This window comes from Schistocerca piceifrons, chromosome 3, assembly GCF_021461385.2.
Source record: "Schistocerca piceifrons isolate TAMUIC-IGC-003096 chromosome 3, iqSchPice1.1, whole genome shotgun sequence".
Classification (NCBI taxonomy): Eukaryota; Metazoa; Arthropoda; class Insecta; order Orthoptera; family Acrididae; genus Schistocerca; species Schistocerca piceifrons.
The window spans coordinates 21,213,571-21,285,659 of record NC_060140.1 but is presented as its reverse complement, the minus strand read 5'-3'; positions in this window follow the sequence as shown (position 1 = coordinate 21,285,659).

The window sequence follows — 72,089 nt, the reverse complement described above, 5'->3', positions numbered from 1 at the left end:
AGGGCGGGGACTTACGCGTTACCCCGTCACCGGCTACGCGTGCGAACGCGTGGGTCGGCCTTCAGACACGCACAGGGAGGAAGGAAGAAGAGGAAAAAGAAGAGAGAGGGAGAAAGAGGACAGACTGTCTCAAACGCCGAGGCGGAGACCAGAGAAGGCAAGGAGAAGAAGGCAATGAGAATGCAAGGAGAAGGAGGCAATGAGAAGGCAAGGAGAAGAAGGCAATGAGAAGGTGTGTGGCGGCGGATGTATAAGTTTGTAAAAATATAATTTTCTGTATAAATGCTTGCGTGTTGAATCAGTATCTAGCTTTTAGAATGTTGTTATTGCTGTCTTTTGCCGTTCTCAACACTGGCTCTCTATTTACTCCGTGACCCCCAGAAAGTGATTTAATAAAACTTGGAGCCAGTAAATAGATATCATAGTGCCCACTTTACCTGAGAATGTTCTTATAGCTGCAGCTTATAGCTCTGAGGAATTAGGAGATTGTCCGGGATTTCTAATCAAAAACGGTTTTCCAAAATAGTTGAGTATATTCTGAAACTCACTAATAAAAACCACAAGTATCCCTACAACCTAACTAACAGAACAGTTCAGAGTCTAATGCGCTGATGGAACTATAAATGTCCGAATCAAATGTTAAAAAGAATGCTCGCCATAATTTGATGAAAATACTTCATCAAACGCCACGCTAAATTTTTGGTAGAATGTCTGTCCCGCGACGGCACGTGAAAATACGACAATACGCAAACTGAAGCTAGATAATAAAAATCATTCCAGAATTAACACTTCACATATAATGTTTTCATGGTTCCGCGTATCTCTAGTAACTTAATACGGCACCCGAGGCTGTTTGTAGCAGATACACTGACGCGACGCGACTACCGACACAGATGGCGTGTCATTCAGCGTCTGGAGAGAACTGGGGCCTTCCTTCCTCGCGTAGTGTTCTTATATATAAAGCCGTGGTGCGGACGGCTGAGGGAACGCCTGATCAAATCCGCTCTCCCGACTAGCCGCTGGGCTAGTAACGCACCACTTCAAGATACATAATAATTTATAGCTTCTTTGGCTGATGGCCGAAGAATCTCTTAATTTAAACGTGCATTCAGCACGCAGGTAAGTATTGATAATAAAATTTTGACGTGGCTAAGTTAAATACTTTAGGCGAGAGAATTAATTTAATTGCCCTGCACGCACTAGATGAGCTCTGAACTGGCCCTGTTGAGATCCGCTATCGCTATAATTTTATAGGTATTAAAAAGAAACTTTACACATCTTCATAATCATAGCGGACCTCCAACCTATTTAAATCTAAACATCCTAGCCTTATTTACTAGCCTACTTAATCTATCTTGCTTCCTTCAGTTTTGAGATGAAAACCACAAAATCATGAATTTCCACTAAAGTCTTAATTTGTGAAATCCAAAGTACTGTTTTTATTAAATCATTATGAAAGATGAATCTAAATATAAATTTTGAAGTCTCTAGCTCTTTTCTGTTGCGCCAATGATTTTTCCAGAAAAACGTCCAAATCTCGGAAATGGCTGAAGTTATCAAACTGATATTTAACACACATTAATTTAGTATTATTTCTGACATGCTAGAAAAGTTTTAGTTCATTTGCTTGATTTTTAAGGTATTGCGCAACATTTATGACGTCAGAGCTAGTTACAGCAGACTGGCTGGCACACAACGGAAACTGATGTGAATTTACTACAGCGTGAGTAGGCTGCTTCCCTACATCACCCTCTACTTAAATTTTTTGTTTATGAATGTTAATGAATGAAAAAAAATTTAATTACAAAAGGGAAGCAAGAGTACAGTTTAACTCCCTATGAAAATCAAAATTGAAATATAAACCTGTAGAAACATTAAGGAAAACTGATTACCTACATTAATTATTTAAATTGTAGGCATGTTCACTGCCTTTTAAACAATGTCATTACTCAGAATTTTAAGCAAAGTCAATGAAATATTTTGGTATACATATTGCCTTAGACAAAGAAACACATAAAAATTGAAAAATTATGAAAATCTTAACTACATTAAATACAATTTTACATACACAAATTCTGAGAAAATAACATGATACATAAACAGATGATTATCTCTTAGCAGTCTTTTCTAAACCTGAAAGAAAAGTTCATAAATAATTTTTACACACGTGGTTGTAGCCGCTTTGGCTGGCGTCCTACACTTCCATTCACAAGGGTAGAGGAGGGGAAGTTGCTATGGTGTGCGTCCTTCACGTTCTCTCTAAATTACATGGGGGAAAGGGGAGGGGTCACTGTGAGTTGTGTCCAAGTCACTCCACGCTTTCACGCAGCTACCAGGCTGCCATTATCTGGTTTGTCCTGTAGAACAAACAAAAAGAGTGCCTCAGACTCTGTTCACTTAATATCTAAGGGTGGATCACAATGAAATGGGGATATATACATTTTATCCTTCAGTATGTTACTGGAACAAAGTTAACAGAACCTTTCTCAATTTTACTCTTACGGTTACTTAACTGTCATAAAATCGGTCAACAATTGGCTCAAAACGCCGTTAGTCACTTACAAGAGAAAATTTTATGCTCAAGGCATATAATCATAAATCCTATTTAATCTGAATTTATTAGTTCTGGGCCGGAACACTGAACCAATGCTCGGTACATCCTTGATGCATTTGTATTTTAAGCACTTAACTGACTCATCTTTGATTACTTTATTCTTAGAGATAGTATGAGTATGATTAGTGGTTGTTTTCTCAGCATCCATGTACATGTGAGTAACTTTTGGTAATAGTACAGTTTTGAGTGTTCAAAACACACTACGTTTAGTTGACTACTAAATCCACTTATTGGTCCTCTGCTTTTGTCAGTTCCACATCTGCAATTACGTACTTACTTACTTTGAAGTGTATTTATGCGGAGCTAAAATAATGTTTTACGTCTGCCATTATGTACTTACTTACTTTGCTAGTGTATGAACTTAAGTAATACTCACTCCATTTAAATTTAAAGCATAGGAAAGCACATTTATCTCATATTCATAGTGTATTGCAGCTGATTAGTTTGCTCACGTGGCAATCCATTTCCACTCGATCGGACGCTGAAACCTCAGGTAGTCTCTCTCAGACCTACCACTAAAGTGTATCAAGTAAATATGGACGAGCGTAATGCTAAATTCCTTAAACCTATAGGACACCATGAGCTGCTCTGTCTTAACTAACATAAGGGTACCTATGGTCGCAGTCACGCCTCCAACTCATAACCTCAATACATGTAGGTGTATCCTGTCACACACTACACTAAAATAATGGCCAGCTCCAACCTTATAAATACTTCAGGGACGTGTCCTTCACGTCTCAACCACAAACACTGCTCAATTCTATTACACTGCTTTTCCTTGCTACACCAGGTGAGTTCAACCTTACAACTTATCTGCATATTTTTCCTAACACTAAGCAATCTCTTTTACTATTTCTTAGTTAGCTCTAATGCATACACTAGGTTTCACTACCACTTCAGATACTGCTTGTACATGAATTCATACATCTTTTTAAATTACTGTTGGTCGACCATTTCCAATAAAACAACACTTTGTACTTATTATATTACCATGGTACTATACATAATTGTTACTCAAATACATTTTATATCTTAATTACGTCATACTTCTCTATTGTTTGTCACTATTAGGTTTGTCACATTAGGTATTTTTTTCGTCACTAATCGGTAGATAGAATGGTTACATAACTCATGGCTTGATAGCCATGACAGAAAATTTTCATGTCTGGAAAGAAGAGGTCGAAATTTTTGAGGACAGGAAAGAGGAAGAATGAGTGAGACCTGAAAGGGAAAGAAGATCTCACACAGCTGGGACTGCACAGCTGCCACACTGTGTAGAGGTTACAGTACAACCTCCTCCCTACAGCATTCATTGGTTTAATGCTGTATTTGTAACCATACCGGAAAATTTAATGTATGAAAGAAGATGTCGAAATTTTTGAGGACAGGAAAGAGGAAGAATGAGTGAGACCTGAAAGGGAAAGAAGATCTCACACAGCTGGGACTGCACAGCTGCCACACTGTGTAGAGGTTACAGAACAACCTCCTCCCTACAGCATTCATTAGTTTAATGCTGTAAAGAAGAGTTAGAAAATTTTAGGTGGATAGAAAAGACGAAGAGTGAGTGAGACCTGAAATGGAAAGAAGATCTCACACAGCTGGGACTGCACAGCTGCCACACTGTGTAGAGGTTACAGAACAACCTCCTCCCTACAGCATTCATTGGTTTAATGCTGTAAAGAACAGTTAGAAATTTTTATGTGTTGTAAGAAGATGTCGAAATTTTGTAGATAGGAAAGATGAAGAGTGAGTGAGACCTGAAATGGGAAAGAAGATCTCACACAGCTGGGACTGCACAGCTGCCACACTGTGTAGAGGTTACAGAACAACCTCCTCCCTACAGCATTCATTGGCTACCTATGAATCTGCCAGGTCGATCTGAAAATACCTTATGATGCCTTTTTAGCACCTGTCTCAGTTCTTCCTTTTGATTGGCTGAAATCCTATCGATTTCCTTCAATTTAGTTTCTGTTTTGTCTAAAATAATTGCTTCTTCTTCTTCTTCTGTATTCAGCTTATTGTTATTAAGATTAACACCTTCGTCCCAATACCTCCTATTTTTCAGAACTCGTATAGGCAGCTCCCAAGTTTCATGATCAGTTACTACATGTTTATCACTAAAAGGTACTATAATTACTCCGGTTATTGGCAAGACCATTTTTAACTGGCTTCTTTCAAAGTCAACAACACTCTGATATTTTGACAAGAAATCTATGCCAATTAAAACCTCAATACTGAGATTATTTACAATTAAACATGGATGATCAATTAAATTACCCTTAATGTTAAAGGGTAGTAAAGCTTCTTGCTTTACCGTTTTTGACACCTTGCCAGTAGCACCAATTATTCTTAGTCCTGATACCCTCATTACAGTAAGTTTGTCTTTACCAGGTAATGCATCAAAGAAGGACTGAGATATTGCACTCACCTCACTTCCACTGTCTAAGAGACAACGTACATTGATACCCAACATATTCACTATTATTATAGGGTGGCTTATTCTAGGTTGTACAGGTGGTTCCTCAAATTCATCTAATAGTTCCTTTTGGATTTGTCTCCAACTAAAGTGATCAACATCTGTCTTCATTACATTTAGGTCACAGTGTGTAGGGGTTTCCTGAATTACATTTTCAGCTGCCTTTTCCAGTCGGTCTATTAATTTTAAATCGAAACACCGCACGACTTCATTACATTTAGTTTGCTGAACATAACCCAAATTACTGTAGTCTGAGCGATTCTGCGCCTCCAGACAGGGCATAATACTAGTTACAGCTAAACCACTTTTACCATTATCGTCGGTTTCCTTCTCCAGTGACAACTGGTCACAGCTACTGGGTTCATCGACCCTCAACAGCCTACCCTCTACATTCTCACTTACCTCCTGTCCTAAATCTATTAGTACATTATCAATATCCTGCACAGGCACTTTAGATAAGAGCACATCATCCTCATCGTAAATATAAGCATGAATTTCTTCTGCTTCTTCACCTGACAATTCAATATTTCGTAGCTCATCCCTACTGTTACACTGCTGCGCCTTCTCTTTCTCTTCCCACTTAGAAAGCGTCTCTAACACAGTATCTATCAAATACTGTGAGTGATCTAATATTTCTGTTGTATCCTTAGGTGCTACCGACTCTTCATCCACATGTTCAGTTTGAGTATTCTGATCTGTCTTACCAATTCCCGTAACTACTGGCTTAGGAAAAGTAACCGCCTGGTGAGCGCCAGTGTCCTCATAGACGGGAACTAGTTTTCCTGCCTAGGTCTACTACTGTTTCCTTTATTTTCATTATAGTTAGCTGGCATAGCCTTACTTTCCGTACTGTTGTTTACATGCATATTTCTGTTTGGAACAAAATTATTATCCCTTGGACGCCATTGTTGGTTCTGATAATTATTTCCCCAATTCCTATCTCTCTTAGGATGGCGAACACCTACTGTTCTGATGTTTACATTGCCATTTTGCTCGTTCCTAAAATTACTATTATTATTATTAGCATTTCTATTATTACGTGCTTGCTCCTCATTGGCAGCAACACGTTCTACACGTTCCAAGTACTCAATGAAACGATCCAGATTGTCTCTAGGGGCTGATATAATTCTAGTTTGCCAGTACCATGGCAGTTTAGCTTCCAGACCTAGTATAATCATTTCTGGTTTTAGCTTTTCCGCCAAATGTGACAAACGTGAAATCCATGACCTAGCAAACTCTTTAATAGATTCCTTGCCTGCATTGAAGCGTTTTCCACTCCAAAATTCTCTCAACACTTCATTTTGCTTATTGCTAGACCAATACTCATTAATAAAAGCTGTTTTAAATTCCGCTAATGTTTTACATTTCAACATAACATCAGCTGACCAACGCATGGCGTCACCTGCTAAATGGCTTCTAATAAATGAGATTTTCTCTCGCTCAGACCAAGTTGGTGGAATCACATCTTCAAAATCGTTCCAGAAATCTAGCGGGTGGATATTTTATCTGGATCGAACCGCAAGAACTGCCGACACCCGATAAAAGCGGCGTTTGCAGCTACAACTTGTTGTATATTACCATTACCAGAAGTTACTGAAGCTACTTTACTCTCAATGTTAGCAATGTTAGTACTTATATTTTCTACTTTCATTTCAACATTATCTACTCTTTGCACAATATGAGTAGTGTCAGTTTTGATTGCTTCTACTTCTGCTTGACATATGTTTACTTTTATATTAACATCTTTAAATCTATCTGAGCACAGTTCAGATTCCGCCTCGATCTTTTCTGTTAACTTGTGCTCCAGCTTCGCATCTTCCATTTGGAAGTCTTTGCGAACCTCAGCAACTTCGGATTTAACTGTTTTATACATTTCAGAAAACTGTTGAGCAACCTTTTTCTTAATATCCTCATGATTGCAATCAATTTTATAATTCAAACTGTCTAGATCCTCTTTCAACTTATTGCAACCAGCCTTGAAGGTATCGTCCATTACCTCCAATCGTTTATTAAAATTGGTTTGGCTGGCCACAATTCTGTTATTTACCTCAATTATATCAGATTTTAACTCAGCTGTCATACTAGCATTACTGGCTGACATTTCAGCATTATTGGATTCTAATTTATTGTTCATTGCCTCAAACCGCATATTAAAATTTGTTTGACTGGCAGCTATTGCTTGTAATATAACATTTAGATCAACAGCCCCAGCATCTTTGGGTTGCTCACTAGCTGGCTTTTTATCACACTCAGGTGACGAAAAACTAGCTCCAATACCAGAATCATCAAAACCAAATGATACTTCTGATTGATTAGTCATATCTAACTGCTCCTTCTTAAACTCTACCATCTCTGATGACTTTCATTTTTAATTCATCAGAGAAACTATCATCCAATAAATTTACAATTTCTACCTTCTGCTTTACTACAGGGGTTTCTATTATTGAATCATTGCCCCTTCGCACACTACTGTCAGGAGACAATACTTCATGTTTCACCTTAACATTACTACTTTCATGCATATTTACACTTGAACCGTTGTCAGGATTTACAGTTCCCTCAACAGACATAGGTTCTAATTTAAGTTTAAACTCAGTTTCTTTTGGCGGTTCCATCGCCGACAGTCTTTTAGTGCAGGTTAGTAAAATTTTTAACAGTTTTTCACTTAAGTTAGTTCCTTCTGCACGACGTATGGCGTTGCCGGCGCGGCGTACCAGGATTCCTGATGCGACGTGGCACGTTAAACTGCAGACGGCTCTCCGACGGCTGTTGTGTGTTAGCGTGGCCCGCAATTGCAGGCTCTGCGTCGGCTGCTCCAGCGGACGACTGCGGTGCGGCGAGACTGGCTTCTCGCGATGCCGGCAGCACCGCTAGACTCAGTGCCAGCTCCGTCAATCCAGATGCGTTGTTAATCCAATTGCGTCGTCCATATGCACACGTAACACATTCACTGTTCTATACTCAGTTGCGTGTCGCATTTCACTCGCGAATCCGAATAGTTAAAAATCACTTTCACTTAGTTGATTTCCCGGCCGATGCACCACATGTGGGGCGGCGGATGTATAAGTTTGTAAAAATATAATTTTCTGTATAAATGCTTGCGTGTTGAATCAGTTTCTAGCTTTTAGAATGTTGTTATTGCTGTCTTTTGCCGTTCTCAACACTGGCTCTCTATTTACTCCGTGACCCCCAGAAAGTGATTTAATAAAACTTGGAGCCAGTAAATAGATATCCTAGTGCCCACTTTACCTGAGAATGTTCTTATAGCTGCAGCTTATAGCTCTGAGGAATTAGGAGATTGTCCGGGATTTCTAATCAAAAACGGTTTTCCAAAATAGTTGAGTATATTCTGAAATTCACTAATAAAAACCACAAGTATCCCTACAACCTAACTAACAGAACAGTTCAGAGTCTAATGCGCTGATGGAACTATAAATGTCCGAATCAAATGTTAAAAAGAATGCTCGCCATAATTTGATGAAAATACTTCATCAAACGCCACGCAAAATATTTGGTAGAATGTCTGTCCTGCGACGGCACGTGAAAATACGACAAAACGCAAACTGAAGCTAGATAATGAAAATCATTCCAGAATTAACACTTCACATAAAATGTTTTCATGGTTCCGCATATCTCTAGTAACTTAATACGGCACCCGAGGCTGTTTGTAGCAGATACACTGATGCGACGCGACTACCGACACAGATGGCGTGTCATTCAGCGTCTGGAGAGAACTGGGGCCTTCCTTCCTCGCGTAGTGTTCTTATATATAAAGCCGCGGTGCGGACGGCTGAGGGAACGCCTGATCAAATCCGCTCTCCCGACTAGCCGCTGGGCTAGTAACGCACCACTTCAAGATACATAATAATTTATAGCTTCTTTGGCTGATGGCCGAAGAATCTCTTAATTTAAACGTGCATTCAGCACGCAGGTAAGTATTGATAATAAAATTTTGACGTGGCTAAGTTAAATACTTTAGGCGAGAGAATTAATTTAATTGCCCTGCACGCACTAGATGAGCTCTGAACTGGCCCTGTTGAGATCCGCTATCGCTATAATTTTATAGGTATTAAAAAGAAACTTTACACATCTTCATAATCATAGCGGACCTCCAACCTATTTAAATCTAAACATCCTAGCCTTATTTACTAGCCTACTTAATCTATCTTGCTTCCTTCAGTTTTGAGATGAAAACCACAAAATCATGAATTTCCACTAAAGTCTTAATTTGTGAAATCCAAAGTACTGTTTTTATTAAATCATTATGAAAGATGAATCTAAATATAAATTTTGAAGTCTCTAGCTCTTTTCTGTTGCGCCAATGATTTTTCCAGAAAAACGTCCAAATCTCGGAAATGGCTGAAGTTATCAAACTGATATTTAACACACATTAATTTAGTATTATTTCTGACATGCTAGAAAAGTTTTAGTTCATTTGCTTGAGTTTTAAGGTATTGCACAACATTTATGACGTCAGAGCTAGTTACAGCAGACTGGCTGGCACACAACGGAAACTGATGTGAATTTACTACAGCGTGAGTAGGCTGCTTCCCTACAAAGGCAAGGAGAAAAAGGCAATGAGAAGGCAAGGAGAAGTCAAGGGAAAGAGTAAGGAAGACAGTGAAGTGGAGAAGAGCAAAGAAAGGAACCAACAAAAGGAAGGAAGAAACGAGAAGTGAAAAACCAAAAAGACCACGATTATAGGTCGTGAAACCGTCCGTCTCCGGACACAGGCGCTAACTACCCCCGTGAGGGGGATGGACTCCTTTTAGTCGCCTCTTACGACAGGCAGGAATACCTCGCGCCTATTCTAATCCCCGGACCCGCAGGGGGGGTCGCTGCACTGACAATCCCCTTCTGCTAGAAGAGGTAGGGTCACTGCTGGCCACCTGAAGTATATCTCTATATCCTTGTCCTGCCACAACCCCTGCGCAATGACACAGCCAAACACCTCATCCTCAGCATATTTCTTCTTCCCCCTCCCATCATCACCTGTGCCACTATCTACACTGACCCACAGCTTCTCTTCCCTATGAATTCATGGCCCACGTTGGCCACACCAACTATGTTATTACCACATACCTCAGCATCGACAGCTTCGACCCTGCTACCGTTGGTGGTGGCATCAATTCCTCGCTATCCTCCATGGTGATTTTGTTCCACTCTCACGGCTCACCCATCCCGAAAGTAACTCCATCCTGTGTGTTGTCATCACTTGCCCCAACACCCTTGGTCATATCACCATGGATGTCCTCGACCCCTTTGGTACCGATCACCTCGCCATGGTTCTCACCATCTCCTCAGCACATTGCCCAAAACCAGTCCCCTGACAACTGCCCTGCCAAGTCCATGACTACTGCCAAACCGATTGGGAGGTATATTAAGAATCCATTGCCTCACAAGTCGAAAACCACCCACTTACCTACCACCGTCCTGCTTACATCACCCATGCCTCTTCCTTGCTTCAGTAGACCATCACTGACACTGTAGAGGTTCAAGTTTCTCACAAACGTATCCACACTCACCACCCTACTCTTCCTCCACAGGCTGTCCTTCTCCTCCATGAATCCCACAGGCTCTACCAATCCTTCCTCTGCACGTGTGGCCGAGATACGCTCCTCTGACACTGCCAAGTACAGTAAAGAAACAGCAGGACTAGTACCAGGCATGATATGACTCAACTCCGCCATTCCTGTCAACTCCTCCAGTGCCTTCCACCACCTTACTGGTAGCCATCTGGACTCACGTTATGCCCTTCTCCATGATGACCACCCTTTCCCTGAAAACCTCAGTAAGGCTGATCATTCTGCTTTAAACCTCTCCAAGTTCTTCTCCTTTCCCAACGATCTGCACTTTGATTACTCCCCTTTTCCCCACCATCCATGAGCACTCTGATACCTCCATTCTGCCACTCGCCCATGGTTTCCAGTATTTGGATCAGTTAGTCTCCTCATACATAAACATTCCCATTACAGCAAATGCCATAAAACTCATACTCCACTCCAAATGCAATACTGTCCCTGGTCACAACAGTGTCACCTATCACCACCTCAAGAAATCCCACCCCTCTTTCCTGGCTGTCCTTACTACCTTGACAATGTCATCCTCTCCACTGGAAAACTTTCCACATCCTGCTGTTCCCTAGATCCGTCAAACCACCCTCTTACACCTCTTCCTATCGTCTCTCCTCCCTCGCCTACATGTTCAGTAAGGTCTTTGAGTTCATCCTCTCCTGTCATATTCATCACCACTTTAACCGGTACCACCTCCTTCCCCTTACTCAGTGTGGCTTCTGACCCCCCTCCTCAGCCAATGACCAGCTATTTAATCTTATAAATCTTCTTTCCCTCCAACATAACTCCCGTTGTTCCACTATCTATGTCTCCTTCGTCCTCCAGAACTCCTATGACCATGTCTGGCATCCTGGGCTTCTCCTTAAACTCCAGAGCTACACTCTTCCCAACAATTTTGTGTCTTGTGGCTTCCTTCCCCTCCTGGCGCCCCTCTTATGTCACTATCCACAATACCAACACCCATGCATTCTATCCCTCCATGAGCATGCCCCAAGGCTCCATCTTTTACCGTCTCCTCTATCTCCTTTATACTGCAGATTCACCCAAACCTCCCCTAATTTGCTGATGACACCGTATTTCTGGCTCTGTATCCTCCCCTTCAACAGTGCCAACGTACCCTTCAAATCCACCTAAACCAGTTCACTGCCTGGTGCAACCAGTGGCTCTTCACACCAACCCTTCCAAGTCGCAGATCATGCCACCTGCACTTTCAAGCACCACGATATTTACAATACGTTTATGGTTGCCCTGTCCACCTCACTCCTACCATGATGCACCCAGGGCTCACCCTCGACCGTCACCTCACCTGGACTCCCCATCTTCTTATGCTCCAACACAAAGACCACAACAGACTCCACATTATGAAACTCTTGACTTGCTGGACATGGGGCCTGCATCCTTCTACTATCCTTAACACTTACGAATACTTGATCCAACCCATCCTTTGTTATACTAGCGTCACCTGGATATCCTCCCCACCCGTATTCAATAAAGCCTTCCAAATCCCTTAACGCCATGAACTCCACCCCCTTTTCATATCAATCTCCTGTTTCCCATATAAATCATCTATCACATCAACCCCATTCCATATCTTATCCTTTTCGTCAAACACATCCACACCATGTACATTGTACGCAGACTTGACCATCACCACCCCCTGTGGTCTCCTATCCTCCCTACCCACAGCCCATTGCTGTGCCTTTACTGTTGTGTGCCACCCTCTCTCCATCTCCACGTTCTCGAACTCCTTTACCGACATGCCTTCTAGTGCTTACCCCTCCCAGATGATGAGCTTCGCCCTTATGTCTACTCCTCCTAGGAACACTAACTTCACCATCCACCCCTTCCTCAGGGCTCCTATTCTCTTCCTTTTCCCTTCCCCTGAGCGGTTTTTTCCTCCCTCTCATGCCCCCTCCCTTTCCAGTGCATCTCTTCTGCATCTCTGCACTCCCTGCTCGCTTGCCTTCTCTCTCCCTTTCCCACCCCTTGGTACACCCTACGATCAACTTCCCTTTCCACCACCTTCTCTAGACCCCTTCCGCCACTGCCGTCTTCTGTCCCATCTTTTCCCGCCTCTCAGGCCTCCCCTCCCTCTGCAGAACCCGCCTGGCACTTTTTAAAATGTACTTCATCTCGTGCTGTGGTTTTAAAGTGTCGTCGTTCTGGTGTTTTGTAATACTGTGGCCAACTTTTGACTTGTTTGTGCGACTTCAGTGTATTTTTATGTGCTACACAAATCGCCAACTGTGTTTTTTTATCTTTATGTGGACTTTCTTAGATGTCCTACAATGATCGTGTCTGTGTACGTCTATATTTTAACCCCCATTGTCTCTCCTTATTATGTTCTTATGTCTTCCATTTTATCGCCTTTTATATGTTTTATCTTTTTAGTAACGCATCATTCGGCTGAAGAGCGGCGGATTGTGCCGTACTAGCTCTTTCCTACCCATATGGGACCGAGAGACTGAAATAACAATATAGAAAAAAAAAAAAAAATACGAAAGATGGAAGTTCGGGTTTCGCTAGCGATTCAAAGAGCTTATTTTGTTATGTATAGCTCTACAGTCCCATAGTGTTATACACGTTCGCAACGCATTCCGTATAAGTCCGAAATAGTATGAGCGCTATTACGATTGCCAAGGCATCCATTTTTGTCACCGAACGATCCTAACCTTACATCTTTGGTCTCAATACTCGTATTCTAGGACGTTCTGGACGTCCTCATGCGTCTGCTTAAAGAGAGTTATTATACATGTTTGATATTGTACCTTTATGTTTTAATATACTTACAAAATAAAGGAAAATTGTAATATTTCATTTCAAATTGTTGTCACGCTGTTTAGCGCCAGAAAACCTCAAACCACACCCACACCCACACCCACACACACACACACAGACACACACACAAAACACACACACACACAAAAAATTGTTGACATTCATATAGGCTTACCTAAATGGTTACATTGAACGTCATTCATAGTTTGTTCGACTAATGTAGTGATTAAAGTTGGTCATACTTATGTACCATTTCTCAGTAAGATAGTTGTAACCCATTAATAGCTGCATTATCTAACACTAAGTTAAAGAATATTAAAATAAACATGTATTGTGTAACACTTCTTTCATTTCAAGTTGTAACCACCAACTTCGCTCACCTAAATGATTGTTATGTCTTTTTGTGATAATTATCTATATTTATTTTGTGATGCTTGTGAACTTATTCCTTCACACTCACATCTTACTTATTGCCCATATTGATTTTACGTTTACATTGTACCACAAAAGTTACTGCCTAAAATTGTCTTCTCTTTTGATTACTGACTAAAGACTACCTCTGCAACGTTTTTTACAATGTTACCTAACGACACACTTTTCATGGTGTTAGTATGAGTATCTCTTCCATAAGGGTAACAATTTTTTTGTCAAATGTGATCACACGGTGCTGACATGTATTTAATCGCAGTGTACAGTAACCAGTAAATTTACCGTTTGATTCGTATTCTTCAGTCAATGCTAGCACCACCTACTGGCCATCGTTTACCTCTTGTAAGTTCAATCGCCACACACTGTTTGGCACTACTTATATTCGATAGACGATGGGACTGAAAAATAGCCTTCATGACATGAGATTTATAGTGTATTCAGTTCATGTGCTCGCTTTCGTGAACTTGTACTAAAATTTGTCATTTATGTAAGTACGATACAATTTGGAATATCTGTGTACTGGAATACGTACATAGATACACACTTATGAATATTTTCTGTCATTAAATATTTTCTGTCAATAAATGTTGAAATCTGACTCTTCTATCTGATGATGGTTCAAATGGTTCTGAGCACTATGGGACTTAACATCTGAGGTCATCCGTCCCCTAGAACTTAGAACTAATTAAACCTAACTAACCTAAGGACATCACACACATCCATGCCCGAGGCAGGGTTCGAACCTGCGACCGTAGCGGTCGCGCGGTTCCAGACTGAAGCGCCTAGAACCGCATGGCCACTACGGCCGGCTATCTGATGACATGTGAAGACCACAGTCTATGAACTATTATTTGCACCCCTGTTTATAATATATTTACATGCTTTGTGAAAAGTTAGGCATTACCTTATAAACGAAAATACGTTTAAAAATCTTCGACTTTGTCCACCATATCGATTGGGAAATGTGGAGGGGAGATTACATTTTTTTTCCTTGTAAATATGTATTGTGTATTCTTGTTTTCCTGAGATATTATATATCCTTTAGGACACCCTGAATATAGGTCTATGGAGTAATGTATACCTAATGCTGTCTAATATGTTACAGAATCCACGGCGAAGGATAAAATGATTTGATACTTGGAAAATATCTGGAACATGGCAGTGCATGGATGACAGGTAATCAGTTCTTCTCTAATTTGAAGTAATGGTTCGCCACTCTAGTTAGTGGCAATGTGTTCAATAAAATACGATAGTTTTGCACAGATATTGATTAATAAGCTATATCCTGAAGGATTATGAGACGTTCTCACAGTACATTAACAGGATTAGATTGTTCTAAAGCTGCTTCCAAATAAATAGTCGTGCAGATATTTCTGTTGCCGACTGAGGACGGTGTATTTAGCGACATTAGATCAGTAATTACCTCATTTGCAGGCTAAAAATTATTCGTATTACAAGTGATACGTTCGTAGGTTGGTTAGTATCTCGAAGCATGGGTAGCAAGAGCGAGCCATTAATGCTTTATCCCCTGCGTAGCAGGTCAGGTTTTGAAGTGTGGACGCTTGGACGCAGAATATGGTGGTGGTGGTTAGTGTTGAACGTCCCGTCGACAACGAGGTCATTAGAGACGGAGCGCAAGCTCGGGTTAGGGAAGGATTGGGAAGGAAATCGGCCGTGCCCTTTCAAAGGAACCATCCCGGAATTTGCCTGAAACGATTTATGGAAATCACGGAAAACCTAAATCAGGATGGCCGGAGACGGGATTGAACTGTCGTCCTCCCGAATGTGAGTCCAGTGTGCTAACCACTGCGCCGGCCGAAGTGGCCGTGCGGTTAAAGGCGCTGCAGTCTGGAACCGCAGGACCGCTACGGTCGCAGGTTCGAATCCTGCCTCGGGCATCGATGTTTGTGATGTCCTTAGGTTAGTTAGGTTTAACTAGTTCTAAGTTCTAGGGGACTAATGACCTCAGCAGTTGAGTCCCATAGTGCTCAGAGCCATTTGAACCATTTTTTGCTAACCACTGCGCCAACTCGCTCGGTGGGACGCAGAATAGTCACTGTATACCGAAAAGCATGGTGCACTCAATGGTGCAGTTACGACCATGCAGAAAACATCAGGTCGCAAAGTTTATGACGTGTTTGTGGGAGGACTGCTCTACGCAGACGAGAAACAACCGACACGCTGACGAACGTGGATATTAAGGTACCACGTGTAAAAGTATTTGCACGAATACCCTTTATACACTATGTATGGGACACCCACGCAATCTCTGCATTTCGCCAAAAGATGAAGAGAGGGAAATTCATCGAAACGTTTGGGACTTCCGACGAAGCCACACGGACAGAAACCCGACAAGATTTAATCAGTGCCAATAACACTCACGCACTAGCGTGGCACATTTGAAAGGTTAAGAGAGAAAATTGACAGGCAAGTATTATTATTCTCATCCAAATCTATCAAATCGTTGATATGTTTATGTAATATAAAAGGTTTAGATAAATACACAAAAGGTAAAAATTGTTTTGAACCTGCCGAGACACTATATCAAACACTTTAAAATACGTCTACTTCAAGAGATATTAAATTATTCACTACAGCAGTGACGTTTAGTTTGATGCCGAATTCTAAATTTAAGAATATGTGGCGTAGCAATGGGGGAGAGTAGTGCAGCGCACTAGCACGTAATGTGCTCTCTGGGTTCTGGATGTGAATGACTGCGCGTCAGAGGATCAATCCACAGTAAGCATAGTAATCTACTCCGACAACAAGTAATTTAGCTTATTCCCCTTGACACTCTTAGTTTCTAGATACTTTTCCTTTTTTCATAGAAGGAACCAAGTAACGCCCCTCCATCCCTCTCCTCCACCCCACACCAATCCCAAAAATGCAGACCAGTTAAAGAATCAGTCTATCATGTATAAAACATCTTCAGCATCTTTTGGCACTTTTATAGAATATACTAACATACTACGTGTTACATGAGAATCTTCAAATACAATGTATATGCTATTTTACAGCTAAGTGACAAAAATACTCAATAAGTAAATAATAATTAACATGAAATATTGAAGTACACAAACCAAGAAATTCTTTAGAAAATAAAAAAAAGTGTTTGCTTTTACCCATCTCTACTGAATCCAGAGTTCTTGCAGTGTCTTTCAAAATGATGGCCACCTTAAAAAATATTAATTCCTTCCGGTACTATGCCAATTTCAGACCACTTGATTTTTCGTGTATTAAACATTATCTGTCTTGTCCTTTACGAAGGGACAATTTAGAGATTGCCCAAACCACCTGCGTCCTTTCTCACGGAGCCAACATACACTATGTGATCAAAAGTATCCGGACACCCCCAAAACATAAGTTTTTCATATTACGTGCATTGTGCTGCCACCTACTGCCAGGTACTCAATATCAGTGATCTCATTAGTCATTAGACATCGTGAGAGAGCAGAACGGGGCGCTCCGCAGAACTAACGGACTTCGAACGTCGTCAGGTGATTGGGTGTCACTTGTGTCATACGTCTGTAAGCGAGATTTCCACACTCCACAACATCCCTAGCTCCACTCTTTCCTGCGTGATAGTGAAGTGGAAATGTGATGGGGCTTGTACAGCACAAAAGCGCACAGACCGACCTCGTCTGTTAACTGACAGAGACCGCCGACAGATGAAGCGGTCGTAATGTGTAATAGGCACACTACTAACCACATCATCACACAGGAATTCCAAACTGTATCGGGATCCACTGCAAGTACTATGACAGTCAGGCGGGAGGTGAGAAAACTTGGTTTTCATTGTTGAGCGGTTGCTCATAAGCTACACGTCACGACGATAAATGGCAAACGACGCCTCGCTTGATGTAAGGGGCATAAACATTGGACGATTGAACAGTGGAAAAACGTTGTGTGGAGTGACGAATCACAGTACACAAAGTGCGATCCGATGGCAGGTATGGATATGGCGAATGCCCGGTGAAAGTCATCGGCTAGCGTCTGTAGTGCCAACAGTAAAATTCGGAGGCGGTGGTGTTATGGTGCGGTCGTGTTTTTCATGGAGTGGGCTTGCACGCCTTGTTGTTTTGCGTGGCACCATCACAGCACAGGCCTACATTGATGTTTTAAGCACCTTCTTGCTTCCCACTTTTGAAGCGTAATTCGGGGAAGGTGACTGCATCTTTCAACACGATCGAGCACCTGTTCATACTTCACGGCCTGTGGCCGAGTGGTTACAAAACAATAACATCCCTGTAATGGACTGGTCTGCACAGAGTCCTGACCTGAATCCTATAAAACACTTTCGGGATGTTTTGGAACGCCGACCATGTGACAGGCCTCAACGACAGACATCGATACCTCCTCTGAGTTCAGCACTCCGTGAAGAATGGGCTGCCATTCCCCGGGAAACCATCCAGCACCAGACTGAACGTATGCCTGCGAGAGTGGAAGCTGTCATCAAGGCTAAAGGTGAGCCAACACCATATTGAATTTCAGCATTACGGATGGAGGGCGCCACGAATTTTTAAGTCATTTTCAGCCAGGTGTCAGTATACTTTTAATCATATTGTGTACTAGCTGTCACCAGCCAGTTATTATTTCTGCGATCGCAACTGCCGAGGAAGGTGTGGTAAGAAGCCTCAGCCGTAACCGCCAATGCAAAGCGACTACGTCCTCTTGGGGAGGACGTTACTAGTTTCGCACGTAATAATATTCAATGATGAATTACAGTCTACCACGTAGGTTGTAATTTAATACGGAAGAAACAAATGTACACTGATCGCTATTAAAAACTGCAGGATCTCGACCATGAAGGTGGCAAGCAACAAACGGCAAACTGGCTGAAGTGCACTGCGTGCTTTTTCTTGGAGACGGTCGTCATATCAGCACAAACGCACGTACGTAGGTGCGAATAACATCAGCTAAGTACTGAATATAACTGACGAGCACGCAGGGGGTTTCTCATTCGCAAACAGTCATCTCAGAAACAAACAACTTGTGAATTCTGAGTTATGCGTCGTGTAAGAAGTAGAAATGTCTCTTTTGCTGCTGAACGTCGAGACCATCACGATATGGTTAATCGAAATTGCATCTTATCGTTCCAGGTAATTGCTGTTTGAGTTATTCCGAATCCCTCGACCGTCATGAGGCTATGGAACTGATAGGATCAGCAGGTTCATATCCAACGTTATGCGGGACCACAAGGAGGGGAAACAGTAGATGAAGAGTTTTCATCAAAGATGTCGCTGTTAAGGCAATTTTGAGGCTAGATATACGAACATTGGTATTCGGTTTCTCGGTAAGAAATAAAGAAATAAATTTTTCCGTATTATTGGGAATTTAATCCTATTGTAGTGAAATAGGTGAATTTTTTTGAAAATATATCATTATTAAAGAATTACTAAAGTATTTTTAAAGCTATGTCTACGAACATTGGTGTTTGACTTCTCGGTTACAAATAAGAGAATACGTATTTCTTCGTTTTTGGAAACTGAATACCTAAGGGGGTGAAGTCACAGTTTTTGGGAATTCATCCCCTAAGGGAGTGAAATAGGGATGAGAATATTTAAGAAAATATTTCTTAATAAAATATCTTAAGGCTAAATTTATGACAGTTAATATTTCACTTCTCGTTTAGATATAAAGAAATACTTGTTGTGGGATGAAAACTGTATAGAAATATCTCTACAAAAACGCAAAAGGCATAATTAACGAAAACTTTGGACTCCAGATACCAGAATCGCTTTTTGGGCTGAAGTACATTCGGGAAAGATGATTTTCATGTGGCGTTCATTAGCGTGAAAAGCTTAGAAGGTGTTGCAGTTTGTGAACAACATAAAAACTCGATTAAATAAGTAGAAAAGCAAAAGACCCTCTACCAGCCATACAGTCGACGCAAGCGAAGCAGCGGTCGCTGAGTTAGTGCTGTGTAATACCAGCGACCTGCCCCAATTATGCACGAGTAGCACTGACGAGGGAAAGCCGATGTTGGTCGGTCTCTGATACAGTAGAAACTTGACAGCATGGTGGAAAGATAAAAATAAAGGGGCATATACTCGTATTTCGGCTATTTCAGCATGCAACAGCTTCCAAGAATGTGACGGTCAAAGTTTCGGTGCTCTTCGTCAGGCTACTCGCGTGACAACTGCAACGGCGTTGGTAGAGCACTGAGTAGGGACAAAGAGTCGAGATTTTGCGTCCCGTGTTCAGATCCAGTCTTGTGCTTTCTTTTTCTTTTGTTTTTGTGGGAATATGTGACGTCCCTATGTTTTTCGTCAAATGTAGTGGAAGCAATGGCAAAGGAAATAAAGATTTGAAATCTTACTAAAAGTACGTTTCATCATCACAGTTGACACGGATTAAAACATTCCTTGAAAGTGGTACCAACAGTTTTCAGTTTTCTCCAAGAACTAAGTGACAAATTGGTCCCTAGAGTCCATCAAGAAGTAAAACAGTTAATTGAATGACATCAGAAATTAATGGAACCTCGGAATGCGTACGCAAAAGCTACGAAATCTGGAAAGCTCACAAAAGAAACTTATCATCAGTTCCTACACAAAGTTTTTCAACTTATGTAAAAATGTAGCAGCTTCACTACGTTATTGACTCTTGGGGTGGGTAAAACGATCCCTCCTTATTCGGTGGACTGTTTGTCGATTTGCTCGGAATACCGACATGTTCGTTGAAAGTAATTGCGTCAAAGTGTATACAGTTACGTAAACCCTGCGTGGTTTACTTTTATTAACGGTTGAAGGACTACATTCTCCGATTATGAAAGTGCTCTGCTCTCATCGCACAGTAAAGGGAAATCACAAGTGGAAGCGAAGCAATTAAAATACACACTTTGATCCATAATCAACAGCAGACACCAGCTTTAGAGAAAGTGCTACGTTACGCCTGGTTCACCACGAAATTATCGCCAGATCCCGAGGTTGTTTTCCTAATGAGATTCACACAAAATAATGTGACTATGGTACATGTGCCTTGGTACGTTGCTCGTGGAATTCCGATTTTTGTTCGCCTGGAATATTGCTACGAATGCATTGATGCATTGGTTCTGTTAAATCGTAAATGTGAAGTACAAAGAAAAAGTCGAAATACTAGAATTTTTATGTCTTTAAATTTAAATTATTGTTAATCATGTATGATTATATGAGAATTGGGGTGATGCAGTCTATTGTAATAAGATTTAAAATGCCTTTTTGTTTTGTCAATAATTCGACTTTATTTTACGATCTCACGAAAAATATTGATGTGACATGTTTTCGTGACAACAAAATAAAAACAAAACGCATAACTCCATTTGAACGCGGGGCGTGGAAGTTTGAAACTCTCCACGTAGATAGTGCGCTACGTACTCACTTGGATATACGATGCGCTACTGAACTACTGAAGTCGCGTCGAAAGCTGGAGTGTGATTTTCTCTAAAATTATTGAGTGTATGTCGAAGTACGTGTCCCTTTATTTTCGCTCCTCTTTCAACCTACCAAGTTTCCACTGTGTCAGAGAACCACATACGGCGAGTTCCCCTTTTACCTACAGCCGGACGAGTTGTCCTGCATAGTCGTAATAAATTTTAGACACAAGCCTTCCTAGTAAATAAATCAGTCTGTCTATGAATGAGAACCGTATCAAAATCCCTACAATGGTTCTCGAAATGATCCTTCAGATACAGATTGAAAAACGCGGCAGGGGACACTGCATGTGTGACACCAAATCAGCAAGTCCTAGGCCCTACTTTTTGTAGCCAAGTTACGGTTGTAAATGCGAAGTCAACATATCCATTCCCAGCGTTCGACCCATCTTGGTTCGTTCCGGCCTTATCTTTCAGTAACTCCACCGCACGACACTGCTATCAGTTCTTAAAGGGGGGCAAGGGACGAACACCCATCCAGATCTACAGGGAAATGCAGCCCACATGTGGGGAAAACTGACTCGCTTTGAGAACTGTGAGGTCGTGGTGGTGTTGTGAGTTCGACAAAGGCCATTGCATCACAATGGGCGATCGTGGAGGCCACGTTCGCCGCTGACTGATGACCATAATTCCGCGCGGATGCAATGTTGAAAGCAGATCGGTGCGTGCACATCACGGCCATTTCCCGGGAGCTTGGCATATTGTATGGGAGTGCTTACGACATCGTTCAAGGGCCCTTATGGTCCCTTAAGGTTTCATGTCAGAGGGAGCCTAAGCAGTTGGACGACATGATGGAAGGCAAGCGAATGACGTCTTCACTGAATCATCTGCGATGGTACTCCAAGGAGGGTCAAAGTTTCATGGACCCCCATATTACTGGCGATAAAACGCGGATACTGCATTTCACACCGGAATTCAAGCAGCAGGGCATGTTGCGGAAACATCCGGGTTCGCCTGTGACAAAAAATTCCTTTCAGCGCCATCTATTGGGTAAGCGATGTTAACGGCCTTTTGACATAGCCGTGGACTGCTCCTGCTGGATTTCACGCCACAAGGTGCAACCGTCAATGTCGACAGTTATTGTTCCACACTGTCACATCCGAGGGCTGCCGTCAGGCGAAGGCCGAGGGATCCTCGATGTGGTGAACGTGATTCTGTTGCACGACAATGCGAGACTACATGTGGCACTCAGAACTGCCAAAAAGCTCCAGCCATTCCGGACCACCCACCATACAATCCAGACCTCGTCCCTACTGATTTCCACGTTTTAGCACCACTGAAGAAGTTTTTGGCAAGGGAGCGATTCACAAGTAACCATGAACCAATACAGCAATCTGAAGGTGGTTCCATAATCGGCCAGACGAATTCTGTTGCAGAGGCACATCAAATTTAGAGCTGCAATGGGAAAATATGTCGGTGTGGAGACTACGTGGAAAAAGAGTGTAAGGTATGTAGATTTAGATGCATGTTTGTCATTACCTGTATGTACCTTACTTTGGCTAATAGAAAATAGCGGCAAAGACTTTCTGATTTGCCTTCGTACACGAGTGACCCAGCCCGACTACGCACAGGGAGCATTAAGTATGTACAGTCAGACAGCTTGTGTGGCGTAGCGTATTTTGCTAGCGGGCTACTGCGTGGTGTTATGAACAAATTTCAGAGAACAACGTTGACTAACTGAATATCGTCACTTCCGTATAACTTATGCAATGTAAGTGGCACACGACAGGAAAGTTGACTGGAGGCATGAATGCTACGTGTTCCATATTGAACTGGAGGTTGGAGTGATATCTCATGGCAATAATGGGAGCACAACGTGATGTTAGAAATATGTTTACAACAAATGCAAAAACTGTATGCGAATCATGTGTGTATGTGTGTGTGAATGATTCAATTTGTGTCAGAGGCTGGCAGAGGTGACGCAAATAAATAATAATAATAAACCACGCATGACAATACAAGTTTAGCTGGTTTATGGAATGAATTTTCATCCTGAGGTGGAGTGTGCGCTGATATGAAACTTCCTGGCAGGTTAAGACTGTGTGCTGGAGTGAGACTGGAACCTGAGGCCTTTTACCTTCGATGGGCAGGTGCTCTACCAACTAAGACAATTGGTCATGACTCGTACTTGGGTAGCTCAGTTGGTAGAGCGGTTTTGCGTGAAGGGCGAAGATCCCAGGTTCGAGCCTCGTTCAGGCACACAGTTTTAACCTGCCACGAAGTTACATATCGGTTCACACTCCGCTGCAGAGTGAAAATTCAATCTGTAAACATCCTCCAGGCTGTGACTTAGCAATGTCTCCGCAGTATACTTTCTTCCAAGAGTGCTAGCAATGCGAGTAACGCAGGAGAACATCTGTGAAGTTTGGAAGGAAGGAGATGAGGAACTGGTGAAATGAAGTTGTTTATTTTGTGTTAACAGTACTTCCCTTGTGAAGCTTAGCACCTACTGTGATGAATTGTCGAGGCTCATTGCTGCAGTTCTTTGGCGAGGACTCTCTCTACCGCATAGATAACTGCGTCCATATATGGGTTTGATTCAAGAAAGGCAGAAAGCCGACAGTAACGATGGCGATTATTGCTGAAACGACTGGTTTTCGGTTATATCGGTTTTTTCAAGTTCAGTTTAACTGGACTGTGAAAACCACTCAAAATAACTGGTTTAAGAAGTAACCGATTTTCGGTTTTTTGTTCCTATTATGTTCTGTAAATAAGGATGGAGATCGAACAAAGATTGAAATATTTTTTTCACTCTCAGTTTGAAAACACAAAGAATCAAAATATTGAACTAATAGGCAAACAGAAAAAAAAATCAGTCCATGTACGGTTCGCCGCTTTTCTCGAACAGTGAAACGTGGTTGACTACTACAAAAAATCCCCAGTGTTCTCCTATTTATTGGAAATTTTTGTAACTCTGCTCAAAAATCGTGTTGTAATAGCGGATCGTACCACTACTTGGGCATTGCAAACAGTCAGTGCTATAGAGTGAAAACTGAGGTTGGAGAACTCTATTTTTCGTGTTAATTTGTCCGTTTTTAATAGTTAAAATGAGATAAAGGCGTTTTGTGTACATAGGCAGTAAATGATTTGATTTGTGGTTTTATTTTAAACTATGAGTGAACTGTTAAATTCCAAGTTTTCTCGTTACATGATATCGCAAGTTTGTTGTAGCTTCTCCCATTTTTAATATTTTAAAGCAAATGGACTTCGTAAAATACCCCAGACGAGGAATGGTTCCATTCTGTAATACAACTGATGTCCGACTGGCGATACGCCTTTCGAAATATGGCTACAATTTCAATCTGCTAATGGCTGCTTTCTCCAGATTAGCAATCGCAGTTCGCACACTCAATTCAAAGCAAATTCCTAGAACAATGGGCAGTCAGTCACTCAACCCTGAAGTATCACAATAAATACGGGCAATGGCGAAAGGATAACCACTTCATCATCAGGCTGTGATGAGACACTTACAGCTTGAAATAATGAAGTACTCTTAACCAATAAATCTCCTCCTATCATTTGAGAATAATTGCATTGCGAAGAAAACATGCGAATCCAAAATATGTGATGTTATATTTTTTCCGATGAGTAAAAGTTTTTCCAAAATGCTAATTTGCTTCGTTGATTGGCTAAAACCGATACGGGTATTTTTCGGTATTTGTTTGGCCTCGGTCATATTAGGTGCTTTTATTTTTTTACTAATAATCGAAATATCAATAAGCCATTGCAGGAATGTTGAAACCAACTGTCTTTAAATAACACCTTTTTTAAGGAACGAGTGTTTTTATTAGTAAAATTAGCATTGGTTTGATATATTGTATTATAATAGAAAATGGGAAAAACAATTAGTTCTATGTTAATAACAATACCGACAGAAACGGGCAAGAAACGAATAATATAAGAATCGGTATACCTCTGCTGGGTCAATAATGTACCTGTTACTATGTTGCGTGGCCTGTTTATTGGTATGCGTGTACATACGGTCAGGAGTCCAGGAGAGGCGCTGTGGGCGATGTCGTGTTGTTAACAAACGCACTCACGTCGGTCGTCTGCTGCACATAGCCCATTAAGGCCAAATTTCGCCGTACTGTCCTAGCGGGTACGCTCGTCGTGCGTCCCACATTGATTTATGCGGTTATTTCACGCAGTGTTGCTTGTCTGTCAGCAATGACAACTCTACAGAAACGCCGCTGCTGTCGGTCGTTCAGTGAACGCTATCGGCCACAGCGTTGTCTGTGGTGAAAGGTAATGACTCATTACATATATATATATATATATATATAGCTGTATCAGTGTAAAACTTTGTTCATAATAAGTTATAAGAAAATATTAATTTACGTGCTTCTTATGTCCCGATTCTTAGAGCCTTGTCTCAAAGACATTTTTTCCCCGCAAGTCCGTAAGTCCCGATACTTGCAAATTGGATGTGACAGCATCTTGCGTGACTAGTAAAACCCCACATATTAGTAATCCGGAATAATGACAGAGCGATGTTCTATTAATAAATCGCTTCGCTGCAAATTACTTTACGGCTGCAATTTGAACACATATTTTTTGCAATATTGTCACGTCGAAACCATAGTCAAGTCCAAATCCGACGGCAGGGTCATCAGCGAAATAGACCACTTAGAAGTGAAACAATATCTATTACTGACGTCAGCGTGGAGCTGCAACAGAAGTGAACACCTGGACGGAGAGTGTAGCTATTTACACAGACATCAAATATTGCAAACGCTGGTGTTGATATAAACAGCGACTACTTCAGAGTGCTGGTATTTACATATACATCAAATATTACACAATACACAAACATCACAAACATTACACATTTCAAGAACCTTCCTAAACTTATAAATACTTAATAGCAAATCAATGCTAATGGCTGGGTTTGAATTTGCGATCTACAGGATGCAATGCTATTAGCTGCTCTGCAGTATTGTTCCACTTGCGTGTTAAATGATTTGATAAAGAGATTCAAGAGGGCAGGTCCTGACAACGTAGCAATAAATAAATCAAAAACTGCATCGAAGCACTCACTAACAACTGGGGAAACGATCAGAATCAGTTAGTAGGTGTCTAAAGGATAGCCACAGTCAATACATGCAGAGATAATGTTCGTGTATAACATTGGTGCAGCTAGTGCAGCCGTTATTTTACTGATTCCAAAACAGTTATAGGTGTTCGGAACCAGAATCGATGCGATATTTGGTATCAGTACAAATATCGGAAATTCTCTCGATACCTCGATAATATCGGAAAAGTCAACTAGTACCGGAACCGCCGCAACGTATTGATTGCTTATTTATTTCTAAGCTTTTTTTTTATTAAGAACGAAACGCTGCATGTATGGAAATAGGTTATGTTTTCATGATCCAACATTAACTTCAAACTGAAAACAAATGTAGGAAGTACATGACAACTTTTCTAAGTGCAAGCAAAACACGGAACTTGACAAACATTTTAAGCTATCAACCTATATTATTAGTATAGCGCACCATTACAACTCTCTCTTTAAGACAAAAGCCCTCCATTTCAATAAAAGACAAAGTGCAGTGTAGGAATTATGTTACGCCTGTATGAAACAAATGGAGGACTAGTTTTCAGGTGTTTCTACCAAAACACTGTGCTCTGCTGATCCATCTGGTTCTCGATGTTTCAGTTACTTCTGTACAACTAGAGGTCCTGGGTTCAATAATAAAAATCATATTACAGTCATTTAAAAATATTCTCACCTCAGACTCGTTTACACTGAGGTGACAAAGATGGCGTAGCGATGTACACATACACAGATGGCCGTAATATCAAATACACAGGGTATAAAAGGGCAATCCTTTGACGGAGCTGTCAGTTTTAGTCACTTGATTCACATGAAAAGGCTTCCGCCGTGATTATGGCTGCGCGACGGGAATTTACAGACTCTGAACGCGGAATTGTAGTTGGAGCTAGAATTCCATTTCGAAAATCGTTAGGGAATTTAATATTCCGTAACCCTCAGTGTCAAGAGTGTGCCGAGACTACCAAATCTCAGACTATTGAATATGATTTCTGAAAACTATCTTGAGCGCCTACCTTGGCAGACCACACGCGATGGAGATCTTTCAGACCCTGTAGGTACAAACAGGTCGGACCTTGCCGATGGCGTTAGTATAGAGGCGGGGATCATGATGACATCGTAACAACTATGGTTACGAAAGTTATTTAATCAGTCAAGAAGGCTAGGAGAGTATTTCTGCTACAAAGGGCAGATAAACAGTCGTTAGCATCTCACTTAGTCAGTGATATGATATCACGTAGTTCCAGTAAGATGGATGTGAAGTTTTTATGGACAAAGTGCAAGCGGACTGTAATTCGTGGTCTGGAGAACTATGAACGTAGTAAGTGGATTAAGGACGGAAAAGACTAATCATTTTTTAACAACAAACTTCTGAAAATGATGTAGAGGCAGAGGCTGTTGCACTGTGGGTCCAAAATGGAATGCGCAGTGACGACAGTACAGGGCCGTCCGGGATGGCCAAGCGGTTAAAGGCGCTACAGTCTGGAACCGCGCGACCGCTACGGTCGCAGGTTTGAATCCTGCCTCGGGCATGGATGTGTGTGATGTCCTTAGGTTAGTTAGGTTTAAGTACTTCTAAGTTCTAGGGGACTGATGACCATAGATGTTAAGTCCCATAGTGCTCAGAGCCATTTGAACCTTTTTTTTTTTTTGACAGTAAAGGTTAGTACAGATTCTGAGAAGCTGTCGAAGTCAATTGACTGTAAGAGGATACAAGATGAATAAGACAAAATTTATAGCTAGTGTGATGGAAGGCAGCTGGCTCTAAATGAGGAAACATGTGAGTTAATGCGGGTGAAAGGAAAGTGAACATGCAGTGTTCGGATACAGCATTAGTAGTGTACTGCTTGACCCAATCACATTGTTTAAATATACAGGAGTAAAGTTACAAAGCGTCATGAAATGGAATGTGTTGTGGATTGGCCAGAGGAGACCGAAAGGCACGCGTTTAAGCTCACGTAGTCTGCCGTGAGGTCTGGAACAGGGAAAGTAATTATACTATCAAGAAAAGTACGTAGCTTCTGGAATACTTAACTTTAATCTATAATTGGTGAACATCGCTCTTGACGGTACATGTATTACAATCAATAGTCACTGGTAATGGCGCTTTGCTAGGTCGTAGCAAATGACGTAGCTGAGGGCTATGCTAACTATCGTCTTGGCAAATGAGAGCGTAATTTGTCAGTGAACCATCGCTAGCAAAGTCGGCTGTACAACTGGGGCGAGTGCTAGGAAGCCTCACTAGACCTGCCGTGTGGCGGCGCTCGGTCTGCAATCACTGATAGTGGCGACACGCGGGTCCGACGTATACTAGCGGACCGCGGCCGATTTAAAGGCTACTACCTAGCAAGTGTGGTGTCTGGCGGTGACACCACAGAATGATTATGTGAGGAGCGTGATAGGGAAGATGAATGAAGAACTTCGGTTAATTGGGAGAATTTTGGGAAGTGTGATTCATTTGTAAAGGAAACCACGTATAGGGCATTAGTGATTAGTATTTTTGAATACTGCTAGAGTGTTTTGGATACGTACCAGGTCACATTAAAGGAATACACCGAAACAATTAGGAGGCACGCTGCTAGATTTGTTATCGATAGGTACGAAAAACACCCAAGTATTACGGAGATGCTTCGGTAAATCAAATGGGAATTAATCATAACATGTAAGCTTTCACGGCCTGCGTCTGCATTAATTAAAGCTTCCGGGCTGAATTACCGTGGTCCTTATATAAAACTTCATCTCCTTCCTGACGTTTCGTTGCCTACTGCGGGCAACTTCTTCCGAGGTGAGTCGGCGACTGGCTGCTGGAGGTCCCGCTTGTATAGAGCGCTTAGATAGTGCCACCACTCATCACGTGCTTTCGACTTAAAAGTATCTCTGGCTAGTGCCATCTCTCTCGATTACAGGTAATCGATTGTCACTTCGTTGGTGCAAAGTCGACCGCCATATCTTGTCTAGTTTTAATCCTTCTTTTTTATTAAAATTATTATCGTGCTTGTAGATCTCTATAGCCTCTCTATTCATGCGGGTATAATAATGTAAGGTCCTAGCTATCACGTTTGTCTCACGAAATTTTATTTCTTGAACACCGTCTTAGAAAACGTGTTCCGCTACAGCTCATTTGTCAGTTTGTCCCAATCTACAGTTCCTTTTGGGGTCCGTTAGGCGGGTATTAGGACGCAGCGACTCCATCGTTCGCCTGCTGCCTCCCGGCAGCCTGATGCGGACGGCTTTGTTGTCCCACCCGGGTGGCGCACCGCCACGGCATCTGCGCTGCAGCAAACGCAGCCGCTGCCGACCGCCAACACGTTTGCGGGCGCCAGCGAAGACGCGCCGGGGGACGGGGACGCACCTCTGGAGCCGCCCCAGAAGAACCCGCCGCCCCCGCCGCCCGTCGTCGTCCAATGGGACGGCGTCTATAAGCATTTCCAGCAGAAACTTGAGAGGGTGGCAACGTCCACTACTGTCAAGGCTGTCGGCCGTGACCTGCACAACGTGAGAGTGACGTCCAATGAAGAGTACCACGCGGTGATGGACACCCCCTGGAAGGATGGCCTCCCGTACTACACGCGCCCTTCCGAGCCACACAAACTTCTGAAGGTGGTTTTCCGCCACCTTCCTCTCAAGTTTGGCGCGGACTACCTCCGAGAGGATCTCGAGGACCACGGTTTAGCATCAGGTGTAGTCCCCTAGAACTCGCCGAGACATGCCGCTGTACCAGGTTATGCTCGTTGACAACCAGGAAAACCGGAAGTTTTTCCAGGTGCAGCGGGTCGGCCTTGTCGAGGTCGCTGTGGAATCGCTCGGGGCAAGGGCAAGAAGGCCCAGTGCTTCTCGTGCCAGAGGCTGGACCACGTCTCCCGCTACTGCTGCGTGCTGCCCCGCTGCGTAAAGTGCGCGGGACGGCACGAGAGCAAATCCTGTGGGCTCTCCCGAGAAGAAAAATCGACGTGCTGCAACTGCGGCGGGCCGCACGTTACAGTTACAGAGGCTGTTCGGCCTTCAAACGGGGCCGAAACCAGCACCGGAGCGTGGCTGCTGCTTCTCGTAAAGTGCACCCGTCCACCAGCTTTGCTGCCACCACCGAGGGGGGCCGTCTGCCTCCTCCACCCAGCGACCGCAGCAGGCCGCTGGCGACCGGCAGCAGCCAACTGCGCCGTCCACGGCTCCGCCCGGTCGGGTGGCAACCGCGGTAACCACGCCTCAGGCGCGGGATGCTGCCCCACGCAGGCGTCGCCGTCGCGGGGGCCGGGCCACCCCTGCCGCTGCGCAACGGACTGCCGCCGACACTCTGCCGCGGCAGCAGCCGGCAGCTCATGCTGCGCCGCCACTGGAACTGGATGCCGATGTTCCACGGCAGTCGCCTTCTACGAAGCGGTCGCAACGAGCCGCCCCCGTAGCGGAGACCGCCCCAGCGGCCCCCGCCGCCCCCTCGTCTCCCGACGCAGCTGAGCTCCGATCGCTTTTGCGGTCGTTGAGCCAGCTGCTCAAGCAACTCCCGGTGCTCGTCACAGCGGTCACGACGGCCCTGCTGGCCGGCGTTGCTGCTTCTCCCCGCCACGGATAACCGCCACATCCACGACTTCACCGTTTGCGCCTTCAACGCGAACAGCTCGGTACCTCAGCAAGGGGAATTCAGGGCGTTCTTGAGCGACGAAGCAATTGACATTTGCCTCGTCTGCGAGACATTCCTGAATCCGACAGGCTGACCCACCGTGGCGGGACGGCCACCTACGTCGAGGCGTCCCTCAAACATGACGAAGTCCAGCTGCCGCCCCTTACCATAATGGAGGCCACTGGGGTGGCTGTCACCACTGCGGCGGGGGTTATCACCTTCGTTGCGGCCTGTACGCCGCCGAGGGGACTACTCCAGGAGGCTGACTTCGACGCCCTGCTGGCGTTGCGCGGCAAGATCTTCGTTGCGGTCGACTTGAACGCCAAGCACACGCAATGGAACTGCCGCATCACCAACGCCAGCGGCCACCGCCTCCTTTGCGCCACACAACGGCATGACGCGATAGTACTGGGGCCCTACGACCTCACCGTCCTCTCCCATCGCGGCCAGCCTGACGTGCTCCATGTCGCCGTACTGAAAGGTGTCGGGCACATCACGTCTGCCACTGTTAGATGCGCCATGTCGTCTGTTATATCCTAGCCAGTAATGCCACCCGAGCCCGCTGCCAAAAGGTTGGCAGCATCAAAGTCCAGACGCCGTCCGCATAAGCGGCGCCAGCGAGACAGGAAATCGCCGCAAGTCTGCGCGCGCCACCGCTGGCTTCTGGCTTCTTAAGCGCTGGAGTCGCCAGCGCTAGGACAGTTCTGTATTCACCGCTCAGTTGTATACTCGCCACCGAATTGTGTACTTGCTAGTCAGTTGTGTGTTCATCGCAGCAGAGTTGTTGTTTGTCGTCAGCCGACGCTGACCTAGCCGCTCCGACTCGAACTAGACAGATTTCCGTAGACACGGAGTTCACGACCTTGTTTCTGTATCTTCGTGAATAAAGATAAGTACCGACTTTTATTTAATCTGAGTGTTTGGGTTTTCATCTTTCTGTTCACTGTTCCAGCGGACCGGTCGGCCCGCTATTAAAAGTGTGGCGGTGACTTCGTAAGCCATTTCTACAGCCAAGTGTTTGTCGCTACGAACACCGCCACAAAACTGGCGACGAGGTCTTCCGAACTCGTGTGCAGGGCTGGTTCAACTTGTTCTTGTTATACTAATTATAGAGATAAAATTTTGGGGGCTGGTTTAATTTGTGTTCACTATGTCTGCCGAATTACAACAGCTGATCTTGTCACAGAGTCAGCAAATACAAAGTCTGGTGGAAGCAATCGCCAAACAAGTGGCTAATCCTCCAACACAAAAGGAACAAGCACAGGCAGCACCACATTTCCGTGCTTTTGATCCATCACGAGAAGAATGGCGAGAGTATTTCGCGCAGTTGCAGGCGCACATGTCAGTCTACAAAATCACAGGTACTGAGCGGCAGCTTTATTTAATTTCCACTGCAGGCGTGGAAGTCTATCGACTACTTTGTAAGTTGTTCCCGGAATCCCAGCCAGAAGCTTTAGACTATGACGTTGTTGTTAACAAGCTTGCTGAGTATTTCGAGTCGCGAGTTCATGTGGCAGCAGCCAGATTCAAGTTCTTCAGATTAAAGAAACTGCCACATCAATCTAATATACAGTGGTTAACAGATTTACGGGGCCTCACCCGTCAGTGCCGATTTAATTGTGTGTGTGGAGCTTCCTACAGTGATGTCATGCTACGAGACGCCATTACTCAAAACATTGCAGATTCTCGTATTCGTGCTGCTATCTTAAAGTTGCCTGACCCGTCATTAGAGACTGTGATGAACATCATTGAAGCCCAAGATACTTTTGACTATGCTGAGTGTGAGTTAGATCAGCCATGTATTTCTCAAATTGCCTGTGCTAAGCAAGTTATGTCACGCCCGCGGCCTCACCGGCAGAGTCAGACTGTAAACACTAGCCGGCCGCGTCATGTTAAACACATTCGTCAGCCGCGTGTGCAAAATGATAGAGTTAAGTCTTGCCCTAAGTGTGTTCTTGCACATCCTCGTGAACGTTGCCCGTTAAGAAACGCGGTTTGTCACTTTTGTCAAAGGAAAGGACACATCCAGACTGTTTGTTTGCGTAAACGCAAGTACAATTCTAGTGCTGCCCAGCCCATGGATATTCATGTTCTTCAAAGCCAGCCCGCCCAGAAGGTCGCGTTTAAAGACTCTTCCACGGTTCGTGTGGGTAATAAACTTGTTCGCAATAAGCCACCCACCCAGCCCTCTGCTATGCGACCCAAGCGTAATTCAAACGCTGTAAAAAGTAATGTACAGACTGCAAGTGAAGCGGGAGTTGTTCCACCCGCCCAACCCACGAGTTGTCGTAAGCAGCGGACACGCGCTAAACGCGCTGATTTTGTGTCTTCCGCCTCCACTGCACCGATCCAGAGACAGTGTCATAAACTATTGTGACGCTACGCATCCAGGATAAGACCTTCAATTTTCAATTAGACACTGGTGCGTCTGTGACTCTCATAAATAGTGCTACGTATGCGGCTATCGGCCGCCCCTAAACTTTCAGCGGCAAAACATTCTTTGGCTACTTATAGTGGAGAACCAATTCCTGTGTTAGGTGTATGTAGCGTGCCAGCCACATTCCGCGGCAATACAAAAACAGTTTCATTCACAGTGCTCCGCGCTACAGACAGTGTAAACATTTTCGGATTAGACTGTTTTGACTTGTTTGGCCTGTCTATCCAAGACAATGTGTTGCAAATTAATTCTGTTGTTGTTCCTCAAGACAGCATAACCGAGTTGTGTAAACGATACAGTGACATATTTAAAGACGAACTAGGTTGTGCTGCGAACTTTGCCGCTCATATTACGTTAAAAGATAATGCTCAGCCTCGATTTTGTCGTGCTCGTCCAGTGCCTTACGCCCTCCGGGCACCTGTAGAAGATGAACTTCGTCGTTGGCAAAACAACGGTGTTATTCAACCCGTTTCAGCGAGCCAGTGGGCTTCTCCCTTAGTTATTATAAAGAAACCGTCTGGCAAGTTACGTTTGTGTGCTGATTTTAAGTCGACAGTTAATCCTCAGACTGTCATTGATTCTTTTCCTTTGCCTAGACCGGACGAGCTGATGGATAAGTTAGGGGAAGCTCGGTTCTTTTCCAAAATTGATCTCCGTGAAGCATATTTGCAATTGCCCCTCGACGAGCAATCACAACAGTATTTTGTCATAAACACGTCGTTGGGGTTGTTCCGTTTTCTGCGTTTGCCTTTTGGTTGTGCGTCAGCTCCAGCTGTTTTTCAGCGTTTTTTGTCACAACTTCTGGCTAATGTGCCATCGTGTTGCAACTATTTAGACGATATTGTTGTGTCCGGTCGGACGCCTGCTGAACATTTCCGTAATTTGGAGTGTTTGTTTACAGTGTTGTCTCAGGCAGGCCTACGTTGCAACATCGATAAATGTTCACTTTTCCTTACGGAGATGGGGTATCTGGGACATGTTATTAATGCTCAAGGCATTCATCCCTCCCAGTCACATTTAGCAGCTATTCGTGACTTGCCCGCCCCTCGCAATCTGCATGAATTGCAAGCAGTTCTTGGCAAATTGACGTACGTATTATATTAGGTTTATACCTAATGCATCACTGATTGCTGCACCGTTGCATCGTCTCCGCCGTAAGAATGTTCCGTTTGTGTGGTCAGCTGATTGCCAATCAGCCTTTCAGCAGCTTAAAGAGGCTTTATTGAATGATCGTTGTCTGGTCCATTACGACCCTAACAAGCCTCTGGTGTTAGCTTGTGATGCCTCTTCTTTCGGCCTCGGTGCTGTGTTGTCTCACCGAGTCGGTAACACCGAACGTCCTATTGCGTTCGCATCTAAATTGCTAAACAGAGCTCAGTGTAATTATAGCCAATTGGACAAGGAAGCGTTGGCTATTGTGTTCGGTGTCACAAAATTCCATCACTACCTCTATGGTAGACCATTCTATTTAGTAACAGATCACAAGCCCCTGACGTCACTGTTTCATCCGTCTAAACCAGTTTCTCAGCGGACAGCTCAGAGACTACAACGTTGGGCTCTTTTGTTATCACAATACCAGTATGAGATACTGTATCGCCCTACAGCTCAGCATGCAAACGCTGACGCGCTTTCTAGATTGCCGATTGCTGCGGATGATGTCTTCGATTCCTCTGACGACTCTTGCCATCAGATTGACGCCGATGAGCATCAATCCCTCCGGGATTTTCCGATTGATTATCGTCAGGTGGCACGTGAGACAGCTACGGATCCTCATCTGAGTTTACTATTACGTTTTGTTCAACGTGGTTGGCCGTCCAAGGCAAAGGACATATCGGATCCTGTGGTTCGTCGCTATTATCCGCAACGTCAGCTGTTGTCTGTTTCGCACGGAGTTTTGCTGTTACGCACCGAGAATGACCAGCTTCGTGTCGTGGTTCCCCAAGTGCTCCAATCCAAGGTCCTCGCCTTGTTGCATCAAGGTCATTGGGGAGTGGTCCGCACCAAGCAGCTTGCCCGCCGTCATTGTACATGGATCGGCATTGATAAGCAGATTACGCAGATGTCTACAGATTGTTCGACGTGTGCCGAACAGGAAGCTGCTCAGCCTCAACGCTATTTTGAGTGGGCACGCCCTGCCGGTCCCTGGCAGCGAGTACATATTGATTTCGCTGGTCCATATTGGAATTCTCGTTGGCTCATCGTGATAGATGCATTTAGTAATTTTCCGTTTGTTGTGCCCATGCAGTCTACAACGTCTGCACAAACTATACAGGCGTTGACTTCAATTTTTTGTATTGAGGGTCTTCCAGAAGTTTTAGTGTCTGACAATGGTCCACAATTTACCTCTGCTGAATTTGAAAGTTTTTGTTCTGCCAATGGCATTCGCCATGATCTTACTCCGCCGTTCCACCCTCAATCGAATGGTACAGCGGAACGTTTTGTACGCACATTCAAGGATCATATGGACCGCCTTCGTGCTACGCACTCTCGTCAGCAGGCCCTCATCACGTTCCTGTCGTCGTACCGGACCACGCCACGCGACGGCCCTTCGCCTGCAGAGCTTCTCCACGGCCGTCGTCATCGCACCCTACTACGGTTGTTGCACCCCCCGGATCGACCCGCCGCTTCTGAGCATCGCACGCGTTTTCAGCGCAACGACGCCGTTTTTTTCAGAGTTTATCACGGTCGCCGTCGTTGGGAACGTGGTACCGTGATAAGTGTCCAGGGTCGCGGTTTTTATACTGTTCAAGGTGCTACTGGGGTGCACAGGAGGCATCAGAACCAGTTACGCCGCGCTGGCCGCCCGGATTCTGCCGCTCGTTCTTTGTCCACAGATTTGGTCCGCGGCGGGTTCCAGCCGCGCCTTCCGACTTCGCTGCCGCCCCCAGGGCAGCAGCAGCAGCAGCTGTCGCCGCTCCCACGCCGACAGCCCGTCCCGTTGATGCCTCCCACGCAGCTTCATCCGGGAGCGCCCCAGGTGGTCGCTCCGGCGCCTGCGGTCCCTCTTCAGTCGCCACCGCCTTCGGAGCTGATGGACGTCGACCCCTCAGCCGGGCCGCCTTCCCAAGCGGTGGCTGTGCAGCCTGTCCTGCAGCCGCTTTCCTTGGGCACCCCCAAGGAGTCTGACACCGCAGCGCCTTGTCCGGCACCCACTCAACAGCCGTCGACGCAGTGTCAGGAGACGCTGCCTCTCTTCGTGTGTCCCGACGCCCCGTCGCGTCCAGTACCAGAAGCTGCGCCCGTGGTCACAGGCGTGCACCCTGACCTCCGTTTTCAGTCGGTGTTTCCGAGGCCCCGCGCAGCCAATGCTGGGGTGCGGACCGGGGACTGCCACCGACAACAGTCTCCGCCCCGGTCTCTTCTGCTACGCCTGCGGCCAGACCCCTCCCCCGCCGTCGACGCTCGCCACGTCATTATTCAACGACGGTGCGGCGATTTGGGGGGGAGGAGTGTTATATCCTAGCCAGTAATGCCACCCGAGCCCGCTGCCAAAAGGTTGGCAGCATCAAAGTCCGGACGCCGTCCGCATAAGCAGCGCCAGCGAGACAGGAAATCGCCGCAAGTCTGCGCGCGCCACCGCTGGCTTCTGGCTTCTTAAGCGCTGGAGTCGCCAGCGCTAGGACAGTTCTGCATTCGCCGCTCAGTTGTATACTCGCCACCGAATTGTGTACTTGCTAGTCAGTTGTGTGTTCATCGCAGCAGAGTTGTTTGTCGTCAGCCGACGCTGACCTAGCCGCTCCGACTCGAACTAGACAGATTTCCGTAGACACGGAGTTCACGACCTTGTTTCTGTATCTTCGTGAATAAAGATAAGTATAGACTTTTATTTAATCAGAGTGTTTGGGCTTTCATCTCTCTGTTCACTGTTCCAGCGGACCGGTCGGCCCGCTATTAAAAGTGTGGCGGTGACTTCGTAAGCCATTTCTACAGCCAAGTGTTTGTCGCTACGAACACCGCCACAAAATCGTCCAACCACCTTCCGATGGACTTCGACATGGACGTGATCGGTGCCTCTATGCCGACCGACCGCCGCAACTTCCGCGGCATAGATGGGGCCAGATGTCGAGATCTTGGATAGCCTCGAAGGCGCGCCCGACACGGACGTACAAGGAGCCGACGCAGCGTTGGCCTTCTTCACCCGCCACACTCTCGGCGCAGCAGAGGCGGCCATTGACAGGCGGCCGGGACGGTCGTGAGAAATGTCGCGCCATCTCCCGCCGCACATCTTGGAGGCGGTCACACACAAAAATCGCCTCTTTCGGGACTGGCAGCTGACGCGGCTGCCCGAGACGAAGCGCCGCCTCAACACGGCGCGGCGCTAGATTCAGGCCGCCATAGATGATCAATGGAATCGTGACTGTCCTTGTGGCCTTGTGGCCACCCTAACGGCGACAGGTGGCAGTGCTTGGCGGACGGCCAGGTGCTTCCTTCGCCGTCACCAGCGATTCCCTCCTCCACCCCCACCCCTTTTAGTGGGTGCAAAAGTTGTCTGCGAGTCGGATTTGAAAGCCAGCAACGTCGCGGACACGTTCGCGGAAAATTTCCACCCCGCCGATGACGTGTTCGATGCCGACCACGTCCGCCCAGTGCAGGACCGCCTCCCGGTTTTCCTCACTGCGTGTGAGGAGGACGACACGATAGAGGAAATCAAGGTTGCAGAAGTCTATCTGCAGCTCCGTCGCCTCAACCCCAAGAAGGCGGGTGGCACGGATGGTTTCACCAACTGCCTACATCTACATCTACATACATACTCCGCAATCAACCATACGGTGCGTGGCGGAGGGTACCTCGTACCACAACTAGCATCTTCTCTCCCTGCTCCACTCCCAAACAGAACGAGGGAAAAATGACTGTCTATATGCCTGTGTACGAACCCTAATCTCTCTTATCCTATCTTTGTGGTCTTTCCGCGAAATGTAAGTTGGCGGCAGTAAAACTGTACTGCAGTCAGCCTCAAATGCTGGTTCTCTAAATTTCCTGAGCAGCGATTCACGAAAAGAACGCCTCCTTTCCTCCAGAGACTCGCACCCGAATTCCTGAAGCATTTCCGTAACACTCGCGTGATGATCAAACCTACCAGTAACAAGTCTAGCAGCCCGTCTCTGAATTGCTTCTATGTTCTCCCTCAATCCGACCTGATAGGGATCCCAAACTCTGGAGCAGTACTCAACAATAGGTCGATTAGTGTTTTATAAGCGATCTCCTTTACAGATGAACCACATCTTCCCAAAATTCTACCAATGAACCGAAGGCGACAATCCGCCTTCCCCACAACTGCCATTACCTGCTTGTCCCACTTCATATCGCTCTACAATGTTACGCCCAAATATTTAATAGACGTGACTGTGTCAAGCGCTACACTACTAATGGAGTATTCAAACATTACGGGATTCTTTTTCATATTCATCTGCATTCATTTAAATTTATCTATATTTAAAGTTAGCTACCATTCTTTACACCAATCACAAATCCTGTCCAAGTCACCTTGTATCCTCCTACAGTCACTCAACGACGATACCTTCTTGTACACCACAGCATCATCAGCAAACAGCCACACATTGCTATCGACCCTACCCAAAAGACCATTTATCTAAATAGAAAACAACAGCGGACCTACCACACTTCTCTGGGGCACTCCAGATGATACCCTCACCTCCGATGAACATTCACCATCGAGGACAACGTACTGGGTTCTATCGTATTACTTAAGAAGTCTTCGAGCCACTCACGTACTTGAGAACCAATCTCATATGCTCGTACCTTAGTTAGGAGTCTGCAGTGGGGCACAGAGTCAAACGCTTTCCGGAAGTCAAGGAATATGGCATCTGTCTGATACCCTTCATCCATGGTTCGCAAGATATCATGTGAAAAAAAGGCGAGTTGCGTTTCCCAGGAGCGATGCTTTCTAAAGCCGTGCTGATGCATGGACAGCAACTTCTCTATCTCAAAGAAATTCATTATATTCGAACTGAGAATATGTTCGGGAATCCTGCAACAATCCGATGTTAACGATATTGCTCTGTAATTTTGAGGATCCGTCCTTCTACCCTTCTTATATACAGGCGTCACCTGTGCTTTTTTCCAGTCGCTCGGGACTTTACATTGGGCAAGAGATTCGCGATAAATGCAAGCTAAGTAAGGAGCCAATGCAGTAGAGTACTCTGTGTAAAACCGAATTGGAATCCCATCAGGACCTGGCGATTTACTTATTTTCAACCCATTCAGCTGCTTCACAACCCCAGGGATGTCTATCACTATGTCCGCCATACGGGAATCTGTACGAGACTCAATCGGCAGTATGTTTGTACGATCCTCCTGCGTGAAAGGTTTCTCAAACGCTACATTTAAAATTTCGGCTTTCGTTTTGCTGTCTTCCGTTGCCAGGCCAGACTGAGCAGTGAGTGAGTGGATTTAAGCCTTCGACTCGCTTACCGATTTTACGTAAGACCAGAATTTCCTTGGGTTTTCAGCAAGAAATTTTGTTAAGGTATGACGGTGGTAGTGGTTGAATGCTTCAGGCATCGCTCTTTTTACAGCAGCACGAATCTCTACTAACTTTTGCCTGTCCTCATTCTCCCGATCTTTCTTGTACTGCGAGTGCAACTGTCTTTGCTTCCTGAGCATTCTCCGAATTGCGCTGTTAAGCCACGGTGGGTCTTTTCCGTCCTAATCCACTTTTTCGGCACATACTTGTCCAATGCGTGATTTACAATGTGTTTAAAATTTGCCCATAATTCTTCCACGTCCATCGTACAGCAAGTAAATGAAGCCGATTCATTTACTAAGTGGGATGCTAACAACTGCATATTTGCTCTTTCTAGTAAGAATACTCTCCTAGCCTTCTTGACCGAATTTTTAACTTTCGTAACCATAGTGGTAATGACAACATCATGATCACTAATCTCTGTCCCAACACTGACACCGTCGATGAGGTCTGGTCTGTTCGTGTCTACCAGATCTAAAATATTTCCATTACGAATTGGCTTTCGATTTAGCTGTTCAAGAAAGTTTTCGGATAATGTGTTCAAAAGTAATTCACACGACGGCTTGTCTGTACCACCTGTAATGAATCCATAGACATCCCAGTCTATACTGGGTAGGTTGAAGTCGCCTCCGACTAATATAGCATGATCCGGGTACTTCCATTATACAGAGTGTAGACTACCTTTGAATTATTCTAGAACTGTCACGGTGGAACCTGGTGGCCGGTAATAACACCCAACAATTAACTTTATTTCTCCTAGCCCTGTTAAACATGTGCAGATAACTTCACAATCACACTCTACTTCTACCTCAGTAGACACAATATTTTTGTCAACCGCAATGAAGACACCACCTCCCACTGTGTCTAATCTGTCTTTCCGATACACGTTCCAACCCACACTAAATATTTCAGAACTTCCTATCTCAGGGTTCATCCAGGTCTCAGTCCCGAGAATAGTTTGCCCGCCACACGCTTCCTGGAGGGCAGTAAATTCAGAAACTTTATTCCGAACACACTGAAAATTTACTGCTAATATCTTGATAGCTGAACTGTCTTTACACTGAGCGCGTCCTGATTTCCCTGCCTGCACGTCGACTGGTGAGTGTTCATCAGGACACCTCGCACTACTGCCTATCCTAAAAAAAACCATGTGCACGCCACAATTCCCCACCCAATAGCGCAAGTCTAGAAATCTGCTGCCACGACCGTCACAGAGTCGACGAAGCCTCTGGTTTAGACCCTCCACTCGGCTCCAAACTAAAGGACCCTGAGCCACTCTGGAAACGATGCTGCAAATAGAGAGCTCTGCTTGTGCTTGTACCCCGCGTGCGAGGCCAGCGGTCTTCACCAAATCCGCCAGCCGCCTGTACAAACTGAGGATCGCCTCAGAACCCAAGCGACAGGCATCATTGGTGCCGACGTGAGCAACTACTTGCAGACGACAGCAACCCGTATGCTCGATTGCCGCAGGCAAGGCCGCCTCCACGCCTTAAATGAGGCCCCCCGGCAGACAAACCGAGTGCACGTTGGAATTCTTTCCAGCCCTGTACGCTATTTCGCTAAGGGGCTCCATCACTCGCCTAACGTTGGAGCTCCCAAAAACCTGCAAGCCTTTGCCCCCGTATGGCTGCTCGGGCCCTGCTGAAGGAGCGGCCACTTGCGCACTGACAGGATGAACGGGCGAGGTCAGCCGGCCAGCCTTCACATTGGCCCCCCACCTCGAGCGACGCGAACGCGTTGCAGTCCGCCATTCACCCTGAGGTGAGGGCGGCAACAACACACCGGGTACACTAGAAGGTCCCTCGGCGGCTGAGTCAGCGGACGCAGCAAGCGACACCTGGGGTGTCTCAAGCGACGCGCCAAACCCTCCACCGTCGCTGCACCTCGAGACAGCAGCCTGAAGGCGGCTGATCGTGGCCAACAGCACGCTCAGGTGCTCGCGAACCACGGCCAGTTCCTCCTGCACTCGCACACAGCATGCACACACCATATACATCCTACTGCTAATATCTAACGGCTCCGCGACTTTATACTCTACGGCTATCAATAAGAATTTTTACTCCTCTCAAATACGAGAATACGCAACAGGCTGCTCCGTGAGGAAGCAGGCACCCCTTTCCTGCGGGATCGCTTCCGGCAAGTCGCCAGGGTATTATACAACAACACAGAACACTGTGACAGCCGTCTAATTCGTGGGCTGGGCCAACAGGTCCACTACAGGCCGACAACACGCTGGCCCGACCTACTGCGGGAGTAGTCCTCTCCCGCAGTCCCGATGAAGATACAAAGAGCGTCTCTATAGCTAGCGACGCTCACTAAGGACAGCTCGTCAAGGTAGGTCCCACTGCCAACACCACAGGTCAGCGCAGGAACATCAGCTCCGCTGCTTACACTGCCTCTACACCTGACATATGTCGCCAGTGTTTCACAGCGAGCGAGCGAGCCTAGCTGCCAGATTCCGACTCACCACGGTAGATGTTGACCGCAGTAGGCAACGAAACGTGAGGAAGGAGAAGAAGTCTTATATATGGACCACGGCAATTCAGCCCAGAAGTTTTCATTAATCAAATGGGAATTCCTGGGGCAAGGCGACTTTTTTCTCAAGGGACACTCTGAATAAGCTTAGAGGACCGGCATTTGAAGCTGACTGCCTCCCACGTACGTTTCGCGTAAGGACTATGAAGATCAGGTCAGAAAGAGTAGGGCTCGTACGGATGCGTACAGAGAGCAGCCAGGACGTTTCGACCACTGCCCACCGCTACGTACGACGCCGGCTGGTGTCGGTGCGGGCACGTGACGCGATAACAAAAGTATGTAAACGGAGCAAACACGGACGCGAGACCACCCTAGCCAAGATATGGGATGGAAATGGGATATCCGCTGAGTAAGCGACTTTGACAAACGGCAATTTATTATTACAAAGAGCCTGTGAACGTGTATCTCGAAAACGGCGAAGCTGATTGACTGCTCACTTGCGACCGTCGTGAGCGTCTACGGAAAAGAGGTAGGACAGCGAAACTACAACTAGGTGCTAAATGGTTGGACGTCCGCGACTCTTCAAAGAACGTGGGGTTTGGTGGGTTGTCTGTTCTGTAAAGTAGGATAGATGGTGATCCGTGGCATCTGCGCTGCAAGAGCGCAGTGCTGATGCACGCACAGGTGTTCGAAGCACACCGTTCATCGTATACTTATCAAAATGGATATCCGCTGCAGACCACCCCTACGTGTTCACATGTTGACTCAACGGGGTCGTCGATTGCGCTTGCAGTGAGCACGGGGCCATCGGAATTCGATCTCCGATCAACAGAAACATGTCGGCTCTTCGAATGAATCACATTTTTGCTACACTAGGTCAATGGTTGTCTCCACAAACGCCGCAATCGTAATGAAGGGCGGCTCGAAATGTGCAACGCGTCACGGACGCAGGCCGAGAGGAGCAGTATTAAGCTATTGGAGACATTCTCCTGGTCTTGCTTAGGACCTGTGGTAGTAACCGAAGACACGCTGCCAGCTGCGAGAGACCTGCAGCCCTTCATGCTTGATGTCTTCCCCGACGGCGATGTCAGCTTTCAACAGTATGACTGCCCGTGACTCGGAGCGAGAACCGTGCTACGGTGGTTTGAGCAGCATTGTAGTGAACTCACGTTGATGTCTCTGCGAGTAGATTCGCCTGATATAAATCCTATGGAACCCGTATGGGTCACTATCGGGCGCCATCACCGAGTACATAAATCAGCCACCTGTTATTAACGTGAATAACATGACCTGTGTGTAGACACGTATTGCGACGTACTTGCACAAAACAACCAACAAACTATCGGCTCCCTGATACGCAGAATCGGTTATGTATTTCGTTCCGAGACAGACAGAAAAGCTGTTAAGCAGGTGGACATAACGTTTTGCCTCGTCATTGTGTAGATATTCGATTTTGCCTAGCTCCATTTGCGAGTAGAACAGGAAGGGAAATGATTAGTAGAAGTACAGAGTACCCTCCGATACTGACCGTACGGTGGGTTGCGGAATACTATGCAGATGCAGATGTACATTTCTTTGGCCCGAATCATGTTACCTGCTAATATGTTTCACACAAAACGAGTAAGTTTTTCAGACGCAATCTTTGAGAAATGGTAAGCTGCTCTGCGGTCTCGCATTTCTTCCTGACTTCAGTACCACCGAAATAAACGACAAATTTCACAGTTGTATTTGTTATGGCATGGCAATGCCATAGAATTTGTTTAATGGCATCACATTCACCATCCACTGTACTGTTTACTATGATTTCCACGATTGTAATTTCCACCTTCGGTCATTTTATAGTGGTTAAAGGCACTGACAACACAGCAATAATCAACGTTAATGAAATGAACTTAGGCTTAAATCCATTTTATCAATTTTATTTACAGTTGCTGTATTTCCAGCACATTTAACCACTTTAAAAAGAACGAAGGTCTAAATTACAATCGTGGTAATTGTAACAAATAATATCGTCATGGTGAAAACAATGAAATTAAATAAAAGGAGAGGGAGAAATTATTTCGTAACTCTTAAGACAATCTTCTCCCTACTATTGCATAAATAACCTACACGACTAGGGAAGAGTTGCCTAAATTTTATCACTTTTGAGATTTTGTTTACTATTGTCTAAACAGCAACTTATAAAGGTATTAAAACAATGCCATACTCAACTGTGGGACGTTGTTCTCGGTATCTGATTTAAGGAACTAAAAATCTTGGAAAACAAAACACACTACATATAATTTTCTAAACATCTGCAAATGATACAACTTAAGAATGTGGTATCGTAATATGTGTAAGTGTGTGCATAAACTTAACATCCTTATAAACTATATCCCAGACCTGAAAAGTACCTATTAGTCTAAGTTTAAGGAAATGTTCCATGTTTTAGTTCTTACAACACTATTTGCTGCCATCAGACAAAACCTCTTCCCTCCTTTCTCCATCCCCGTCCACTTCGCAGAAGTCAACATTTTTGTACTTCATGCGTCTGGTCACTTCTCCCATTCGCTCTTTCTAAAAAACTCACTGCACTATTCCTGTATTTTAGGAATGATTTTCTGTGGGGGTTTCCGCACAGAGTCTCGAAAATACTTCCTTTTCACAGGTCAAGCTGTAGCTCCATCCTTATTCTCCTTTGCTTGGATGGACACCTTCAGCCCATTTTTTGTCTGCCATTGCTTGTTCTGCACTGAAATTCCGGGGCAAACCGACTCTTTGTGCAAAGTCTAACGCAAGTTTTCATACGTCCGAAAAGCGTGAATCGAACATTATCTCTTGAAATGTAAGAACGTATAATTGCAATTCGTTTTCAGTTTCGCTGGCAAACATTACAGTATTCCCGTTAGCATTTTTATTTTCATTTTCAGCATGCCTCTCCATAGTTAGCTTAGGAACATTTTATATTCCTTCACATACATTCAATCCGTGATTGCCAGTTAAATATACTGTTACAACTAAATGCAATTCTTCTATGCCTCACTTGCCATAGCGCCTATCTGTTTCCGTAATACAATAATACACAACGATTGTTCGATTAATAACTTAGCATAAAGAACGCATGATAAGATTCAACACGTCATTTCTAAACATTATGTTGCATTAATAATGCTGAACACATTTTTAAAGCTCATTATACGAAAAAGTTCCATAAATTCTACCAGTGGAATATAGGACGCTTCTAGCGGTAGATTACAAGCAACGTCGCTATTTTCCTTCTGTCAATTTCCTACTAACGAACCACAACGATTACAGAGTCATCAATGTCTCTAAATTAAAACTGTTTCATGTACGTTAACCAAAAATAAAACATTATGTTCCCATTATCTTTAACGTTAATTCTCTTCGACACGTGCACAAGAGAACGGTTACAGTCTATGAAAACCACAACAAAATGAACACTGCCGTCAGACGACATGTTCCTCCACACACAGCCAATAATATGGCACCAAGAAGCACGTATTTCACTGCGACATCACAAAATGTCGGACAGTGCTAGAGGTAGTATTCTGTAGTAGTGTTATGCATTGGGACCTCGCACTATAAAGGCACCTCTCTCCTACATATGTCAATTGTAGACGACAAATTGCAGATTAGCACTTAATTTATTTTTTCCTTTTATTAGAATTTTTTACTTCAGATTTGTGGAGAAAACTGTCACGATATGTGCAAAACGTTTCAGACATTTCTCTGCATTACACATGCTAGCGTAACAAATTCCATAGTGATATTTTTGTCGATAGATAGCTCTATGTATCTGAATAGGAAGCAAAATCACGAGCATATGTGTCCTCAATTAAATATCAACTGCATTCCACCAGAGGTATATACTTAGCAAGAGATGGTGGCGCAACAAGACATTCCTTAGGGCATCAGTGGGATGGAATCAATACCACACCAGCGAGAAAAGCAAGACCTTCGGTTGACTTTTACAGTTGCAGTAAGAAACAAAATACTTAGATACGTCAAAAAATGAGAGAATGGTAACATGTAGGACTGCAGCTCAGCACGACTGAAACATAAAATAAAATGGCCTGCAATGTCGCAACATAGCATCAAAAAATAATATAGTACTAAAGATATACCAAACAATTGGATATTAATCGATACGAGATAGATAGTACTCTACGCTCGCTGAAAAAGTGCAAGGTAATAGACATTATGTTACATCAAACTAAAGTCCAAAATGCGATTATGCTAGAAGCTTATTTACTAGCTTTTAGCTGCAACAGGTTACATGCCAGTGGTAATCTTCTTAAAAGTTATTTATTTCGTCCACTGGTTGTTTGTTTATATTCATTTTATTTTTGCTTTGTACACCACGATGTTTCCTCCTTGTAGCAATTTTCAGTATAATATTGGACGCGTTAGACATATATATTTTGCGATACAGCCATATAATTTCATGAACTGTCCGTAATTGGTCGGGCTTTAGAGCTGTTGCCATGACAATTGGTTTAGGACGGACAGCAGCACACAGCCAAGCCTTTTACTAGTGTGGCTCTGAACTGTATGCACCATGACAAACGAATTGTTTGGCACGAGGTGCCGATGTACACAGTTCAGCGCTCCCTAGGCTGTATACTGCTGTTAGTAGATATTTACAGCTTTCAAGCTCTGTCAACTATGTGTTGTTCAAGAAATTATATGGCTGTAACCAAAAATTTATCTCAAGGAGATATTCAATATTTCAAACCTCGTCACATTTCCAAATCGTTTGCGCCTTTACTACTGAGCATTTAATGACATTACAATATGAAATCCGCCTCTTGTAGGCCACTAACTGAACACACGGCAATAATAATAATAACAGTAACAATAATGATAATAATAATTTTGCACATCAAGACTGTAAGAAAGAAAAAGGTTGTTAGATGTAGGAGTTGATATCTGAATGTTACTTCTTAGATCTACAACTTTGCTTGCGCTGTTTTTTCTCGAAGGTCGAGACTTTATTGTGAAAAACTTACAAAATATTTACGATTCAAAGTATTGGCCACCGCGGATAGCTACTTTCTCACATCTTCCAGGTACATACGAGCCCCTTGGCGGAAGAACTGGGCGTCTTTTGAGGAGTTCCACGAATTGATCTAATTTTGCACTTGTTCATAAGGCCGGAAGTGCTCGTCAGCCAGGCCTTGTGCCACTGATCGAGAAACATGCTAGTCAGAGGGAGCAATGTCCGGCGATGAAGGTGAATGGGCAGGACTTCCCACTTCAACCTTTCCAGGTATGTTTCGACGGGTTTTGAGACATAAGGTCGAGAAAAGTTATGCTGAAAAATCACGGTTTCGTTTCTGTCCCTGTATTGTAGCCATTTGTCTTCCAGTGTTCGGCTCAAAGGCGTCAAGTTCTTTCGGCAATTGTCCCCTGTGACTGTTTCCGTCGGTTTCAGTCACCTCGAAAATATTCTCTCTTCCACCGCCATGTCGGTATCGACGTCAGACATTCTTAAAGCGCTGAAATCATTCTGTGCAAGTTCTCTCACTAACAGATACCTCAACATATATCTTGCCCAGTATTTAATGAAACTCAGCCGCAGATTCCTTTATGTTAATTCAGAAAATTCCATCTTTCTGCAAACGACGAGAAGTGAGCTCGTAATTTGACATATTCAATGGAGAATAATTTTATAATGCAATCACAAATTGACAAATATTTTGGCGGAGTTATGTTTACAAATGCTTAAGATTGCTTTATGACAGTTACGACTTATCACCTGCACTAATGATTGTCGCCACTGCCATCTACAGCAAACGGCGAAAGCAAAGCTGTAGACCTAATGCAATTGTTTATGAACGACGAAGAGGGCCATAAGACATCAGTTTGAAACGGCACATACAAGAAACAGACACAAAAGTACTCACAGCTATACAGTTAGACTAGACCAATCTTATGCGCCGTGTTTGACCGATCTGTCTCAAATGTTCAGATGTGTGTGTGATCATCTTACACACTACTTAAACTAATTGATGCTAAGAACATCACACACACGCATTCCCGAGGGAAGGCTCCCACCTCCGGCAGGAGTGGCCGCTGGCCGCGCAGCCCATGGCAGCACGCCTCAAACCGCGCGGCCACTCCGCGCGACACCGATCTGTTTCAATTACATGTCTTTATTCCAGGGATCGCTGAGTATTTCATTTTATGCCTGACTGATACGTTAACCACCAAACGACAAAAAAGTCACAATACAGGCAGGCGGAGATAATCTAACAGAATTTTAGTCAAGTTCGTTTGATAACAAAACACAATGGTGACGGAAAAGTAATTGATGGGGAACTGTTTCCAACTGTCAAGACAGGAAAGCACACCAAGTGACCAGGAATGTTAGCCATATGTCACAGAAACGAATCTTCGTTCTTTTGTGCAACTAAATAATTATTTTGTCATTTTTTGCTTTCTGTACAGGTTTATACACCGCACTGAGCTTTTATTTTCACGTCTAAGAAAGTACGTATTAGCCTTCAATAATTCGCGCGTTGTAGCGTAAAAAGAACGATACAGAGTTTACATAATTTATAACACAGAAGTAGTATGTCCTTTACCTTCATCAGTACGCATCCGTTGTCCAAAAGTTGACAAAAATACTACGATGTATAACAGCGAAGCTTCTGCTAAATGCGGCGAGACCAGCTCGCTTCACCAGGTCAGAAGAACGTTGCCCAGCAACGGACGAGAGCTGCGTAACAATGACAGCAGCTGGCGTAGAAGACTGAAGTTTGGGACACAGACAACTAGTTGTGGGCTGTGAGTATTAACGAGGCACCGATTCAAGAATTATTGATTGCAGTAACATTTAGAGGGCCACTTTAAACTGCACGGGAAGATTTATTTATTCATTAGTTTCGGACGGAATTTTCATCATTAAATCACCCAGGTCTTGCGTTACAACCAGACGAGCATCTTAGTTACTGGCCACAAAACATATAAACGGGGCAATACACAACATAGCGTCCACACATGAACGTCGGTGCGCACTTCCTGCAAACAGAGGACATTCCTTTGCGCCGGAGTTCCATTGCAAGGGAGGGCAAGAGCGGCGAACGACCACTGGGGCTGGAGGCGTTATGTGGCTTTGTTTCGCAAGCATCGCCGTGCGGAACTTACGATTAATAACGTCTCCATTCTGAATGGCATATTACGTTCAGAAATACCGTCCTTGACTCTTGCCCATATCTGCACTGTAGGATACAACTAGGGGTGATACGGAGGTATTCGTACATCAATATGACCATGTTCGGTTAAAATATTGTCTGTTTTATAAGTGATGTACCCTGGTTTGTTCATTTTATCAATAAATGCAACTAGGGCCCCAATACATTCCTCTTTAAAGAAATTCCCTTTTCTGTTAACCAAGACGTCATTTCACTCCTCGTGGACTTTGATGTTGTAGCACGAGGCAGATGCTTACTGCGATAAAGGGCATTATATCTAACAAGGACATTATGAGGAAGTAGAGTAGGTATCAGTTTCTCCCTGAACCACTTTTCATACGTTGGGGAATCTATGTCGCTGTGATAAGCCCTTGTTGTCTGGCCTGATTTTAACCTCATGTACACATTCAGTACAAAACCGTCCCGCCCGCCAACATGAATGATGACAATTCTACTTCCTTTCGAAACACGTCTTAAAAGACCGTGTAGTGGATTGTCCCTCCCTCTTTACGATTATGTGTGACAGGTGTGAGCAATTGTCTCATCCATCTGAACAGTCAGCTTTGTATCCCACAACGGCCTGGATCGTCTTCAGACAGGTCTCCGCTGGTCACCGAGACTCTTCACTGAAGACAATTCTTAACCAATGAATGCCATTTCAGGCAGAAGAAGTGTCTGGAGACGCCCATGACAGCAGTGGAATACCAACCTGAGTGTCGCTCGCCATTTGGTCCGACAAGCAGGAGTGATTGTCTCGAGTGTCATTTCTTTTCTAAGAGGACTGCTTTGCTTCTAATTCATGGCACCCTTACAGCATAGCCGTTGGTTGACGATACTCTGCACCCCGTTTTGTTGCCCTTCATGGCAAGCCACCCTGGCCTTACATTTCAGCAAGATAACGCCCGCTGAACACTGAGAGTTTCTACTGCTTGCCTTCGTGCTTGTCAAATCCTGTCTTGGCCAACAAGGCCTCAGGGTCGCTCCCCAATTGAGAACGTCTGGAGCAATCTGGACAGGACACTCTAGTCATCTGGTGACTCTTCTTACCCAGTGCGCCACTTCTACAGAATCTGGCACAATATCCACCAGGATGACATCCAACTACTCTGTCAGTCAGTGCCATGTAGAATAACTGCTTGCGTAAGGACCACAGGTGGACCAACGCGTTACTGCTCAATTTGTGATGCTCTATGTCCTGAATAAATCATTCAGTTTTTCTGAAATGGTGAACGTTTATTAGTCTGTACATGTGCAGCACATCTACTACTGTATTTACGTCTCATTCAGATAATTCCTTCATAGTCATGTTTTTTTTGTTTTTTTGTTTTTTTTGTTTTTTAAGCGTGTATATTTAAAACAAGAAACTAACTGGTTAGTAAATGCTCTTTTTAAGACATTTTACGTTGTCCAATACCTTTCAGCGGCTAGCTTTCATCTTCAAAGTGTGATTCTGTGTGTGCATAATATCGCATTTCATTCTAAAACAATTTCATTCACAGATTTTTTTATACGTAGGAACGGGTAAAATTCATAAGGCGTCAAAACGGCAGGGTGGAAGTTCCAACTATTCATAGTTAAAATGTTTGTTTTACCACTGACAAAGCATTTCCTTGTCCAGGTGCGCTATCGTGAGGGAGGTAGATTTTTTCCAGTCCTGTCTCTTCTTCCGCAAAGCATGTGACAACTAAGGTTACTGCTTTTATTCAGGGTAGGGTGAGGTGGGGGTAAAGCGAGCAATGGTAGGTAGAGGATGGAAATGGTCACAAAAATGGCTCTGAGCACTATGGGACTTAACATCTGTGGTCATCAGTCCCCTAGAACTTAGAACTACTTAAACCTAACTATCCTAAGGACATCACACACATCCATGCCCGAGGCAGGATTCGAACCTGCGACCGTAGCAGGAAAATGGTCACATTCGAAGCACTTGTTCGGAAAAATGCTTCATACAAAGACGTGACAAACATGTTGTATATTTAATGAAAATAATCTTACCTCGGATTCATCTCTCAACACTGGTTTGACATGTGCCTTGTGGTCGGCAGGTGCTCCCAACACACTGTGAGCTCAGTCACAAACACTGGATTACAGATTACTGGGCTATCCAAGCTCTGCTTATAGCAAGTAGCCAGTTGGGCTACAACAGTAACAACTTCATCAACCGTTTCTGTTTCCTCAAACATTATTTTCTCTGTTGACTTTCAGTAGTTCTACTCCCTCCTCATGATTTGCCATAATTGTTGTATGACTAGCTACTTGCTCCTTGACCTGACTCGCAAGAGTCTGTCTTGGAGCAGTTTCTAGCCTATCATGTAACTCAGATTGTTCCCTTCTTCCATTGATTCTATCTTCCTGGTCTTTCATTTCTTGTCTACTAGTCTATGACAGTTATAATTGCCTAAGATTTTCGTCCTCAAGTGCTATTAATCTGTTTCGATAAAACACTTCCTTTTAGTCCTATGCAGTCTGTTGTAACATGGGAATGTCATCCCCTGTGGAGTGCAAAAATTTTGCAAACAAAGTTCTAATGAGAGGTAACTTGGGGACTGAAGTAACAAAGTACATTGCGCTGAATCCAACCCAATGTCTCACAACAACATAGCATCAGTTTCACTGCCAGTGCGCACTAAAGTGCAGCGTAATAATTCAGAAAGGCGTTAGTATTAAACACAAGCAGTAGACAATTAATATTTGAAATCTGAAACAATTCAGATTTGCGGCTTTAAGTTGCTCATGCGGCAACATTTACAAGGTGCAGTATACACTTTATCCAAGCAAATGAATCCAGTAAAGTCATCAGATCTATGGATTGCAAAGTATTTAGTATTGTTAAGAAATATGAAAATGATTATACACTCCACTCTGTCAAAATTACAGTTAACATAAACGTGAGGGGAGGGTGGTGGGAAGGCGAGAGGTTTCAAGGATGGGGATTGGTCCACTATTCTAACTACGACTTGTCATCACTGCAAAGTACAACGATGAAATTGGCAATCAAAGTTACTCATAGTATTCCATTCTAATTACACCGCCTATTACAACAGTCCACAGAAACGCAGAACAAGTTTCATTACAGATACTTAAGGCCACCAACCAGGAAAAACATATCTACAGTCAATAATCGTCCAAAGTTTTAGACTAAGATTCCGTACAATTATAAACATTTAATACACATTCCGTAGCTCCTGGTCTCGCGGTAGTGTCCTCGTTTCCCGAGCACGTGGTCCCGGGTTCGATTCCCGGCGGGCTCAGGGATTTTTCCTGCCTTGAGATGACTGGGTGATGTTGTGTCGTCTTCATCATCATCATTCATCCCAACACGGTCGGAGGAAGGCAATGACAAACCACCGCCACTGGGACCTTGCCTAGTAAAGCGGTGCGGGTCTCCCCCATCGTCCTCTACTCTCTGTAAAGAAGCATGGGACTTCCTTTCCATTTCAATAGTTCATATAATTAGCAGAAGAAAAGATTTTCACGCAGAACTTCAATATAGGTATCCGCACAGCAAACACCAACATTAAATGCAGTGTGCAGTTCCAAAAATTATTGTTCAGAAATGATTTTTTAATGTATAAGTAAGTTAGTTCTGATTCCACAAGATCGAAATATCACACTCCTAATAACATTCAAAAGCATCTAAAATGCCATTAACCTGACGAAGGATTTCTCTACGGGAACTAGTGACCTAGCAACTCACAAATGACCACTCAATAGAACTACAAGTTCCTTTTACAGGGAAGCACACGAACATTTGCATCTCCCAATGAAACACAAATAGAAAGCATAAAAATATCCCAGTACCCACTTATCACTTCAGTGCCATCCACAAACCTGTTTCATGAAATTAACCCAACGTGTTGATATGTCATCCCTGATAGATAGTAATTTATGTACTGATATACTGGTACGTATGGTACCACAAAAGAACAGAAAGACAGTAATAAGCGGCGTAATTGCACTTCGCCAAATTTGAATGTAACATTCCGATTAGAGTTTACTCAACAGACTCGACTAACAGCGGAGAACAGAAGTGCATAAGCATGTTTATCAATTAATGTGTCAGTATTTAATGGGCAATAGAGAAAAAAGTCAGTAACATCAGAAGTTGTGTAAGGATAAAATAAAAAAACCACGAATTCAACAGTTATTCAATGTTGACTGAAAAAAATTAGTTCCAATTTGGTCACCATGTGCAGATCTGGCACTGTGAATATGAGAATGACGTACAGAAATGATTACATATATAATGGCCTAATGAACCCAGCAATGTTTCACAACTGCTAAATGAAAGGACGGTCATAAGTTTGTTTTGCTTCATTTTAGGGCGCAAAAACAACTAAGGTCATATGCGACCATGTCAGATCCTTAGAACACAAATACGAAAAAGGAGTTAAAAACGATTACACGTTAAGCCCATTCGATTGGAGAAAAGAGCGTTAAGAAGAAGGACTTACTCTTGGAGAAAGTTCCATAAAATACGCAATACAATAGAGGTTCCGAACTAAAGATTAAATGTCCTTCGCCATACTGCTACGACGGATAGAAAGTAATAAACAGGCGCCAGCTCGCGCGTCGCTCGGTTGAACGGCCGGTAATTCAGACGGCATACAAACATCAGAACGTAAGTGTTTAAAAAAGGGGGCATTCGGTCAGGAAATGGCGAATTGACAAAGGCTGATGACAACAAGCACAAAGCGTTGGGGGGTCACCACTTAACCAATGGCGATGGCTAAAACGACAGAGTTCAATACGAAATCTGGCTAAAATGATCTCCTCACGGCGAGCGGGCCGAGAGAACATCGGCCAAGCCCGTTGGGATATTTTTTGTTCCCCGGAGCTTGCTACCATGAAGGTGGTGATGCCAAAGTGACACCAACTGCTGACAGATGGCAACACGGATATCATCGGAAGAAATGGAACAGCTAGCGGCGCGGGGTAGGGGGACTGCAGGCTTGGCAGCAGCGTCAGCGGCCTTATTACCCGTCAGACCGACGCACCAGGTTCAAATGCTTCAAATGGCTCTGAGCGCTATGGGACTTAACATCTATGGTCATCAGTCCCCTAGAACTTAGAACTACTTAAACCTAACTAACCTAAGGACATCACACAACACCCAGTCATCACGAGGCAGAGTAAATCCCTGCCCCCGCCGGGAATCGAACCCGGGAACACGGGCGCGGGAAGCGAGAACGTTACCGCACGACCACGAGCTGCGGACGACGCACCAGGAACCCACATAAACATCACGGTGGTTCCCTCAAGAGGGAGCAAGTGGAAGCTTTCTTCAGCCCGTTGCACTAAAGGGTGGACTGTGGACAGCACGCAGAAGCTCTGAAGGCTACAAGGAGTCAGAGCAGATGAGACAACTGAAAAGTCTATGTCGCCTGATGTACTGTGTGGCCTGATACAGGGTGAAGAGTGCTTCTGTAAATAGTGAGTAGTGTTCCGAAAATCGTCGGTGCCAATGACAAAGGGACGCCCGACACCATGGTCGGTACGAGAGCCATCAGTGTATACAAATGTACTATCTGTATGTTGTGTACAACTGTTGAAGGCAATGTGGTGAAGGGTTCACTCCAATCGGGAAAGTGGCAAGTAGTGTGATGTTAAGGTGCTGAAGCAATAGCCGAGAGCGAACTCCAGGAGGTAGCAGAGAGAAGGGACGTGCTACATACTGGCAGCCAAAGGAGTCATCGAAGGAGGTGGCACAGGATGGGTGGCTACGCACGGCACACAAACGGCATGCGCATCTGCAGAGGAGAAGTCAATGGCGGTAGGAGAGAGGTAGTTTAGCAGCTTCAGCATAGAGACTCTCAACCAAGGTAATGTAAAAGGCCAAACGGATTCCACGATTGTGGAGTGTAATCAGACGGTGTAAGATGGAAAGACGTGCAGATGCATAGACGAAACACCTATAGTATAGTTTCTAACGGACAATGGATCGATGCAAATGGAGATTTGTGGTCCGATACGCTCCCTAGGAAGTACCGCTTACGACGTGTAGACAACTGCAGAGCGGGTGCAGCGGGCGGTCGGATCAGATACATGAGAGGGCCAAGAACGTTTTCTATCCCGAATGAGTCACAGGAATTTCGTAATTTCAGTGAACGTAAGGGCAATGGGCCCAAGGTGAAAACACCCTGGAAGAAACCCAATGAGCCGCCAGAAATTCATACAAACTGTTTTGTCAGTAGAAAAGCGAAAACCGTAGTCGATACTCCACGAGTAAAGACATCGCTAAAGACGACGCTCAATGCGACAGGTCCGTGGAGAAATGCAACAGATAGCAAAATCGTCGACGGAAAAGGAGAAAGATGTCCATTGGGAGACAATTCATAACAGCTTTAATGGCTACAGCAAAGGGGACGACGCTCAGGACAGAGCCTTGAAGCACCCAATTTTCCTGCATGGAGATGTCCAACAAGGCAGAATCCACCCAGACCTTGAAAATTCCGTCTTTTGAAAATTCCTGACGGAGACAGGACAGGCAACGTCGGAAGTCCCAAGTGTATAGAGCACGGAGGATACCAGTCGTCCGGTAGGTCTCGTAGACTTTCTCCAAATCAAAAAACACAGCCACAGTCTGGTGTTTCAGCAGAGAAACGTTACTGAAATAGATTAACAGAGTGATGAGATTGTCGAATGCTGAACGACTCTCTCGGAACCCGCACTGGGCAGTGGTTAATAAATTGCGAGATACGAAAAAACATACCAGCTGGGCGTGAATCATACGTTCCACCACGTTGCAAACACACCTGGTGAGGGAAATGGGGCGGTAAGTAGGAGGAAGGCGGTCGTCCTTACCGGGCTTAGGTGTGGGTATGTCAGTGGCCTCACACCAGTGCCTGGGAAACGTGCAATCTGCTCAGATGCGATTTTATGTATGAAGGAGAAAGTGCTTGCCCACAAGAGAAAGGTGCTGCAACGTCTGAATGAGAACATCGGCCAGCCCCGAGGCAGAAGATTGCGATGGTTTAGCTTCATCGTAGTAACGGCAGCACTGTAGCGTTCACAATTCTGAGAGTAAAAGCGTATGGTGGCGTAAGGTGAAGAGGAAGTGGAACTGCCAAAAGATCTAGTAAATGAAATACAGCTAGCTTTTTTGCTGTCCCGAAGAACAGAATGACGCTCCGCACGTCACTATTTATAAAGGATGCAGTTCTCCATTGTAGGATGAGGATGAGAAAAGCAGAGAGCACGTCTCTGCTCGCAGAGGGCGTCGAGACACTCCTCTGTCCACCAAGGGACCGGGACACGGTGAGGTAAAGATAAAGTGCAAGGAATAGAGCTTTCTGTGGCGGTAAAGATAACGTTTGTAAGGTATTGTACCTGTTCATGACAACCGGGGAAATACCGTTCGGCGAAGATCGCCAGGGAGGAGTAATGCATCCATTTAGCCCTAGAAAGCTGCCAGTTGGGTTTACACATTGGTGGGGTAGGAGAAGTAAATGGATAACAAACGGGAAATGATCGCTCGAGTACATGTCAGAGAGAACAGACCACTCGAGACGAGAGGCAAGATGGTGCTGCAGAACGAGAGGTTAAAATGGGAATAAGTGTACGCGGAGTCTGAAGGAGCGTGGGTGCTTTAGTTTTAAGGCAGATGAGGTCGAGTTAACTGAGAAGGCCAGCCAAGAGGACTGCCCTCGGACAGGTTCTGGAAGAGCCCCAGAGGAGCTGGTGTGCACTGAAGTCACTGAGCAGCACAAGGGGTGAGGGAGCTGGCCAAAAAGCTGGAGGAAGTCTTCCCCAGTGACACCTGATACCGGCATTACCTCAATGTATCATAAAACGCCCAAACGACTAAGTGGAAGAACTCGACCTCAGGGCAGGGGAGAATTCACCTTTTATTGTTCACAGTATTTATGGAACTCAATCTACAGAAATAACAATTGTCATCAACTTGAAGTGGGAGATCATTCGTACATGAAGCCCCTCAGTTGGCTTTAAAAACCAAAGAAAGTAACAACTTTTCAAATCAGAAAGATAATAACCTTTTATAAAAAATACAAGACTGAACGCCTAAAGGGCTACCATAAGTTCACTTACAGACAGACTTAAAACCTTACCAAAGGGCTATCGTAAATTCACTTACAGATAGTTTTAAAATCTTCCCCCTAATATATTCGTTTTAAAAAAACAGTAACCTTATATACGGGCTCCCAACTAGACAGGAAATAATATACATCAGACACTTCTCTTACAAATAGTTCCCAGCTCATGGCATCGACCAAGTGCGGATATGAACGTCCGTCGGAGCGTCTAACGCCACGCCGGCCACACCTGGTTGTGCCGCTCGGGCCCGATTTATCGGACCGACGGAGGGCACGGAGCACAGCGGGTGCGTCAAACTTCACTTTCGGCGTGACACCCCCCCCCCCCCCCCCCCCCAAACGGTTAACTCTGACGGATCTCACTGGGTGCACCTGGGCCTTAACCGAGGGTTCAATTCCGTCAGATGCGAGAACAAACGAGGACCCGGAGGTGTAGCCCAGACCCACCACCTAGGCGCAGGTGTAGAACAAATTGTCAACAATTATAATCCAAGGAATCGCGTGTGCTGGTGCAGCAACAACTCGCTACAACCAAATGTCTGAAACAGTGCTATGTTAAGAAAACCAAATTCAATTACTTAAAACAGTTTTAAGTAAAAAGGCACGGTAGCAGTATCGCAAGAATGAAAACAAATTGCGACTGCTAAATATAGCTTACAAGCAACAATTAAAATATCTCAATCCTGAGTCTTTCTTAAGTCACCGATTGAGCTCACTTCTACACATGATGATCCCAAATAAACTCCAAATGATATTCAATCCTTACGGTAATCGAGCCTTTGGTTGGTCCCGAAATTCAAACCTCCGCACAAGTATCTCACGGAGTTAGCGTACTTTGGTACATCATACAGTTCAAGACCTACAACACTCTCTGGAACAAAGTAAACACTCAGTTTTAAAACATTATACACAATAAGCTCGTAGTGATAGATGGTAAATCATTGAATGGAAGAGAAGTGATATCTGGCGTTCCGCATGGTAGTGTGATACGCGCTCTGCTATTCCTGATTTATATAAATGATCTAGGTGATAATCTGAGCAGCCCCCTTAGATTGCTTGCAGGTGACGCTGCAATTTACCGTCTTGTAAAATCATCAGACGATCAGTTCCAATTACAAAATGATCTAGAGAGAATTTCTGTATGGTGCGAGAAGTGACAATTGGCACTATACAAAGAAAAATGCGAGGTCATCGACTTGGGTACTAAAAGAAATCCGATAAACTTTGGGTATACGATAAATCGAACAAATCTAAGGGCTGTCAGTTCGACTAAATACCTAGGAATTACAATTACGAGCACCTTAAATTGGAAATTACCACATAGATAATATTGTGGGGAAGGCAAAACAAAGACTGCGCTTTGTTGCAGAACACTTAGAAGATGCGACAAAACCACTAAAGAGACAGTCTACATTACTCTTGTCCGTCCGCTGCTACAATATTGCTGCGCGGTATGGGATCATTACCAGGTGGGATCGACGGAGGACATGGAAAAAGTGCAAAGAAGGGCAGCTCTTTTTGTGTTATTGAGCGATAGGGGTGAAAGTGTCAGTGATATGATACGTGAACTGGAGTGGCAGTCAGTGAAACAAAGGCGGTTTTCTTTGCGGCGAGATCTATTTACGAAATTTCATCACCAACTTTCTGTTCCGAATGCGAAAATATTTTGTTGAGACCCACCTACGTAGAGCGAAATGATCATTATAATAGAATAAGAGAAATCAGATCTCCAATGGAAAGATTTAGTTGTTCCATTTTCCCACGCGCCATTCGAGACTGGAATGGTAGAGAAGTAGTATGAAAATGGTTCCATCAACCCTCTGCCGAGCACTTATGTGTGAATTGCAGAGTAACCATGTAGATGTTGATATAGATGTAGGATCCCCACGGCTTCGGTGGTAAGGCAGAATGCCAACGTTGCTAGACACCAAGTAACAACAGTTCGAGCAGAATGGTGCAACAAATTGCGTAGAGTCCGACCACAACATGGATTACCAACAGATTTTCATAACTGAGAACTTGCAATATGGAAGGCAGAAAGTGCATGGCCAGTGAAAGACTTAAATAGAATGATGTCACCTTATCACGCTAGCCAAATAATCGTCAGAGAAGTAGGTCGCCAGTGCAGTCTTCCAATAGAATGTAATCAGTTAACGGCCACCAACTGCTTGGCTGTGCAGACCACCTCAAGACACAAGCGTTACAACTGTCATCTGTACAATGCCTTTTCAAAACACCTCCCATCCTCGGGCAGTCGCACCGTCTTCTACCCACCTTCAAACAACCTCTCTCGCTCGCCCGTCGATCCTCTCACCGCAGAGCCACATCGCAACCGACACACAAGCGCCGAAAAGTTAACATCTCGGAACAGATATCGATAGCTGCAAAATCAGCGTGAATCAACACCTAATGATCGAGGGATATAGACATTACAAAGAGAAAAGTTGAAATGAGGAAGGAAAATGTGGACTGCAACAGCAGTTGAGACGGTTTGACTATAAATGTAATCCTGGATAAGCAATGCTGCTCATCCAGGATGAGACAGAATGCCGTCCTCGGGAGAAGGTGTAAGCCAGCTGGAAAGGAATGCGAGAGGTCAAAACAGTCGGGAGGACGCAATTTTGTTTTCCGGAGGCAGAAAAGAAGTGAACGCCGTGATTTCAAGAGCAGCCGTAATTTCTACTTGTTGGATCTAATGCTGTGAACATTCCATTGGGGAAGAGTCGCGACAGGGAAAGCGGAGAAGGGAAAAAAAGTGAAGGGTTGTCACCTCTGCAGTCGCCGAGTGCCAGCCTTCCAAGACTCACTGCTACAGGGTTCAGAGGCTGGAGGATCCTGTTCCATGAGATCTACGAAGACATCAGCATCCTAACTGGGTTGTCCTGCGGATTCCAGGGCGGATAAACGGTAGGCGGTGCGCACTATCGACACCGTTGTAGAGGATCGTTGATTCGGCAAAAGAGACCATTTACCTCTGTATCATCTCTGGGAGCCTTTGCTGTTGGCGGAGGAAGACTCGCATGTTTGTTGGCCAGAGGGATGGAAGAAGTGTTCATGGGAGACTTCCTTCTGTCCTTTCCAGCTTCCCGGTGTGTAGCAGTTGATTTCGCCCCAAAGGTGGAGATACAGTTACTTCTTGCACAGCTGCAGGAGATGGGGATGCTAACGTGACACTGGGCGATTTTACAACTCTGGTGCAGAATTTGAGGTCTCAAGCCAGCGTCGCTGTGTCTTTCGTGGAGCGAGGTGTAGCAAGAACAGTAGTGTAAGTGTCAGATTGTAAAACGCAGGGCTTTCTAGTAACCAGCAGCTTGGGAGAGACAATATAAGGACTTTTTCTTTACCCACATCTCCCAGACGGTCCCCTCGTCGAGACACACGGGACATCCTTGGGATAATGCTGCGTGGTTGCCATTGCAGTTGATATAGTGGGAAGAAGGAGGTGGGCCATCGCCCTCATGAGCATCCCTAACACAAGTAACACATTTGATTCTGTTTCGACAGGACCTTCGAGTGTGGTTGTAAGGTTGACACTGGTAGTACTGTATCGAATTTGGAATGTGCAGCTGGACTTCGATGACTTTATAGTCTGCTCTGATCATTGATGGAGCACTATCCTATCGAACGTGAGAAAAAGAGTGCATTTAGCCATTAAGGTTGCATCAACCTTTTACATTACCTGATGGACTTCATTCACGACGGTCAGATCGTCGAGCAACCATGTGCAAATAACGACACACGAAAAATTCAGCTTTCGATGGGCCTCAACATGAACAGGTTAGTCATGGAGGAGCGAAGCTGCCAGCAGTCGTTGGGCTTGAGTATCACCATTAGTCTTCCTAAGCAAATTGCCATTACATAAAGGAGAGCAGGATTTCACAGGGCCGGTAACGGCATCAGCACCTCTCTGAACGGATTAACTGTAGAAAAGGACTGACCTTCTTCGGTATATGAGACCACAAGGACCCGACGTGCAGCTGAGAGAGTCTGGGAATGTTTATCTTCATTCCATCTGCATTTAGCAGATATAGACTGAGATGGTGACTGGATCATTGTGAGAAAATCCCCCGTGATTGCCAGCGTCTCAAACGCAATGGCGTGCTCCTTCCAACTGGGCCCCTTCTCAGAGGGGTGGCATATCCACTTTAGGTGATCGTTCGCGCCTCAAGTCAGGCAATGAATATTATTACTGGAACATCAATAATAGCCACCCAACTCATGGCAGAATATTAGGCTAATAAGAGCAAAGCGATCTTTCTAACAGTCACAACTATATAACACATTCGTTAGCACACTGCTTCAGAACATTAGCTGTCTTAAGTGGAGCCTAATTACGCCTCAACAAATGCTGGGACTCTTGTCCATAAATTTCACTAAAACTTTCAAGCAGAGCACGACGTTGTCGTTTACATGTAAACATGCCGTTATCAGGCGAAGTGTCTTACCACATTCAGAAACTGGAATTGGTCACATGGGTCACCGAAAGGTGCTGGATGAAAATCAGCAGCTGAAGGTCTTCGCTCTTCCCAGTAGTGAGGCCGGCGTCCAAACACCACACAGGCAGGCAACCTCACCGGCCAGGGCACAACACAGTCCCTCTCCTTGACTCCACACACGCCACTCGCGGCATCATCTCCAAGTTCGCAACTGCTGCTGCGCTCCATAGCGCAGCTCCGCTTCCTCATTCTGTGGACTCACTCGATGCCGACATACCACTCGCGTCATCTGCTTCATACCACCAGCCACACAATTTGCCATGCAAGGATCGGGAGCCAGCCCGCTAATGATGTATCGAATCAAGCGCCAGAGCTCATTATTCCCCATCAAAATCTCCACAACGCGCGTCCGCTATTTTATGTCAAACGAGGAACAGAGGATTTAGGTCCATCCCTTGACCTTTGAGATATGTACTCTAGAAAACTTCCCAGTAACAATGTTACGTACCATTTGGGTGACTGCCTTAAGAACCTGGATTACCTCACAAGGTGCTGCAAAGCACAGTGCCAATTTATGAGATATTGGGACCGTATCTTCACGCCTGGCAGAAAGGTTTTAGATGAAACCTTATCACCAACAGGCACCTTTAACTCATTTTGCCCCTGACTGTAACGGCGCACCTGCCTCTAGTGTGTGATACTAATATTTCGTCACACTTGTTTCCAGTTCTCTTAAATTAGGTCACGTGTCCATTTATCAGGGAGCAGGGCATTAACTGACCACAGATTGGCCAAGGGAAGTTGAGACCATGAGCAAACATCAAGGAAGTGGGGTGGTTTTAAGGACTTCATGGTAGATGTAATTAACAGCCAAATTAAACCATGGTACATAAGGAACCCACTTGTGGAGTGAATGAGAATGGAAAATAATAATGGCTGCCTGCAGATTGTAGTTCACTCCTTCAACAAATCGTGGTTTCGGTCAGTATGGTATAGTCGTCGAATGAGATCGTGCGTTGTCGAAGCAGAATCTGTAACCAGTTGTAGAAAAGAAGACAGGAGCATTGCACGGTAATGGTACAGGGAGTGACAACTATGAAAAACATCGGTGACAAGTGAAGAACAGTTCACCCAACAGTCACCCTACTTCTTGGTACCAACCAGGCTAATCTGAGCAGGCATCAACACATGAACAGAATATACCGGTTGCTGTCACTATTACATGGGAGGAGCGGACGTAATCAACAAAGAGCGTATTCATGAGAAAGTGATCACTTGACGATTTTAAAAATCCCCTGCAAGTATTGGAACTGGTGTTGATAATTCTTCCGGGTTATATGGCCGTGGTCGATGGTATTCTTCTGTTCCTAACGTTTCGTCCATTACTACGTTGGACATCCTCAGAGGTATGGCTGGTCCTGCTGAGTCCTGCCGACTGACGAGTCGGGCGTCGGAAAGCGGCCTAAATACCGAGGAAAGTGGGCATGGTCTATCTTGCACATAGTAGCAGAGAGAAAACTAGTCAAGGATAAAATATAACTATCGATAATAGTCCGTCATAAATAGAAATCACTTATAGATTCTGTAACGCCACTGTCCATATCTCGCTTAATTTCAAGGCCTCTTCTTTTCTATTAAAATTATCTTCATGTTTATAAATTTCAATAGCCTCCCTATACAGTCGTGGATAATAGTTCGAGGTAGCACTTAAAACTGTAGTTTCAGAAAACTTAACTACATGGTCACCTGACTGAAGTGCATGTTCCGCAACGGCCGATTTATCTATTTTTCCCAGTCGGCCAAGACTTTTATATTCCTTTACCCTCGTATTCACACTTCTTTTCGTAGTAACAATGTAGACCTTCCCACAAGTACACGGAATTTCATCCACACCGCTAGATGATAATGGTGGCCTTCTATCTTTAACACAACGAAGTACTTGTCCTCTTTTGCTGGTAGGTTTGAATACCGGTTTCACTTTATGTTTCAGCAAAATTTTGCCGAATTGATCTGTAACCTTACTAATGAAAGGTAAAGACACCGTATTCTTCCATTGCTGTGTACCATGCTTGTCCTTTGGCCTGCTGTAATTAGATCTTAAAACTCTATTAATTTCTTTGTTTGAGTACCCATTCTTTTCAAAGACCTGTTTCAGATGATTCAGTTCCGTATCCAGATGTTCCGGCGTACAAATCCGTTTTGCCCTGTCCACTAAACTTTTGATTACACATATTTTTTGTGTGGGTGATGATTGAAGTTCTTATGTAAGTATCTATCAGTATGTGTGCTGTTCCGAAACACTTTATGTTTTGACTGCCATCGGTCTGTCACATGGCTGACACATCGAGAAACGAAATAGCCTGGTCTTTTTCCACTTCAATGGTAAACTGAATTTTAGGGTTTATGCTATTAAGATAATGAAAAAATTCGTCTAAGGCTTTTTTACCGTGTGTCCAAACCACGAATATGTCTTCTGCATAACGATACCAACAACATGGTTTCTTATTTGCTTTATTCAACGCTAATTGTTCAAATTTCTCCATTTAAAAATTGGCAATCGCAGGGCTCAATGGGTTACCCATGGCAACACCATCCACTTGCTCATAAAACTCCTCATCCCACTGAAACTGGCTAGATGTGAGACAGTGTCTAAACAGAGCGGTCAAATCTTCAGGGAAAACTTCCGTTATGTAAACCATAATTTCATTGACCGGAATCATAGTAAACAGAGATACAATATCAAAGCTGACCAGAATGTCTTCAGGAGCCAAGGTTAGAGCTTCAATTTCCCAGTAAAATGACGTGAATCCCTCACATAAGAATCAGTCTTACCAATGTATGGTTGTAGAAGAGTACCTAGATACCTAGATATTTGTTAAGTAGGGGAATCGATCGCACTAACAATGGGTCTCAGAGGGAGATTTATTTTGTGAACTTTAGGTAAACCATAAAGTCTGGGACTCTTAGCTTCACTCCTTAGCAAAACGTTTTTATCCTTGTGTGGAATGGAAGCAGAAGACTTTATCAACGTATTAGTTTTCCTCAAAATAACAGCCGCTGGGTCTTTTCTAAGTTTATTGTAATGTCCCGCCACTAATGGATCCAAAATCTTACATCTGTAGTCCTCTTTGTTCATCACCACAGTGGCATTGCCTTTATCAGATGGAAGAACAACTATCCCTTCATCCACATTTAAACCCCTGAGGGCCTTTCCCTCCTCCTTAGTTAAATTGCTCTCCAATGGCTTAATATGGAATAAGACCCTTGTGATTTCAAAACGAATTGCATTAGCAATTGCTTTAGGGAGGGTTCGAATCCCTGCTTCCACATTCACAATAATCTCTTCCACTGGTGCATGCGTAGGAGTGATCGCACTCAGCAGGACCAGCCAAACCTCTGAGGATGTCCAATGTAGTATTGGACGAAACGTTAGGAATAGAAGAATTCCATGGACCACGGCCATATAACCCGGAAGAATTATCAACAACAGTACCATCTGGTCGTGAAAGCCTTCATTGTATATTGGAACTGGGTTTAGCAATTTTACATTCTTGGCACTGTCCCACCAAATGCTTTATATCTTGATACAAGCAAGGTCAACTAAGAAATTCCCTAACCCTGCCAAGGATCCAACAGATTGCTAAGTGCCCTCCAATCACAGACTTATGAAAGCAATGGAAAATTGCGGCAACCAAGTCTTCCGTAACACAAATCTTGGTCTGCTTATCCCGCTTGCTCTAATAACAGAATATTCCCTTTGCACGTTATATTCGGCAGTGATTTGCCGCTTAATAAATTTTGCTCAGTCTTAGACAGAGCAGGGTCTTGGTCTTGATGGTGCTCCAAATTACAAAATAACTTATGAACCATGGTTAGTACCTCAGCAACCCAAGCTGATTCCCTTATTCCCGGTTCCTTATTGTGGTGACTGCACCTCTGCTCGAACATTCGACTCAGTGCTTCTGCCATAGCGTTGTCAGTTCCCCTAATATGCCTGATGGTAAAGCGAGACGCAGAAATGCCCACGGCCCGCTGGACAATTCGTCCCGTGTTCCTGGGCCGGCGAGGGATGAACTTTCGTCGATAGACGTTCGCTGCCATAATGGACCGGGTGACACCCTTTTTGGTCTTAGGTAGGGGAAATATCTGTAAGAACGTGCTCCTTTCTTGATCTTCTCGGATCCGGCCAGCAGAAACCAAATGATCAGGGGAAGAAAACTCCTGCTCAGCTAAATTAGTTCTCGAAGGCTCTACAGTAAGACAAGTGGCAAGAAAGTGGCTCAAATCCTCCTCCAGGTATTGTAAATGTCGTTGGAAGGTAGTACTATAAATTGCATGTCATATAAGTAATAACAACCTGATTTAAATTTTACAAAAATGGTTCAAATGGCTCTGAGCACTACGGGACTTAACTTCTGAGGTCATCAGTCCCCTAGAACTTAGAACTACTTAAACCTAACTAACCTAAGGACATCAGACACATCCATGCCTGAGGCAGGATTCGAACCTGCGACCGTACCGGTCGCGCGGTTCCAGACTGTAGCGCCTAGAACCGCTCGGCCACTCCGGCCGGCATTTAAATTTTACATCCCCCAATATTATGTCCGAAGTCTGGAGAGAACAGCAGCCCCAATCCATAAGCCAAATGGTACACGGCTAAATTCGAACATAATACAATCCGGACGAAACGCTGTCAGTTGTCTAGAATTTTCAGTCAGTGGGATCTCGTGGTAAGCCTGATTAAGATCGAGAATAGAAAAAAGAACGAGAACCAGAAAACCAGGTGAAACAGTAGTGCAAGTCGGACAGCGGCACAGATTCAAAGACCAACTTCTTATTTAATAGCCTATAATCAACCACAGGTTGACACCGGAATCCCTGACCTCAGGATCACAAACATGACCTACCTTACACTTACATCATGCACAGTAACGCTGTTTTTCCCTGTGACCGGAATACACTGGCTCAATTCGTTGCTCTTTTTGGGGTAAAATTTAAAAGAAAACGTCCTACCCACATAATTCATGATAAAACTACTACGCTGAATCCAGTCGCAACACAAGACCATTAACGCAAAAATGCTTGACAATTTCGAATTGGACGGGCCAAGAAAACTCATAGCTACCAGTCAGAGGCAACACTTGCCCATTGGCAGTACGACCTCCCTGCAAGACCGGCTTTAGGCTAGGAAACTCACAACTGCTGCGACTGAAAATATACAAGTAATAATCAAGCAGTTAAAGGCTACTTTCTGAATCAATTACAGCACACACGAATTCATGGTTTACTGCAGCACAAACAAGGGCCAAAAGTGAACTTACAGAACGTCGAATGCGGCTGCAGCATTGAATAGGAGATTTAAAATTCAACGCACCCACACGCTTTCGGTGTCAGCTGGTCAGACGCTGGTTCCGTGGCGCAAGACACCGGCTCACCATTAGTCCAGGATCACCGCATCGGAAACACCACTTGGCCTTAACCAACGTGGCATCTCGACTACTCTCCGCGCCCTGTCCAACTCTCGGTTGTTGTGAAACGCACCTCGCACCTTCCCGCTTAGTATCGGCGAAACGAATCGAATAAATCTGAAGCACTAATCTGTGTAATTTGGCAAAAGTCACGGGCTTATTACAAAATATCAAGCGCGATCGGTCTTCGAGCATAGCCCCTTGCAGAATGCAGCAGTTTCGATCGCTTCCTCATCACTCAAGCTCCAAAGCCATAACGGCGTTACGAACCCCTTCTATATATTCCTGAAAGGTGTATGTGTGTGTTTTGGCATCTAATGGCCGCCCAACAGCGAGGTTATCAGCGCCCTGACATTTATTGAAACAAACGAATGTGGATAAGAACTAAAACTGTCGTACAAACGTGCCCTCGAAATGACCAGACAATCTCCCTATCGCACAGGCAATCTCACATGCACTAAAACCAGTGAGGAGGGAAGATCAAGAAAGATATAGAAAGTAAAACAGAGTGAAAACAAAAAACAGAAGAGCTAAAATAACAACACAGGGAAATGTAACCGGCTGACCGCTTACAAAAGTCTCGGGTGAGCCAGCCACTCTGTTGATACATTAAAAACATCTCCGCAAAATCCTGAACGGGGAGGTAGTATACGTTGGTCAATTCATTTTTCGTATGTGGAGACATTTATGCCTAACAATATTCTTCCTCAAATCCTGCACGGTTCCTTGATGCTGTAACATTTCCGGAAGATTAGAACTTGACCGCCCTTTCGCCAGACGATATTATGATTGCAGAAAAACTGACGACTGACTACACGTTGCTGCACCCCCACATTTTGTTTTCAAGCAAGACGCCAATAAGGCAAGGTTTATTAGCTTCATTATAGAACCACCTCAAAATGTGTGCGTGCAGCAGCGTGCTAGTTGATGGTTGGTTGGTTGTTTGAGGTTAAAGGGACCAAACAGCAAGGTCATCAGTCCCGTGTTTCAAATAGACTCCATTCTGCTAACGGGACATCTCAGAAAAGTCAGAACAATAAAACGGAAAAAGGGGAAACGTAAAAGGGCAGTCACGTTGTCAATAGTAAAAACAAATGAGGGAAGTTGGCAAGAGAACGAACCCAACACTATGCTGAAGCAGCATAGGCAAGACCACCTGTGACTTAAAAGGTACAACTGCTATAATGCAGAAAGTACGTATGGGAATAGAAAAACTAACCAAGTCTTAAAAAGAAGGGGTAAAAACAGAGTAAAAGGGAAAGAAAAGAGGATTCCGGTCAGGGAGGTGAATCGGGAATCTCTGAACACTGCCTACAGTGGGAGACACCCAAACACTCACCGCCCTGCCCCAACACCAGAGGGAGATTAAAAACTTTAAAACTGAGAATAAAAACCACTCTCCCGGAGGAAACCTAGAACCAGAGAGACCATCCGGGAATCGTCAGCCAACATCAAAGGTAAAGTGTGGGGGAGTCTGTACTTAGCACGCAGAGCCAAAAGAAGGGGGCATTCAACCAAAATGTGGGCCACTGACTGGGAGGCTCCACAACCACATAGCGGGGGTGGCTCATCACGCAAAAGGAAACCATGGGTCAGCCTGGTATGGCCAATGTGGAGACGACACAGTGTGGTCGAGTCCTTGCGGGAGAGGCGGAAGGAAGAACGCCATGGGCCTGGATTCACCTTAATGGCACGAAGTTTATTAGACAATGGAGTAGCCTCCCAAGAATTGGCCCATGACTGTGGAAAGTGGGATTTGATGTGAAGCCGTAAATCCGCTGCAGGAGGGGTTACAGAAAATGGGGGGTAAGTAACTGCTCCCCCAGCCAAACGATCAGCGAACTCATTACCCGGGATACCCACATGGCCCGGGACCCATAGGAAGTCAATGGAACGAACAGCACGGTGAAGATCAGCGAGATGGTCATGGATGGCAGAGACCAAGGGATGGCGCGAAAAACACCGGTCAATAGCAAGAAGGCCACTCATCGAGTCCGTACATAACAAAACGCGGTTGTGTTGGGATTGTTTAATAAAGGTAAGGGCCCGGGAAATTGCCATCAATTCCGCAGTAAACACCCCACATGAGGGTGACAGTAGATGATTTTCCGTTCCAACAAAGGACGTGAAGGCATACCCAACATGATCAGCAGATTTAGAGCCATCAGTGTAAAAAACAACAGCATCCCGAAACTCCCATAAAATTTGGCGGAAAAAGGAACGGAACACCACCGGGGGGATGGAATCTTTCGGACCGCGGCGGAGATCCATCCGAATTCGAGGCCGAGGAACTAACCAAGGAGGGGTGGAGGGGAGGGAGCGAGGAAGACAGGACAAAGAAGGAAGCCGAAAATCACGGTTAAGAGACGCAAGGCGCAGTCCAACCGGTAAACCCGCCCGAGGGCGGGAGTCAGGCGGGCGACGTCCATGGTCTGCGAATAGGATAGAATAGGAAGGATGAGCGGGAGAAGAACGGATAGTAAGGGCATAAGACACCAGAAGCTGGGACCGCCGAACAGAAAGGGGGGGGATCCCAGCTTCAACCAGGAGACTATCAACAGGGCTAGTAGGGAAGGCACCGGTGGCCAATCGGATACCACGATGGTGGACCGGATCCAGCACGTGCAGCGTGGAAGGAGCAGCTGAACCATAAACTTGACAACCATAGTCCAAACGTGACAGAACTAGAGCACGATAAAGACGGAGGAGGAGGGAACGGTCCGCACCCCAAGAGGAGTGGGCAAGGAAGCGAAGGACACTGAGTTTACGGAAACATCCTACCTTCAGGAGTCTGATATGGGGCAGCCAAGTGAGCTTGTTGTCGAAAAGAAGACCGAGGAAACGAAACTGTGGGACCACAGGCAATCTTTGTGCAGCGAGATAGAGCTCGGGATCAGGGTGGACCGTAGTACGGCGACAGAAGTGGACCACCCGCGATTTTAAAGGAGAGAATTGAAACCCGTGTGAGAGGGTCCATGCAGAGGCACGCCGTATAGCCACCTGGAGCTGCCGTTCTGCAGATGGCATCGAGGAGGAACTAACCCAAATGCAGAAATCATCCACATACAGGGCAGGGGCGACCAAGGGACCGACAGAGGCCACAAGTCCATCGATAGCAATGAGGAAAAGAAGGACACTCAAGACAGAACCCTGTGGGATGCCCGTCTCCTGGGTCCGTGGAGAACTAAAAGCAGTACCAACTCGAACTCTGAATGACCGATGGATCAGGAACTGGCGGATAAAAATCGGGAGTGGGCCCCGAAGACCCCACTGATGAAGGGTTAGTAAGATGTGATGGCGCCAGGCCATGTCATAGGCCTTGCGAAGGTCAAAAAACACTGCAACCAAATGGCGGCGCTGGGAAAAAGCCTGCCGAACTGCGGATTCCAAGCGAAGTAAATGATCGATTGGAGATCGTCCCTCTCGAAAGCCACACTGGTAAGGGGACAATAGATCCCGAGATTCGAGGACCCAAGTGAGCCGACGGGCATTCTCCGAATTGCGCTGTTAAGCCACGGTGGGTCTTTTCCGTCCTAATCCACTTTTTCGGCACATACTTGTCCAATGCGTGATTTACAATGTGTTTAAAATTTGCCCATAATTCTTCCACGTCCATCGTACAGCAAGTAAATGAAGCCGATTCATTTACTAAGTGGGATGCTAACAACTGCATATTTGCTCTTTCTAGTAAGAATACTCTCCTAGCCTTCTTGACCGAATTTTTAACTTTCGTAACCATAGTCGTAATGACAACATCATGATCACTAATCTCTGTCCCAACACTGACACCGTCGATGAGGTCTGGTCTGTTCGTGTCTACCAGATCTAAAATATTTCCATTACGCATTGGCTTTCGATTTAGCTGTTCAAGAAAGTTTTCGGATAATGTGTTCAAAAGTAATTCACACGACGGCTTGTCTGTACCACCTGTAATGAATCCATAGACATCCCAGTCTATACTGGGTAGGTTGAAGTCGCCTCTGACTAATATAGCATGATCCGGGTACTTCCATTATACAGAGTGTAGACTACCTTTGAATTATTCTAGAACTGTCACGGTGGAACCTGGTGGCCGGTAATAACACCCAACAATTAACTTTATTTCTCCTAGCCCTGTTAAACATGTGCAGATAACTTCACAATCACACTCTACTTCTACCTCAGTAGACACAATATTTTTGTCAACCGCAATGAAGACACCACCTCCCACTGTGTCTAATCTGTCTTTCCGATACACGTTCCAACCCACACTAAATATTTCAGAACTTCCTATCTCAGGGTTCATCCAGGTCTCAGTCCCGAGAATAGTTTGCCCGCCACACGCTTCCTGGAGGGCAGTAAATTCAGAAACTTTATTCCGAACACACTGAAAATTTACTGCTAATATCTTGATAGCTGAACTGTCTTTACACTGAGCGCGTCCTGATTTCCCTGCCTGCACGTCGACTGGTGAGTGTTCATCAGGACACCTCGCACTACTGCCTATCCTAAAAAAAACCATGTGCACGCCACAAGTACTCTGCTACCCGAGTAGCCGCTTCCTATGTGTAGTGCACCCCTGACCTATCTAGGGGCGTCCTACAATTCCCCACC